The sequence below is a fragment of the Salmo salar genome, chromosome 11 (genome assembly GCF_965601325.2).
Source record: "Salmo salar chromosome 11, fSalSal1, whole genome shotgun sequence".
NCBI classification, from domain to species: domain Eukaryota; kingdom Metazoa; phylum Chordata; class Actinopteri; order Salmoniformes; family Salmonidae; genus Salmo; species Salmo salar.
In genome coordinates, this window is record NC_138301.1 from 29,276,605 (window position 1) to 29,348,693 (window position 72,089).

General features: G+C 43.9%; 1 pseudogene; it reads left to right on the top strand.

The window, feature by feature from the left end:
• Positions 1–3,675: 3,675 nt before the first annotated feature.
• Positions 3,676–51,325, top strand: LOC123725251 (uncharacterized; annotated as a pseudogene).
• The last annotated feature ends 20,764 nt before the right edge of the window (positions 51,326–72,089 follow it).

Sequence of the window (72,089 nt, forward strand, 5' to 3'; positions counted from 1 at the left end):
CAGGAAACACCTCATACACACAAATGCAAAGAGACGGACGGACTCTCGCTGGCTGACTGTCAAATCAAAAGCAGCAGATGTGGAAAGGGCTATGAAGCCTGCCTGGCCCTGCATGCTCTCTCTGGCCATCTGGCCAAGCCAAATATTGCCTCAGCGCACGGCACCCCCCTGTCTATTTGTCTTTGGCGCTGCTGCAGCATTGTTTGTGATCACACCTAGGTACTCTCCAGTCACTCGAGTCACTGCCCCCCAATCAAGAGACTGACAGGAGACAGTTAGCTGAGGTTTATAGAGGTGTCATCAGGGTGATTAGTTCTATTGGTAAACAATGTCCTCTTCCTGCTCATCCTGCTCTGATTGGAGGGTATATGTAAAAGGAGTAGTCCTCAGACCTGGGTTTAAATAATATTTGAAATCTTTCAAATACTATAGCTGTGCTTGATTGAGCGTGTCTGGAGCAATGAAACCAATGGAATAGTGACAAAAGTGCAACCCCTGGTCATCAGGCACTCCAGGCTGCCTGAAACAAACGCTCAAAGTATTTGAAAGATTTAAAATAGTATTTGAACTCAGGTCTGGTTGGAGTCTCCCTCTCTAGTCATAGTGAAGCTTGAACACAGATCAGTGCTTGCTGTACTCAATAAATAGTCTCTCTTTCTCTCTCTTTGTTTCTAAAGTCACGCCAAACAAACACAGTAAACAAGAGGCTGCTAAACAAGAGGCGACCCAATCAAGGTCTGGTGACTGCAGAAAGCCATGATGATCTCCAAGATGTCTTCTGCCAAGAATAATATTTAGTAGTGTTGGATAGTAATTTTAAGCAAGAAAGTGTTCTTTGAAAAGGAATATTGATACTTGTTGCAAATCATCAAGGAGACATACAGCACCCTGAGAGTCGCCAGAGGAATTTTAGTATATTAGCACGTCAGCATGTAGTACGGCAGTATGCAGTATGACTCTTTAAACATTGGGAGCTGTTGTTGTCATCCTTCCTCTTCTCTCACCCTCTCTGGGTGCCGTGGGTCACAGCCTCCACTGTGGTATCCAAACCTACTGTATCTAACAATATAAAATAATGCATCCTTCCTTCATTAGCCTTACCTTGGTCTGGTTGCATCACAGCACAGGAATTCACCTCTTCCTCTAATCATCCCAGACCCAATATCCTGCAATTAGTTCAGTTTACACACACACGCGCGCATGTGCATGCACACAAACACACACACACAAACACAGATGCAAGTACATGCCTGCGCGCACACACACACACACACACACACACACACACACACACACACACACACACACACACACACACACACACACACACACACACACACACACACACACACACACACACACATACTGCCTTGGGGTTCTGCTCTGTTCTGTTCGGCCTGCCTGGGAAATGGGATCCAGTCTCCCTCTAAGCCTGCTACTCCCCTGGTGCCAGAGAGCAGGACTGTACCTTCACATACAGAGAGATACTGCAGGCCAGGACACATGGTTGTTGTTATTGACTTGTTTGCATGGAGAGAATGTGTAACATGCAACATGGACATGTACTTGGAATAGGACAAGCAGGGAGTAGTGATGTTTTGCTGTTGTGTCTGAGTGAGTTGGGATGAGTTGGCCCTGAAATTATCTGACCACAACACAGAGCCCCACTGTCCTATGGTTGACCGTTAGAGAAACGGGGTCCGGCACACTGTGCTTACTAACATTAAGGGTATGATAGGAAGTGTGCACATCGACTGGGGCCCCTGCTTATTCAATCAGAGCAAGTTAATAATAGCAGAGAATAACGCCCTTTGAATGTTATTTTAATTGGTTTATAGATTATGCCAATTATGCACCGGAATTCCCCCTCTAAATCACCTTCACTAATCTGCTTGAAGAGTCAGAGAAATCAAATGGAGCGGTGACACCGAGTCAAACACTGATGTGAGACACACAGAGGCCAGGAGACTGACAGCACGAGTGTGTTTGTGGTGTGTGTGTGTTCCTGTGTGTGTGTTCCTGTGAGTGTGTATGTAAATGTGTGTTCCTGTGTGTGTGTTCCTGTGTGTGTGTGAGTTTCTGTGTGGGTGTTTGTGTGTTCCTGTGAGTGTGTATGTAAGTGTGTGTTCCTGTGTGTGTGTTCCTGTGCGTGTGTATGTAAGGGTGTGTTTCTGTGTGTGTGTGAGTTTCTGTGTGGGTGTGTGTGTGTTCCTGTGAGTGTGTATGTAAGTGTGTGTTCCTGTGTGTGTGTTCCTGTGTTTGTGTTCCTGTGCGTGTGTATGTAAGGGTGTGTTTCTGTGTGTGTGTGAGTTTCTGTGTGGGTGTGTGTGTGTTCCTGTGAGTGTGTATGTAAGTGTGTATGTAAGTGTGTGTTCCTTTGTGTGTGTGTGTGTGTGTGTGTGTGTGTGTGTGTGTGTGTGTGTGTGTGTGTGTGTGCGTGTTCCTGCGCTGCAGATCATGTGAATACGGCAGCCCAATTGGATTATCAGATTAGCACCAGAAATGCCCCCTGACCTCTGAAGCAGGCAGTCAGACACTGGAAGTCTTTGCCTGGCTGACAGTGACGTTGCTTATGACATGTCATCCTGTCGGCTGCCAACCCCCCCCCCCCCCCCCCTCCCCCCAGGGTAGTCACACCCTTTACCTGTAGGAAGGGCACTGTAGTCAGAAAAACAACTAAATGTCGGATTAGAATTATGTAGAGGATTAGCCTAGCTCACCCACTGCAACAATAATCTGGACAGAACAGATTACGGCCTATGTTTAATCCCTATCCTCTTCATTGTAACGCAATGGAAATGGATGAGTCTATTCTTCAAATCACTATAATGTCATGGTAATGCTTATTAATACGAGTGACCATATTGGGACCGAGAGACTGAAAAACAGCTTCTATCTCAAGACCATCAGACTGTTAAACAGCCATCACTAGCACATTAGAGGCTGCTGCCTATATACATAGACTTGAAATCACTGTCCACTTTAATAAATGGAACACTAGTCACTTTAATAATGTTTACATATATTTTGCATTACTCATCTCATATGTATATACTGTATTCTATTCTAGTCTACTGTATTTTAGTCTATGCCGCTCTGACATTGCTCGTTCATATATTTATTTACATTACAATTACATTTACATCATTTAGCAGACGCTCTTATCCAGAGCGACTTACAAATTGGTGCATTCACATTATGATATCCAGTGGAACAACCACTTTACAATAGTACATCTATATCTTTTTTTTGGAGGGGGGGGTTAGAAGGATTACTTAATCCTATCCCAGGTATTCCTTAAAGAGGTGGGGTTTCAGGTGTCTACGGAAGGTGGTGATTGACTCTGCTGTCCTGGCGGGAGCTTGTTCCACCATTGAGGTGCCAGAGCAGCGAACAGTTTTGACTGGGCTGAGCGGGAACTGTGCTTCCGCAGAGGTAGGGGGGCCAGCAGGCCAGAGGTGGATGAATGCAGTGCCCTTGTTTGGGTGTAGGGCCTGATCAGAGCCTGAAGGTACGGAGGTGCCGTTCCCCTCACAGCTCCATAGGCAAGCACCATGGTCTTGTAGCAGATGCGAGCTTTATATAGTTCAGTTCTCAGTTTAGACCCAGCGTTCTTTATTGTGGTACATTCTCATCGTTGTCAGACACTAGTCTATAAAAAATAAAAGTGGGAGGATGAACGCTATGATTTGTCAACTCCAACACATACCGCCGTACATGGAGTCCGAAAACAAGAGTTTCCAACCGTGGCGGGACTACATAAAGCTAGTGGACCTAGTGCGGGAGATGCTATTAGGCAAGTTCACCTCAGAACCGACAACCGTTGACGATCATGACTCTGGGATATGCTCGACCATGGTGGAATATGAAGCGTTTCCGCCGTGAGCCTTGCTGTCACAGATAACAGCACCAAATGGAACCACTGGATTCCGAAATCATCCCCTTGCGTAAAGGTGCTCCTTTAGGTCCATGCAGCACCAAGGGTCCCGAGCCCCCTACAGCAGCATTCAGACCCTCTCAGATCACCTGAGCGCAAGTTCTGCAGCTTCTGCAAACAGAATGGTGAGTCTGAGTCTGTGTTTGCATCCCACAGCCTCAAGGACCAGGATGGGGACGTGAAGTGCTCGTACCTGCAGCTGTATGTCTGCCCTCTCTGCGGGGCCAAGCCCACACCAAGTGCCATTGTCCCTGGAAGAATTTCATTGGACTCTATGTAAATTGGAAACCAAATATCCTGAGGCTGCATCTATTGTAGCTGGGGATTTTTACAAGGCTAATCTGAAAACAAGGCTCCCTAAATTTTATCAGCATATCGAATGCGCGACCCGGGCTGGCAAAATTCTGGATCATTGTTACTCTAACTTCCCCGACGCATGCAAAGCCCTCCCTCGCCCTCCTTTCGGCAAATCTGACCATGACTCCTTTTTGTTGCTCCCAACCTATAGACAGAAACTAAAACAGGAAATGCCCGTGCTCAGGTCTGTTCAACGCTGGTCCGGCCAGTCTGATTCCACGCTTCAAGATTGCTTCGATCACGTGGACTGGGACATGTTCTGGATAGTGTCGAACAACAACATTGATGTATACGCTGATTCAGTGAGCGAGTTTATTAGCAAGTGCATCGGTGATGTTGTACCCACGGCGAATATTAAAACCTTCCCCAACCAGAAACCATGGATTGATGGCAGCATTCGCGCAAAACTGAAAGCGTGAACCACTGCTTTTAATTAGGGCAAGGCGACCAGAAACATGACCGAATACAAAACATTGTAGCTATTCCCTCCGCAAAGCAATCAAACAAGCTAAGCGTCAATATAGAGACAAAGTAGAGTCGCAGTTCAACGGCTCAGACACGAGAGGTATGTGGTAGGGTCTACAGTCAATCACGGACCCCGATGTCTTGCTCCCAGACAAACCAAACAACTTCTTTGCTTTCTTTGAGGAAAATACAGTGCCACCGACACGGCCCGCTACCAAAACCTGCGGGCTCTCCTTCACCACAGCCAACGTGAGTAAAACATTTAAATGTGTTAACCCTCGCAAGGCTGTCGGCCCAGACGGCATCCCTAGCAATGTCCTCAGAGCATGCGCAGACCAGCTGGCTGGTGTGTTTACGGACATATTCAATCAATCCCTATCCCAGTCTGCTGTTCCCACATGCTTCAAGAGGGCCACCATTGTTCCTGTTCCCAAGAAAGCTAAGGTAACTGAGCTAAACGACTATCACCCCATAGCACTCACTTCCGTCATCATGAAGTGCTTTGAGAGACTAGTCAAGGATCATATCACCTCCAACCTACCTGACACCCTAGACCCACTCCAATTTGCTTACCGCCCCAATAGGTCCACAGACAACGCAATCGCAATCACACTGCACACTGCCCTAACCCATCTGGACAAGAGGAATACCTATGTAAGAATGCTGTTCATCGACTACAGCTCAGCATTTAACACCATAGTACCCTCCAAACTCATCATTAAGCTCAAGACCCTGGGTCTTGACCCCACCCTGTGCAACTGGGTCCTGGACTTTCTGACGGGACGCCCCCAGGTGGTGAGGGTAGGAAACAACATCTCCACCCGGCTGAACCTCAACACTGGGGCCCCACAAGGGTGCGGTCTCAGCCCTTTCCTGTACTCCCTGTTCACCCATGAATGCGTGGCCATGCACGCCTCCAACTCAAACATCAAGTTTGCAGACGACACTACAGTGCTAGGCTTGTCGACGAGACGGCCTACAGGGAGGAGGTGAGGGCCCTCGGAGTGTGGTGTCAGGAAAATAACTTCCCACTCAACGCCAACAAAACAAAGGAGATGATCGTGAACTTCAGGAAACAGCAGAGGGAGCACCCCCCTATACACATCGACAGGACAGTAGTGGAGAAGGTGGATAGTTTTACGTTCCTCGGCGTACACATCACAGATAAACTGAAATGGTCCACCCACACAGACAGCATGGTGAAGAAGGTGCAACAGTGCCTCTTCAACCTCAGGAGGCTGAAGAAATTCGGCTTGTCACCCAAAACCCTCACAAACTTTCACAGATGCACAATCGAGAGCATCCTGTTGGGCTGTATCACCGCCTGGTACGGCAACTGCTCCGCCCACAACCGTAAGGCTCTCCAGAGGGTGGTGAGGTCTGCACAACGCATCACCGGGGGCAAACTACCTGCCCTCCAGGACACCTACATCACCCGATGTCACAGGAAGGCCAAAAGATCATCAAGGACAACAACCACCTGAGCCACTGCCTGTTCACCCCGCTATCATCCAGAAGGCGAGGTCAGTACAGGTGCATCAAAGCTGGGACCGAGAGACTGAAAAACAGCTTCTATCTCAAGGCCATCAGACTGTTAAACAGCCATCACTAACATTGAGTGGCTGCTGCCAACATACTGACTCAAATCTCTAGCCACTTTAATAATAAAAAATTGGATGTAATAAATGTATCACTAGTCACTTTAAACAATGCCACTTTATATAATGTTTACATTACCTACATTACTCATCTCATATGTATATACTGTACTCTATACCATCTACTTCATCTTGCCTTTGCCGTTCGGTCATCGCTCATCCATATATTCTTCTTCATTCCTTTGTTGTTGTGAAATTGTTAGATAACTTCTTAGATATTACTGCATGGTCAGAACTAGAAGCACAAGCATTTTGCTACACTCGCATTAACATCTGTTAACCATGTGTATGTGACCAACCAAATTTGATTTGATTTGATTTGACCTACAGCTCTGTCTGTGTCACATCCAGTGGTGTAAAGTACTTTAGTAAAATACTGGAAAGTACTACTTAAGTAGTTCTTGGGGGTATCTGTACTTTACTTGGGCTCCCAAGTGGCGCAGCGGTCTAAGGCACTGCATCTCAGTGCTTGTGGCGTCACAACAGACACCTTGGTTTGTATCCAGGCTGTATCACAACTGGCCGTGATTGGGAGTCCCATAGGGCGGCACAGAATTAGCCCAGCGTCGTCCAGGTTTGGCCGGTGTAGGCCGTCTTTGTAAATAAGAATTTGTTCTAACTGACTTGCCTAGTTAAATACAGGTTTTTACTTTTACTTTTTGGCTTTATGTATTCTTAATTCTATTCCTTTACTTAGATTTGTGTGTATTGGGTATATGTTGTGAAATTGTTAGATATTACTTGTTAGATATTACTGCACTATCGGAGCTAGAAACACAAGCATTTCGCTACACCCGGAATAACATCTGACCAATACAATTTGATTTGATTTGTAGAACAATTATGAAAAAACGGTAATACAAGTTAATAATATTTATCATAAAAGTTTCCCTTAGACTTTATTTCTTTTGATAATAGGGTGTTGTTCTGGTTGTGTTCCGACCACCAGGAAGTGGATGATTTATCCTGGTGTGAAGCAGCAGCAGAGCCACCTTTGAGAATAACGCTGGATTGTTTTTAATGGCCTGCAGTAATGTGTGGACACATTTTCTCCAGGTCAGCGAACAACAGCCGTCTAACTAACCTGCTGACGGCCACCAGAACCCACACTCACTTTATGATTCATTTAATCTCCTGTGTGTGTGTGTGTGTGTGTGTGTGTGTGTGTGTGTGTGTGTGTGTGTGTGTGTGTGTGTGTGTGTGTGTGTGTGTGTGTGTGTGTCCATGTCAGCCACTGTGTGTGTGTGTTCTTGTGTGTGTGTGTGTGTGTGTGTGTGTGTGTGTGTGTGTGTGTGTGTGTGTGTGTGTGTGTGTGTGTGTGTGTGTGTCCATGTCAGCCACTGTGTGTGTGTGTTCTTGTGTGTGTCTGTGTTTCTGGCCGAGCGACAAATGCAAGTTATTTACAGGTGGCTGCTGCTGTTGTTGTTACTAATCCATTAGAACAACTCACAGGACCAGGTTCACCAGTAGCTGTTACTTAAACAAGCATAAAGACAGAGCACACTACTGTTGCCAAAAGTCTTTGAACAAAATGACTTCCTCTCCTCAAGCACACCACAGGTTTAATTATGTGTTGCAGAACATATAACAGGACAGACAATTTGTAGTGGGAAATCATATTTCCATTGGAAGGGGATTAGGACCTAACCAGTGATTTATAAAGAGGAATGTCATAATTGTATTTTTCACAGAGCTTCAAGGATTGTGTTTCAGCTAATGGTTGTCGGGCTGAAAGCACTAATTAGTTTTTGTAGTCGACTGTCACCGGCAGAGAAAGAAAAGGTGCCACAATAAACATGTTCCCACCGTGGGCTCTAAAGCCTGTAATTTGAATCAATGCTTCTGTATTAGGTTGTGGGAATTCTAAACGTCTCAACAACATGCAGAGATGTAATTGTGTGGTTGTCTCACCCACACCTTGGCTTGAGTAGAGGGACTCTGACAACAATGATTACTAGGATACCCCCCTATTTTACAAATCACATTGCAGGCTTTATGAAATTATAAACATCCACGACCTGAGTATTCTATTGTTATTGTTGCAAAAAATTGCCACGAGGCAGGGGCAAAAGCAACTAAACCAACATCATAATTTTTAAATCTGTATTTGTTTTGTGACAGAAGCCATATTATATCTGAAGAGGGAACTACATATAATATGCTAAAGCAGCACATTAAATCTTTGGTTTAGGCACATGCTCCCCACAGAGCAATAATACTGATATTTTCAAAGAGATTAAAAACGCTCGAGAAGCAAGATCTTACATACTTGTCCAAACACAAAATAAATCACTGACACACACACACACACACACACACACACACACACACACACACACACACACACACACACACACACACACACACACACACACACACACACACACACACACACACACACACACACACACACACACACACACTTTTTTACTACCTTGTGGGGACCAAACAATTGATTCCCGTTCAAAATCCTATTTTCCTTAACCCCTTCACCATAAGCTTTACCCTAACCTTAACACCAACCTTAACCCCAAACCCTTAAACAAAATCCTAACCCTAAACCTAACCCCAAAGCCTAAAATTGCATTTTTCCTTGTGAGGATAGTAAAACCAAACACACACACACAACCAAGTGTTGTTTTTCTTTTTTGCTCTTGCCCTACATAAAAAAGGAGAAAAAATATGTTGTATTTGTTTACATAAAATTATGTAAACATATGCTGTTACCTTTTTTCAGTTTTGCCATGAGCAGACAAAGGGGTCTGGTGGCCTGAGCTGAAAGACCTTCCAGGTCTGGAATTTTCCATCTCCCACTTGGGGCTTAAACATGACAATTAGGGAGGGTCACATGGTCCCTTTATTCATGGCTTATTCAGCAGTGGGTGAAAACATAAGGATACAGAGGCTCGACCGTCTCTGAGAGAGGTGAGGTAGCTAGGCTGGCGGAGTGGGGCAGCGCCAGGTGCTCTTCTCTTCTAGTCTACACCCCGCTCTTCTAGTCTACACCAAACTCACATGTCATCATGTGAGTCACACTCCATAGTCATTAGGAATGAAGGAGGCCATCCTGGCCCCCGGCCCTTAGCAACAGCCAAATGACACCTTCCTGTCAACAAACAACAGACAGCAGCAGAAGCCTCTCCCCTCCTTGACACTGATACCTCCTCCTCCTCTACTCTCCCTGTCTCTGACACAACTGGACCACAATGACTCCTGCTGCCTGGATCACCCCCACTAACCCCCCAACTGGACCACACTGACTCCTGCTGCCTGGATCACCCCCACTAACCCCCCAACTGGACCACACTGACTCCTGCTGCCTGGATCACCCCCACTAATCTCCCAACTCCAATCAGAGCCTGAAGGTATGGAGGTGCCGTTCCCTTCACAGCTCCGTAGGCAATCACCATGGTCTTGTAGCGGATGCGAGCTTCAACTGGAAGCCAGTCGAGAGAGCGGAGGAGCGGGGTGACGTGAGAGAACTTGGGAAGGTTGAACACCAGACGGGCTGCGGCGTTCTGGATGAGTTGTAGGGGTTTAATGGCACAGGCAGGGAGCCCAGCCAACAGCGAGTTGCAGTAATCCAGACGGGAGATGACAAGTGCCTGGATTAGGACCTGCGCCGCTTCCTGTGTGAGGCAGGGTCGTACTCTGCGAATGTTGTAGAGCATGAACCTACAGGATCGGGTCACCGCCTTGATGTTAGTGGAGAACGACAGGGTGTTGTCCAGGATCACGCCAAGGTACTTAGCACTCTGGGAGGAGGACACAAGGGAGTTGTCAACCGTGATGGCGAGATCATGGAACGGGCAGTCCTTCCCCGGGAGGAAGAGCAGCTCCGTCTTGCCGAGGTTCAGCTTGAGCTGGTGATCCGTCATCCACACTGATATGTCTGACAGACATGCAGAGATGCGATTCGCCGCCTGGTTATCAGAAGGGGGAAAGGAGAAGATTAATTGTGTGTCGTCTGCATAGCAATGATAGGAGAGACCATGTGAGGATATGACAGAGCCAAGTGACTTGGTGTATAGCGAGAATAGGAGAGGGCCTAGAACAGAGCCCTGGGGGACACCAGTGGTGAGAGCGCATGGTGCGGAGACAGATTCTCGCCACGCCACCTGGTAGGAGCGACCTGTCAGGTAGGACGCAATCCAAGCGTGGGCCGCGCCGGAGATGCCCAACTCGGAGAGGGTGGAGAGGAGGATCTGATGGTTCACAGTATCAAAGGCAGCAGATAGGTCTAGAAGTATGAGAGCAGAGGAGAGAGAGTTAGCTTTAGCAGTGCGGAGAGCCTCCGTGACACAGACAAGAGCAGTCTCAGTTGAATGCCCAGTCTTGAAACCTGACTGATTAGGATCAAGAAGGTCATTCTGAGAGAGATAGCAGGAGAGCTGGCCAAGGACGGCACGTTCAAGAGTTTTGGAGAGAAAAGAAAGAAGGGATACTGGTCTGTAGTTGTTGACATCGGAGGGATCGAGTGTAGGTTTTTTCAGAAGGGGTGCAACTCTCGCTCTCTTGAAGACGGAAGGGACGTAGCCAGCGGTCAAGGATGAGTTGATGAGCGAGGTGAGGAAGGGGAGAAGGTCTCCGGAAATGGTCTGGAGAAGAGAGGAGGGGATAGGGTCAAGTGGGCAGGTTGTTGGGCGGCCGGCCGTCACAAGACGCGAGATTTCATCTGGAGAGAGAGGGGAGAAAGAGGTCAAAGCACAGGGTAGGGCAGTGTGAGCAGGACCAGCGGTGTCGTTTGACTTAGCAAACGAGGATCGGATATCGTCAACCTTCTTTTCAAAATGGTTGACGAAGTCATCCGCAGAGAGGGAGGAGGGGGGGGGGGGGGGGGGGAGGAGGATTCAGGAGGGAGGAGAAGGTAGCAAAGAGCTTCCTAGGGTTAGAGGCAGATGCTTGGAATTTAGAGTGGTAGAAAGTGGCTTTAGCAGCAGAGACAGAAGAGGAGAATGTAGAGAGGAGTGAGTGAAAGGATGCCAGGTCCGCAGGGAGGCAAGTTTTCCTCCATTTCCGCTCGGCTGCCCGGAGCCCTGTTCTGTGAGCTCGTAGTGAGTCGTCGAGCCACGGAGCAGGAGGGGAGGACCGAGCCGGCCTGGAGGATAGGGGACAGAGAAAATCAAAGGATGCAGAAAGGGAGGAGAGGAGGGTTGAGGAGGCAGAATCAGGAGATAGGTTGGAGAAGGTTTGAGCAGAGGGAAGAGATGATAGGATGGAAGAGGAGAGAGTAGCGGGAGAGAGAGAGCGAAGGTTGGGACGGCGCAATACCATCCGAGTAGGGGCAGAGTGAGAAGTGTTGGATGAGAGCAAGAGGGAAAAGGATACAAGGTAGTGGTCGGAGATTTGGAGGGGAGTTGCAATGAGATTAGTGGAAGAACAGCATCTAGTAAAGATGAGGTCAAGCGTATTGCCTGCCTTGTGAGTAGGGGGGGAAGGTGAGAGGGTGAGGTCAAAAGAGGAGAGGAGTGGAAAGAAGGAGGCAGAGAGGAATGAGTCAAAGGTAGACGTGGGGAGGTTAAAGTCACCCAGAACTGTGAGAGGTGAGCCATCCTCAGGAAAGGAACTTATCAAGGCGTCAAGCTCATTGATGAACTCTCCAAGGGAACCTGGAGGGCGATAAATGATAAGGATGTTAACCTGTTAGGGCTAGGGGGCAGCATTGACACGGCTGGATAAAAAACATACCCGATTTAATCTGGTTACCACTCCTACTCAGTAACTAGAATATGCATATACTTATTACATATGGATAGAAAACACCCTAAATTTTCTAAAACTGTTTGAATGGTGTCTGTGAGTATAACAGAACTCAAATGGCAGGTCAAAACCTGAGAGATTCCTTTACAGGAAGTGGCCTGTCTGACCATTTCTGGAACTTCTTTGCCATCTCTATCATTTACTAAGGACCTCTGCTCTAACGTGACACTTCCCACGTCTTCCATAGGCTCTCATAGCCCGGGAAAAAACAGAATGTCGTCATTCCAGCCCCAGGCTGAAACACATTATCGCCTTTCTCAAGTGGCCCATCAAGAGACACTAGCTTATGCGCGTGACCCCGACCGCCCCCGCCTTTGGGATTTTTTCCTCTGTTTGCCGAAAAGGAGATTCCCTGTCGGAATATTATCGCTTTTCTACGAGAAAAATGACGTAAAAATTGATTTTAAACAGCGGTTGACATGCTTCGACGTACGGCAATGGAATACTTTGAATTTTATTGTCAGGAATTGCGCCAAGCGCGCGACACTTCTTTACTATTTCGGATAGTGTCTGGAACGCACGAACAAAACGCCGCTATTCGGATATAACGATGGATTATTTTGGACCAAACCAACATTTGTTATTGAAGTAGACGTCCTGGGTGTGCATTCTGACGAAGACAACAAAAGGTAATGACATTTTTATAATAGTAAATATGATTATGGTGAGTGCTAAACTTGCCGGGTGTCTAAATAGCGAGCCCGTGATGCCTGGGCTATGTACTTAGAATATTGCAAAATGTGCTTTCACCAAAAAGCTATTTTAAAATCGGACATATCGAGTGCATAGAGGAGGTCTGTATCTATAATTCTTAAAATAATTGTTATGCTTTTTGTGAACGTTTATCGTGAGTAATTTAGTAAAATGTTAGCGAATTCCCCGTAAGTTTGCGGGGGGTATGCTAGTTCTGAACGTCACATGCTAATGTAAAAAGCTGGTTTTTGATATAAATATGAACTTGATTGAACAAAACATGCATGTATTGTATAACATAATGTCCTAGGGTTGTCATCTGATGAAGATCATCAAAGGTGAGTGCTGCATTTAGCTGTCTTCTGGGTTTTGGTGACATTATATGCTGGCTTGAAAAATGGGTGTCTGATTATTTCTGGCTTGGTACTCTGCTGACATAATCTAATGTTTTGCTTTCGTTGTAAAGCCTTTTTGAAATCGGACAGTGTGGTTAGATTAACGAGAGTCTTATCTTTAAATGGCTGTAAAATAGTCATATGTTTGAGAAATTGAAGTAATAGGATTTTGAAGATTTTGAAAATCGCGCCACAGGCTGGCAGTGGCTGTTACGTAGGTGGGACGAATTCGTCCCGCCGGTCCCATAGAGGTTAAGCTTGAAAGGGCTGGTAACTGTGACAGCATGGAATTCAAATGAGGAGATAGACAGATGGGTCAGGGGAGAAAGAGAGAATGTCCACTTGGGAGAGATGAGGATTCCAGTGCCACCACCCCGCTGGCTCGATGCTCTAGGGGTATGCGAGAACACGTGGGCAGACGAAGAGAGAGCAGTAGGAGTAGCAGTGTTATCTGTGGTAATCCATGTTTCCGTCAGCGCCAGGAAGTCTAGGGACTGGAGGGTAGCATAGGCTGAGATGAACTCAGCCTTGTTGGCTGCAGACCGGCAGTTCCAGAGGCTGCCGGAGACCTGGAACTCCACGTGGGTCGTGCGCGCTGGGACCACCAGGTTGGAGTGGCAGCGGCCACGCGGTGTGAAGCGTTTGTATGGCCTGTGCAGAGAGGAGAGAACAGGGATAGACAGACACATAGTTGACAAGCTACAGAAGTGTTGTTTCTTGTATTATTGTCTCCTGTGTCTTTAGAGAACTGTTTCACTTTGATATCCTTTTTCTTCTGTCCTGATTTTCTCTTTCTTTTCTTCTGTTAACTAGATATTCTTTGTTGTTCTTCGTTAGCTAGCTAGCTTCTTCCAAAAGAGTCCCTAGCAACTGCTTAGCAACTGGTAAACAATTCAGCTAGCTAAGATAACTACAATTTTATGAAAAATAGTTATTTTTCAAAAGCCTATCTTCTTTGTTTGTTGCTTGTTTTTTCTCCTATTCAGTCTTGCAGTTTTCTTTTGCTTTTTTCCGATGTACTTCACTCTAAAAACCATGTAAATTTCAATATTTGTAGGAGCTCATTTTTCAGCTGCTGCTGCTCGAATTGGAGTTCCGGAACACTCATGCTGCCTGGACCACCCCCACTGGACCACACTGACTCATGCTGCCTGGACCACCCCCACTAACCCCCCAACTGGACCACACTGACTCATGCTGCCTGGACCACCCCCACTGGACCACACTGACTCATGCTGCCTGAGCCACCCTCACTGGACCACAGTGACTCCTGCTGCCTGGACCACCCCCACTGGACCACACTGACTCATGCTGCTTGGACCACCCCCACTGGACCACACTGACTCATGCTGCCTGGACCACCCCCACTGGACCACACTGACTCATGCTGCCTGGACCACCCCCACTAACCCCCCAACTGGACCACACTGACTCATGCTGCCTGGACCACCCCCACTGGACCATACTGACTCATGCTGCCTGGACCACCCCCACTGGACCACTGATACCTCCTCCTCCTCTACTCTCCCTGTCTCTGACCCAACTGGACCACACTGACTCCTGCTGCCTGGATCACCCCCACTAACCCCCCAACTGGACCACACTGACTCCTGCTGCCTGGATCACCCCCACTAACCCCCCAACTGGACCACACTGACTCCTGCTGCCTGGATCACCCCCACTAACCTCCCAACTGGACCACACTGACTCTGCTGCCTGGATCACCCCCACTAACCCCCCAACTGGACCACACTGACTCTGCTGCCTGGGCCCCCCTCACTGGACCACACTGACTCCTGCTGCCTGGGCCCCCCTCACTGGACCACACTGACTCCTGATACCTGGACCACCCCCACTGGACCACACTGACTACTGCTGACTGGATCACCCCCACTAACCCCCCAACTGGACCACACTGACTCATGCTGGCTGGACCACCCCCACTAACCCCCCAACTGGACCACACTGACTCCTGCTGCCTGGACCACCCCCACTAACCCCCCAACTGGACCACACAGACTCTGCTGCCTGGGCCACCCTCACTGGACCACACTGACTCCTGCTGCCTGGACCACCCCCACTGGACCACACTGACTCATGCTGCCTGGACCACCCCTACTAACCCCCCAAATGGACCACACTGACTCATGCTGCCTGGACCACCCCCACTGGACCACACTGACTCATGCTGCCTGGGCCACCCCCACTGGACCACACTGACTCATGCTGCCTGGACCACCCCCACTGGACCACACTGACTCATGCTGCCTGGACCACCCCCACTAACCCCCCAACTGGACCACACTGACTCATGCTGCCTGGACCACCCCCACTGGACCACACTGACTCATGCTGCCTGGACCACCCCCACTGGACCACACTGACTCCTGCTGCCTGGACCACCCCCACTGGACCACACTGACTCATGCTGCCTGGACCACCCCCACTAACCCCCCAACTGGACCACACTGACTCATGCTGCCTGGACCACCCCCACTGGACCACACTGACTCATGCTGCCTGGACCACCCCCACTGGACCACACTGACTCCTGGTACTCTAACTTCCGCGATGCATACAAATCTCTTCCCCGCCTTCCCTCCCTTCGGCAAATCTGACCACGACGCCATCTTGCTCATCCCGGCTTATAGGCAGAATCTCAAACAGGTGGTACCAGTGACGAGAACCATTCAACGCTGGTCTGACCAATCGGAAGCCACGCTCCAAGATTGTTTTGATGACACGGACTGGAATATGTTCCGGTCAGCCTCAGAGAACAACATTGATCTATACGCTGACTCGGTGAGTGTGTTTATAAATAAGTGCATTGGAGATGTCGTACCCACTGTGACTATTAAAACCTACCCTAACCAGAAACCATGGATGGATGGCGGCATTTGCAAAAAACTGAAAGCACGATCCACCGCATTTAACCATGGAAAGAGGTCTGGTGATATGGCTGAATATAAACATTGTAGTTATTCCCTCCACAAGGCAATCAAACAAGCGAAATGCCGGTACAGGGACAAGGTGGAGGTGCAATTCAATGGCTCAGACACCTGACGTATGTAGCAGGGTCTACAGGAAATCACAGACTACAAAAACAAAATCAGCCACGTCACGGATACCGACGTCACGCTTCCAGACAAACTAAACACCTTCTTTGCCCTCTTTGTGGACAATACAGTGCCACCGTTGCGGCTCCCTATCAAAGACTGCACCCCCCCCCCTCCTCTCCTTCTCAGTGGCTGACGTGAGTAAAACATTTAAACATGTTAACCTGTTGGGGCTAGGGGGCAGTATTTTCACGGCTGGATAAAAAAATGTACCCGATTTAATCTGGTTACTAATCCTACCCAGTAACTAGAATATGCATATACTTATTATATATGGATAGAAAACACCCTAAAGTTTCTAAAACTGTTTGAATGGTGTCTGTGAGTATAACAGAACTAATTTGGCAGGCAAAACCCTGAGACATTTTCTGACAGGAAGTGGATACCTGATGTGTTGAATTACCTTTAAGCCTATGCCATTGAAACACACAGGGGTTGATTAATGTTTTTGCACTTCCTATTGCTTCCACTAGATGTCACCAGCCTTTACAAAGTGTTTTGAGTATTTTACTGTGAGATCTGACTGAACAAGAGCCATGGAACGGTGATGGCCGATTAGACTCTGGCGCGCGAGTTCATGTTGGGTACCCTCGTTCCAATACGTTATAAAAGAGAATGCATTCGTCCACCTTGAATATTATTCATGTTCTGGTTAAAAAAGGCACTAATGATTTATGCTATACAACGTTTGACATGTTTGAACGAACGTAAATATATTTTTTCCCCTCGTTCATGACGAGAAGTCCGGCTGGCTTAGATCATGTGCTAACAACACGGATCTTTTTGGATATAAATGATGAGCTTTTTTGAACAAAACTACATTCGTTATGGACCTGGGATTTCGGGAAGTGACATCTGATGAAGAGAATCAAAGGTAATGGATTATTTACATAGTATTTTCGATTTTAGATCTCTCCAACATGGCCGTTTGTCTGTATAGCAAAGCATATTTTTCTGGGCGCAGTGCTCAGATTATTGCAAAGTGTGATTTCCCAGTAAGGTTATTTTTAAATCTGGCAAGTTGATTGCGTTCAAGAGATGTAAATCTATAATTCTTTAAATGACAATATAATATTTTACCAATGTTTTCTAATTTTAATTATTTAATTTGTGGTGCTGACTTGACTGCCGGTTATTGGAGGGAAACGATTTCCTCAACATCAATGCCATAGTAAAACGCTGTTTTTGGATATAAATATGAACTTGATAGAACTAAAAATGCATGCATTGTCTAACATAATGTCCTAGGAGTGTCATCTGATGGAGATTGTAAAAGGTTAGTGCATCATTTTAGCTGGTTTTATGGTTTTGGTGACCCTGTCTTTGAATTGACAAAACATTACACACAGCTATTGTCAATGTACTCTCCTAACTTTATGCTTTCGCCGTAAAACCTTTTTGAAATCGGACAACGTGGTTAGATTAAGGAGATGTTTATCTTTCAAAGGGTGTAAGATAGTTGTATGTTTGAAAAATTTGAATTTTGACATTTATTTGGTTTCAAATTTGCCGCTCTTGAAATGCACCTGCTGTTGATAGGGTGCACCACGGGTGGCACGCTAGCGTCCCACATAGCCCCAAGAAGTTAACCCTCGCAAGGCTGCTGGCCCAGATGGCATCCCTAGCCGCATCCTCGGAGCATGTGCAGACCAGCTGTCTGGTGTGTTTACGGACATATTTAATAGCTCCCTATCCCAGTCTGTTGTCCTCACATGCTTCAAGATGGCTACATTTACATTTACATTTAAGTCATTTAGCAGACGCTCTTTTCCAGAGCGACTTACAAATTGGTGCATTCACCTTATGATATCCAGTGGAACAACCACTTTACAATAGTGCATCTAAATCTTTTAGGGGGGGGGGGGGTTAGAAGGATTACTTTAACCTATCCTAGGTATTCCTTAAAGAGGTGGGGTTTCAGGTGTCTCCGGAAGGTGGTGATTGACTCCGCTGTCCTGGCGTCGTGAGGGAGCTTGTTCCACCATTGGGGTGCCAGAGCAGCGAACAGTTTTGACTGGGCTGAGCGGGAACTGTGCTTCCTCAGAGGTAGGGGGGCCAGCAGGCCAGAGGTGGATGAACGCAGTGCCCTTGTTTGGGTGTAGGGCCTGATCAGAGCCTGAAGGTATGGAGGTGCCGTTCCCTTCACAGCTCCGTAGGCAATCACCATGGTCTTGTAGCGGCTACCATTGTTCCTGTACCCAAGAAGGCAAAGATAACTAAACTAAATGACTACCACCCCGTAGCACTCACTTCTGTCATCATGAAGTGCTTTGAGAGGCTAGTCAAGGATCATATCACCGCCACCTTACCGGTCACCCTAGACCCACTTCAGTTTGCATACCGCCCCAATAGGTCCACAGATGACGCAATCGCCATCACACTGCAGACTGCCCTAACCCACTCGGAGTGTGGTGTCAGGAAAACAACCTCTCACTCAACGTCAAAAAAACTAAGGAGATGATCGTGGACTTCAGGAAAGAGCAGAGGGAGCACCCCCCTATCCACATCGAAGGGAGAAGGTGTAAAGTTTTAATTTCCTGGGCGTACACATCACGGACAAACTGAAATGGTCCATCCACACAGACAGTGTGGTGAAGAAGGCGCAACAGCGCTTGTCACCCAAAACCCTGACAAACTTTTACAGATGTACAATCGAGAGCATCCTGTCGGATTGTATCACAGCCTGGTATGGCAACTGCTCCGCCCTCAACTGCAAGGCTCTCCAATGGGTGGTGCGGTCTGAACAACGCATTACCGGGGGCAAACTACCTGCCCTCCAGGACACCTACAGCATCCGATGTCACAGGAAGGCCAAAAAGATCAAGGACAACAACCACCCGAGCCACTGCCTGTTCCCACCACTATCATCCAGAAGGCGAGGTCAATACAGGTGCATCAAAGCTGGGACCGAGAGATTGAGAAACAGCTTCTATCTCAAGGCCATCAGACTGCTAAACAGCAGTCACTAACTCAGAGAGGCTGCTGCCTACAGTGAGACCCAATCGCTGGACACTTTAATAAATGGATCACTAGTCACTTTAAACAATGCCACTTTAAATAATGCCACTTTATATCTTACATTACTCATATCACATGTATATACTGTATTTTATACCATCTACTGCACCTTGCCTATGCCGCTCAACCATCGCTCATCCATATACTTATATCTACATTCTCATTCACCCCTTCATATTTGTGTGTATTTGGTGGTTGTTAGGTAATTGTTAGATTACTTGTTAGACTTGTGTGTATTAGGTAGTTGTTGGGAATTGTTAGAGTACTTGTTAGATATTACTGCACTGTTGGAACTAGAAGCACAAGCATTTCGCTACACTCGCATTAACATCTGCATGTGACCGTGTTCCACTAATACTCCCACTAACCCCCCACTGGACCACACTGACTCCTGCTGTCCGGAACACCCTCAATAACCCCCCACTGGACCACACTGACTCCTGCTGCCTGGAACACCCCCACTGGACCACCCCCACTGGACCACACTGACTCCTGCTGCCTTGAACACCCCCACTAACACCCCACTGGACCACACTGACTCCTGCTGCCTGGAACACCCCCACTGGACCACCCCCACGGGACCACACTGACTCCTGCTGCCTGGAACACCCCCACTAACTCCCCACTGGACCACACTGACTCCTGCTGCCTGGAACACCCCCACTAACTCCCCACTGGACCACACTGACTCCTGCTGCCTGGAACACCCCCACTAAATCCCCACTGGACCACTCTCTGACCACTGAGACCACCGTAGATCATCTCTGTGATAGACAAAAAAACTGTGTTTGAGGGCCGACTTGTGATTACTAATATGAATAAACACGTTTTGGAGGAGCTACTGTGAATACAGAAATTACAATAAAAAATAGGAAATTAATTAATTATGAAGAAAAGAAAGAAACATTATTTACCTGCCTCGCCATCTAAATCATTGGAATTTCATTACCAGTGTGTAAACAGGTTTTGATATTTACAAAAATGTTACTTAACAAGCAATTGAATGTTCTGAATGAAAACACAGCATTATGTATAAATAAATACAACTCACAGACAACGACGCATATCATAATAAAACTGACTAGAGGATGACCAATTATACAGTCACCATATTACCCTGCAAGGCATTACCACACTCTACTCTCCATTCAGTTATACATACACACTCCCACACTGTCAGTAAAACACACACACGGATGCACACACACGGATGCACACACACACACACACACACACACACACACACACACACACACACACACACACACACACACACACACACACACACACACACACACACACACACACACACACACACACACACACACACACACGCACACGCATGCACGCGCACACACACACGCACGCACACAGTCAGTCAGTCACACATACAGACACAGGCACACACACAGTGACCTGCCTCTGTCTGGTCAGATAGCAGCGGAGGCCCTGGCCCCTATCACTCATTAGTTTACAAAAGCCGTCTGTGGCAGACATGAGGTCACTGCGGCTGTGCAGTGTGGCTTTGAAGGCAGGAAACACAGACAGCGTATTAGAAGGTAAAGTGCATCTGACTGGGACCAAGACAGAATACTTATTAACCCAGTGGGAGAGTGCTGCTACAGTGTCTGTCTCCACACCCCTCTGGTTAGGAGTTAGGACTAGATACAGATCAACACCCTGGGTGTGTGTAGCTAATGTTCAGGTCAGTCTCCCACATACTGTTCCACTATGCCATCTCATCTCTCATCTGATTCTAGGGTCAGGGCAGATTATTTATTCATTCATTCTGGTATTGGGCTAATATGACCAGTGTTCTCAACCATTCTAGGAAACCATTTCAGCAATAACTAGAACGAACATTACATGTATTACATAATGTTCAAGCATGCACTGTTGGAGCTAGAAAACACAAGCATTTCGCTACACCCGTAATACACCAATAAAATTGCATTCAATTTGATTTGACACACTTTTGTGCTGAGTTAGTGTGTGAGGTTGTTGGTGTATGAAACGAAGGGAGATGTTTTCATTTCCTCCTCTCCCCTGGCTGGCCGGGTCGGGGGGGGTCGGGGGACGGGGGTTGGGGGGCTGCCCACCAAAATGTACCTCCCCTGGCCCTCTGGCCTCGTTCAGAGTGTCACAGGCAGTGACTCACAGCCAAGAGAGCAAACAGGAAGGATGTTAACCACTACCACCACCAGCACAGCATTTCACCACCCTCTCCTCCGACCCCCACCTCCACTCCACAACTTAATGAAGCCTGGATGAGTGCACGGCACGGCGATGACATCAGAGTTAGAGGGAAAACACACACACAGCAGGAACAATGAGCAGCTCCAGAGGAGAGGATCAAAGTGGGCTGTTGAGGACTCTGAGCTCCTGTAGTGTCCAGACAGGAACACAGGACTAGCCTGGACAAAGATATGTTAGTGCCAACCAGGGTACACAGCACAAACAGATCTGGGTCCAGGCTACACAGAATGCATACCTTCTGTCAAAGTCTGGGAAAAAAGAGGAAAAGATGGCGGGGGTTGTGGTTAAAGAGGGTGAGTGAGAGGGAGACAGAGAGAATGAGATAAAGAGAGAATGACAGAAAAAGAGACAGAGATAAAGAGAGAAGGTGAGAATTGGGTGTGTTGGTCAGTTGCCATCACTCACCTATGTCCTCACCAGAGAGTTTCTCTGTCACCCCGTGCCAGCACCTTGTCACCCTGCATCCCCACCACCCTGTCACTCTGTCCCCCTAGCTTGTGTCTCTGTCACCCCGTTGTCATGTTATCAGGCTCACCCCTGACCGTGTGTGTCCCAGGTTTAGAAAAATAAAGAAGGTAGAGAAAGAGAGAGAGGGAGGGGGTTGTGCCTGGACATGTCTGTCTCCTTAGATCACAGGCCCCGGACATGAAGTGCTAATGCTATGTGTCCATAGATTTATGAGGGTGTGTTAGGGGTTAGGGTGTGTGTGCCGGTGTGTTTGTATGTGTGTGTGAGGTTGTGTGTGCATGTGTGTGTTGGGGGGGTATGGGCAGAGGAGCACACACTGGGGCTACCACTGAGTCACACACACACTACCCTGGGGGTAGCGCCTCTGTTCTGGTCACACACGATCTCACTGTCGTAGACTTTATGGATGACGGACACTACAATTATGACTACATACATTTAACCTAATTTATCCTGGCTACAGTTATCCTCAACCTGGGTGTCCGTCAACATCTGTATCTGTATGTTCATCACAAAAACAAAGAGAGTCAAACTCATTCTGAGAAGATCCTATTCTTCCTAATTCCAGGAAGTGCTGTTGAGCCTCGGAAACAGGCTTCAAGACATTTAACACCCTCTGGGAGTGAATCATAAAAGATGTGCTTCTAAAGTTCAGCTTTTTGAGAAAGGAGCCGGGCTGGTGGCGTCACATAGCACATTATTATGCCGTGAGCCAAGGAATACGTCCCGAAAAGCACACATCGACCAATCAGACGCCTGGGATTCCATGGAACACTACCCATAATCCACTGAACAAATACATGTATCTAATACCATAACAACCCTCCACCGACACGCCAGAGACGCCAGAGTCAGGCCAAGAGGAGTGTGACGCATCCGTAGCGACACACCATAATTAACAGTGCCAGGATAGACTCTAAGTTTAGAAGACCCAGCAAGCTACCCCCCATCCTCCCCTCCCCTTCAACCCTCCTCCTCTCCTTCTTCACATGCCCCCACACTGATATTTAACAAAACATTCATCTTCTTGCCAGCTCTTCTAAGAATCCTGTGATGTAGCTGTGAGCTCCAGACGAGACTGGCTAATAGTAATTCCATTGTTCTGGTCGTTATTTATGCCTTGGCTGTACCAGGCATGATGAGGTAAGTTTTCTTTATGCTATTATTCACAACTGGTGATACATAAAGCCAGATTACACAAATGTCTCTCTGTTTCATAGCTCCGCTACCTCACACCCTCCTCCTCCTCCATCCCTCCCTCCATCGCCTTTCAATAGCACATTTCCCCTTTTCTCCCCTCTTTCCAAATCACCCACAGCATTTGCATGTGAATCGCTTGTATATCTTCTTTTATATGATGGCCCCCCAACTCAACTCAACCCAACCCTGCCCCAACTCAACCCAACCCAACCACCATCACCAAAAAATGTAATGTCACTCTCCCATTCCCAGCCTGGCATGGCAGACGTTTTAATAAAAGAAGACAGGATTTATGAAATCAAGACGATACGTTTTGTTTTCTGCCCTGAAAGATAAGCCATCGTCTGCTGATGTTACTGGGGTGATAATCCACATGGAATTTCTCCAGAGCACTTTTATTGACATTTTCAATTATCACTCTGCCAGGTCTTAGTGATCGACAGTGGAGCGGGAGTTGGGAGGCATATCATTACAATAGTGAACCATACTTGTGAATCAGACACAGGGGCCTGTTGGACTCTGCTCTGTTTGCCTGCTTGTGTGTGTGTGTGTGTGTGTGTGTGTGTGTGTGTGTGTGTGTGTGTGTGTGTGTGTGTGTGTGTGTGTGTGTGTGTGTGTGTGTGTGTGTGTGTGTGTGTGTGTGTGTGTGTGTGTGTTTGAGTGTGTGTGTTTGAGCCTGGTTCACAAGGAGACCAGTATGCCCCCGTAACGCACACATAGACACAGACACACACACAGGTCTCTCCTCTCTGGGCCAGGGTTATTTACAACACCAGTGTAGTCCAGACCCTTTTCAGAGAAAGCACATGGTAAGGACCCAGAAAGCCAAACAAACAGGATGACCTCTTACATGCACAGTGCACAGGGTCATACTTGTTTTCCCTGCACTCTGATTAGATCCATTCACACAGACTCAAAAGCACTCCAGACCTCTACCCCTGGCTAAGGTTACATACTTACATCCCTGTAATAATTCAGACATGTATTGGATTTTATTTTCTTTCTCTTGCTTTTTCTTTCTCTTTTGGTGAGTTCTGCTGAGTTCTGCTTTGTTTCAAAAGCAGATCAACTTCAAAGCATTGAAAAGGACAGATTAATAGTTGAACAGAGATGCTATTTCATAAGCTATTGAGTTTCGGTGCTATCACTCAAGGCTTTTTGTCTGACTGTGTGAGGAGGTGTGTGTGTGTGTGTGTGTGTGTGTGTGTGAGAGAGAGAGAGAGTGCATGCCTGTGTGTGCTTGTGCATATGTATGTATGCCTGTGTGTGTGGTGTGTGTGTGTGTGTGTGTGTGTGTGTGTGTGTGTGTGTTTTGTGTGTGTGTGTGTGTGTGTGTGTGTGTGTGTGTGTGTGTGAGAGAGAGAGAGAGTGCATGCCTGTGTGTGCTTGTGCATATGTATGTATGTGTGTGTATGCCTGTGTGTGTGTGTGTGTGTGTGTGTGTGTGTGTGTGTGTGTGTGTGTGAGAGAGAGTGCATGCCTGTGTGTGCTTGTGCATATGTATGTATGTGTGTGTATGCCTGTGTGTGTATGATTGTGTGTGTGTGTGTGTGTGTGTGTGTGTGTGTGTGTGTGTGTGTGTGTGTGCGTGCGCGTATGCGCGTGCGTGCGTGCATGTGTGTGTGGGAGGAGGTGTAGTCAGGGCACAAAGGAAACCAGTTCAACCATAACAGCTGTTTACCCATGGCATGTATGAGTGCCCTCTTCCTCCCTCGCTCACCCTGTTGACATCATCCACTACATCTCTCCTTCCTGTCTCTCTCCCTCTCTTTTCTTTTGGATGGATTCTGTTATGACAAGTTTAATTGAGGGTTGTCAACCTAGAGCAGTTTTGTAAATATTAGACTTGCGAAGAGCGCCGATTAGAGGAAATGGCCATGCAGTATGGTGTTCTTCGCTGAAGCACAATGTCTGTCTTTGTGAAGTGGATCGCTAGGAGCCATTTTGATACTTTTGTCTCAATGACCCTTCATGCACTATAGATTCTATCTCATCCTGGCCTAGGAGTTGCATATCTATGTAATATACAGCTTTAAATAGGAAACAATCTCATCCAACTACAAGGACAGCTTTTCTTTGCTCTTTGTTTATTAATCATTGACCTGAGAGAACATTGAGTAACCATGGACATCAAGCCTATTCTTTTGAATATGAGCTGCTTATTATAGCCACCATTTTCTACCTTTTAATAAATAACTCACAGCTTTATAATGTCTATGGAAGTACACTTCTCATTAGTGTGGGTATTGAGGGGGACAGAGCTGAACCAGGGCTGACACATCACCTATCATCTCTGATCTGTCCATGAAGCAGCTTCCCCATCGATCAGTCTCAAAACAACGCTTTAGTTCTCCTGACGACTTTTAATGTGTGAGTTTAACTGTGTCTTTCACACTGTGCCACACAGGTCAGGTCCTGCGTTATCCATTGGATGTTATTTTTAGCTAAAGGTGGAGGAGTGGGTGGTGTTTCGATTTTAGTCCACTGTTTGATTCATTAGTCAGAGCACTGTGTGTGTACTCGTGTGTGTAGTCTCCATTGTGTCGTGGTGGTGTGTGTGTAGTCTCCATTTTGTTGTGGTGTGTGTGTGCAGTCTCCATTGTGTCGTGGTGGTGTGTGTGAAGTCTCCATTGTGTTGTGGAGTGGGTGTGTAGTCTCCATTGTGTTGTGGTGTGTGTGTAGTTTCCATTGTGTTGTGGTGTGTGTGTAGTCTCCATTGTGTTGTGGAGTGTGTGTGTAGTCTCCATTGTGTTGTGGTGTGTGTGTAGTTTCCATTGTGTCGTGGTGGTGTGTGTGTAGTCTCCATTGTGTTGTGGAGTGTGTGTGTAGTCTCCATTGTGTCGTGGTGGTGTGTGTGTAGTCTTCATTGTGTTGTGGTGGTGTGTGTAGTTTCCACTGTGTTGTGGTGGTGTTTGTGTAGTCTCCATTGTGTTGTGGTGGTGTGTGTGTAGTCTCCATTGTGTTGTGGTGGTGTGTGTGTAGTCTCCATTGTGTCGTGGTGGTGTGTGTGTAGTCTTCATTGTGTTGTGGTGGTGTGTGTAGTTTCCATTGTGTTGTGGTGGTGTGTGTGTAGTCTCCATTGTGTTGTGGTGGTGTGTGTGTAGTTTCCATTGTGTTGTGTTGGTGTGTGTGTAGTCTCCATTGTGTTGAGGTGGTGTGTGTGTAGTCTCCATTGTGTTGTGGTGGTGTGTGTGTAGTCTCCATTGTGTTGTGGAGTGTGTGTGTAGTCTCCATTGTGTTGTGGTGTTGTGTGTGTAGTCTCCATTGTGTTGTGGTGGTGTGTGTGTAGTCTCCATTGTGTTGAGGTGGTGTGTGTGTAGTCTCCATTGTGTTGTGGTGGTGTGTGTGTAGTCTCCATTGTGTTGTGGTGTTGTGTGTGTAGTCTCCATTGTGTTGTGGTGGTGTGTGTGTAGTCTCCATTGTGTTGTGGTGGTGTGTGTGTAGTCTCCATTGTGTTGTGGTGGTGTGTGTTTAGTCTCCATTGTGTTGTGGTGGTGTGTGTGTAGTCTCCATTGTGTCGTGCTGGTGTGTGTGTAGTCTCCATTGTGTCGTGGTGGTGTGTGTGTAGTCTGGGGGCGGGGCTGAGGCCAGTGAGTCAGTGCTGTGTCATCAGCCATCACCAGGCAGTCTAGGCCAGAGCTTTCTCTCAGTAGCACACTGGGCCCTCCTCTCCTCTCAGACCCCTCCTCTCCTCTCAGACCCCTCCTCTCCCCCCCAGTGAAAACAAGCAGCAGTAATGTGCCCATATCCCCTCCATAATTGCGTCTCATCTCCTACCATGTCGGCCTGAGAGACAGAGAGAGTGAGAGAGAGAGCGAGAGAAAGAGAGACCAACAGACAGACAGAGGGAGTGGGAGAGAGGGGGAGGGGTAAGGGGAAACGAGAGACAAGATTGAAAAAAAATTATAATAATTATTAAACCCTAAAACTCAATTATTACACTATTACAAATCTAAAGAGAGCCTTACATCTAGGCTTGGCATAGAACAACTAAATAAACAGATGATACTGTATATCTTGAGTGATGACATGGACTGAAATACTAGTCTCTCTCTCTTTCACTTTGTACCTTTCTCCCCCTCTCTCTCGCGCAGGGAGGTCTTAACAAGAGTCTCCCAGAGACATAACTCAGCACTCTCCACTCCAATAACCGCTGAAAAATGAAAATTGACAGCAGTGTCACGGCAACTATGCCACATGTTTACAAGAGGCTATCTTTACTGGCCTCAGCCTCAGTGATATAAGTCATACACAGTAACAGTCTGCTCATCATAGAGCTGGATTTATAGGCCCAGTGTATAGCCACATGACCTGCCATCCACCAGCTCAGCCCATAGACCAGGAATCATTATCTAGAGCCACTAACTATAACCTTCATAGACTGTTCCTCTATTCAAATAGGCTCAGTCTGGATCAGACTGTCAACTCAACATATGCTGATTAAAGTTATTTCACTTTACAAATGTGGACTATTTTGTGTATGTCCATTACATGAAATCCAAATAAAAATCAATTTAAATTACAGGTTGTAATGCAACAAAATAGGAAAAATGCCAAGGGGGATGAATACTTTTGCAAGGCACTGTACACCTTCCTAGACTAGACCTGTGTCTGTCAGCATATGTTGAGTTGACATCCCAAGGAGCACCATAAAATCCATTATTAAAAATTGAAAGAATATGGCACCGCAACAAACCTGCCAAGAGAGGGCCGTCCACCAAAAGTCACGGACCAGGCAAAGAGGACATTAATCAGAGAGGCAACAAAGAGACCAAAGATAACGCTGAAGGAGCTGCAAAGCTCCACAGCTGAGATTGGAGTATCTGTCCATAGGACCATTTTATGCCATACACTCCACAGAGCTGGGCTTTACGGAAGAGTGGCCAGAAAAAAAGCCATTGCTTATAGAAAAAAATAAGCAAACACATTTGGAGTTCGCCAAAAGGCATGTGGGAGACTCCCCAAACACATGGAAGAAGGTACTCTGGTCAGATGAGACTAAAATTGAGCTTTTTGGCCATCAAGGAAAACGCTATGTATGGCACAAACCCAAAACCTCACATCACCCCAGAAACAACATCCCCACAGTGAAGCATGGTGGTGGCAGCATCATGCTGTGGGGATGTTTTTCATTAGCAGGGACTGGGAAACTGGTCAAAACTGAAGGAATGATGGATGGCGCTAAATACAGGGAAATTCTCGAGGGAAACCTGTTTCAGTATTCCAGAGATTTGATACTGGGACCGAGGTTCACCTTCCAGCAGGACAATGACCCTAAGCATACTGCTAAAGCAACACTCGAGTGGTTTAAGGGGAAACATTTAAATATCTTGGAATGGCCTAGTCAAATCCCAGACCTCAATCCGCTTGAGAATCTGTAGTATGACTTAAAGATTGCTGTACACCAGCAGAACCCATCCAACTTGAAGGAGCTGGAGCAGTTTTGCCTTGAAGAATGGGCATAAATCCCAGTGGCTAGATGCGCCAAGCTTATAGAGACATATCTCAAGAGACTTGCAGCTGTAATTGCTGCAAAAGATGGATCTACAAAGTATTGACTTTGGGGGGGTGAATAGTTATGCACGCTCAAGTTTTCCTTTTTTTGTTTTATTTCTTGTTTGTTTCACCCCAAAAAATATTTTGCATCTTCAAAGTGGTAGGCATGCTGTGTAAATCAAATGATACAAACCCCCCAAAAATCTATTTTAATTCCAGATTGTAAGGCAACAAAATGGGAAAAATGCCAAGGGGGGAATACTTTCGCAAGCCACTGTAGAAGCAGAGGTGTTTGAGTCAAAGTAGATTGTGGGGAAAGTATGTTTTTCCTTCAATTTCAGTGATGTTTTTTTATTTAACCCTTTTTTTGACTGAGAACACGTTCTCATTTACAGCAACGACCTGGGGAATAGTTACAGTGGAGAGGACACGAATGAGCCAATCAGAAGCTGGGAATGATTAGCTGGCCAGGACACCAGGGTTAACACCACTACTGGGGCATTTTTTTAGACCAGAGGAAAGAGTACCTCCTACTAGCCCTCCAACACCACTTCCAGCAGCATCTGGTCTCCCATCCTGGGACTGACCAGGACCAACCCTACTGAGCTTCAGAGGCAAGCCAGCAGTGGGATGCAGGGTGCTATGCTGCTGGTTGCTGGTGTTCTACAGAGGTCATGATGTGAGTTACTTTATTGATTTGTATCCATGTGGATGGTTATGGTTAGGTAAACAACACTGGTACACAGCCTTCTCTCTCTCTCTCTGCATCTCCGGGCGTAGAGGCCTGGGTCTGAGTTTCAACTGGAGCACACAGAGTTCTGTTCTCTGGATGTTTGCATACTTGCTCTGGGAATGTGGCATCAGAGAAGCTGGGCAAGGGAACAACAGCCTGTTTTGCAACAGCCTTCTAAACAAGCTGAGCCTGGTGCTGGTCTGGGACACAGGCAGGATGCTGCTAATGAATGGTGCTTTGAACACAAGCACAGTTAAAGCCTGTACTGCTGTCGGTCACTGAGATTGACACCCATGCAAATCATAGCTTAGATGACAGGCTGTGCGACACCAGCCCCCCACCATTCAGACACCCAGCCACCCCGCCCTTCCTGCCAACCCCATGCCTGTGCACACAGAGCGGAGACAAATTGGCGGGTCTCCACCCTTTCTCCTCCGCAGCTCTGCGCTCCAGCAGCCTCTGCTCAGGGGGCTAATTCCAAGTTCAGATCACCATTTGTACTTATTATGCTGACATAATTAATCCCCTGTTGTGATCAGCGGGGGTGGGAGGGCCTCAATGCTCCACTGCTCTGCCTGGCTGGACCTGTCGCTCTGCATTGAACCGCTCCTCTCCTCTCTTCTCCTCTTCCACTCCTCTACTCTTCCCTGCCTGCCTCTCCTCACCCCCTGCACACAGCCCTGTTTGTCTGTCATTCTGTCTGCTGGTCAGTCATTCTGTCACCCTATCTGTGTGTGGCTGTCTGTCGTAACATATATCTCATGAAACTGTCTTGGTCTGTCCCGTCTTTCTCCTCTCTAACCCAGCAGTGGATACACACTCTGACAAGACTGACAAACACAGTCACACTAGTTCATGTTTGTGTTCTACCACCAAAGTGGGGCAAAAGGCTGCATAAGGAACGCAATGTAAAGCAGTGAGTTTAGAGAGTTACCAATGCCATCCCCTGCATTACGCAGAGGCCTGTACACATCCCAGCTTATGGAACAGCAGAATACCTGTTGCCTCCCACTGCTTTCAGGTCAGCTGAGAGTCATGAATGATAAATCCCTCTGCTTATTACAATCATGGACAAAGAGACTAGCTTTGGGGATGGAGTCGGAGGAGGAGGAGTAAGAAGAGGGAGGACTAGGAGGAGTAGGAGGAGGGAGGACTAGGAGGAGTAGGAGGAGGGGAGGTAGGAGGAGGGAGGAGTAGGAGGGAGGAGTAGGATGAGGGAGGTCTAGGAGGAGGAGGAGGGAGGAGTAGGAGGAGGGAGGCCTAAGAGTGAGGGAAGAGTAAGAGGAGGGAGGCCTAGGAGGAGTAGGAGGTGGAGGAGGAGGAGGGAGGAGGAGGAGGTAGGCCTAGGAGGAGGAGGAGGAGGGAGGAGTAGGAGGAGGAGGAGGAGGGAGGAGTAGGCGGAGGGAGGCCTAGGAGGAGTAGGAGGAGGGAGGACTAGGAGGAGGAGGAGGGAGGCCTAGGTGGAGGAGAAGGAGGGAGGCCTAGGAGGGGAAGGGAACAACATCTCATCTCATCACAAACACCAGCTGGATTAATAAAGCTGAACAGTGACTGTGTCAACATCTTAAACAGTTCAAGAGATTAAAATAAAAACTATGTCTCAAGTCCTGAAACATATGTCAGCAAGGCTGTACAAACAAGGCCAGAATAATGACAGTCAGAGATGAACACCACTGTCACCAAACACACTGACACTACACCCTGTCATACTAATATGAGTAGGGACAGTCAGAATCAATCGTTCCCAGAAATAAAACATCCCATATTGGACCTTGATTCTTCTGAGCATAGCGTGGGCATACTGTAATTGTATAAGCAGGTGCAAATTTCCCCCCCAAAATTACTTTGGGGAATTGATCTGTGGCTGAGTTTATTTGGGTCAATTGGGGGCATTTTCTGACATCAAAGTCAGATGATTCAATATTTGCCATTCACCGAGGTTGTAAATAATTCGATGTCCCCATTACCTAAACTTTAACTGTCTGGAGTGATGTGGTATCAGGAGGACTATAATGATCTGTGTCACTGGTTACAGCAGAAGTAAATGTAGGACAAGATATATTTATCCATACCCAGGCATAATACATGGAATTTTCCTATACAAGGGTATATTTATTCTGAATTTATTGCAAGGACACAATCTTCTTCAGATCTATGGAAAATCCCATAGGCTCCACATACTGTAAACACGCCATAAATGGAGACAGGAAGCGTTCATGCGGAAGACGTCAACTGTCAAAGTCAATCAGTGATCAACAAGATAATCACTTAATATCCTTATTGTGATTGCTTTACTCCAGATTTAAACCTGATTAAAACTGGGGACAAACCTCCAGCTCAGACATGCTCTCAAATCTCCTTTGAACATAACATGTGATGAAATAGGACACCAGAAATACTTCAATTCAAACTCCATTGTTAAGAAGCATAGAATGAACCGACACCTCCAGATGTACCTGGAACACTGGAACACCTGTGTGTTCTGAGAACCCCTACCTTCTGTTCTGTTATCCTGCACAGAGAAGACAATGTACAGTAAACAGTTTAGTTCTGCATGCAATACGTGATTATGCAGCAGAAGAATTCATCACAAATAACAAAAATTTTCATCTCATGAAAGTGAAACAAGAGAACAGATTAGCTGGCCTCTGTGAAAAAGTATTAATCTGTACAGCATTGGTAAGAATGTGGCTGCTGAGGACTCTAAACACACCTAAACCACTTGTTATATCATGAGTATGGCAATGCACTTTTGCAAAGATCATACTTAGATGGCCATGCTTGGTGATTTATTAAGTGTTTTTTTCAAGTCCAATCAGTAGTAAATCACATTTCAGCATGGTGCTTGACAATGTTGACTTCAACTCATGGGAATGTTTTTTTCCTTCTCTTTCTCGCTCCGTCTGTCTCTCATCTTTAGATAAAAGTTCAGACAGGCTGCATATTAAAAGGAACTAAAATATTCCCACTGTGTGTCAGAGGTGGTCAAAGGCTTCTGCGTTCACACAGGACCTGACAAAGAGGAGGCGGCCAGCGCTTGGCCCACAGAGCTGTGTTGAAATGAATCCAAACCAGAGACAGAGACTGGGAGATAATAGGGCAGCTAGGAGCTGTATGAGCTCCAGAAACACACATGACAGCACCACCACACCATGTTAGTAGCTCCACCCGTCAATGCATACCTGGGTTCAAATGGTATTTGAAATCTTTCAAATACTGTTAGCATTTGCTTTAGTTTGCCTGGAGTGCCAAGTGAGTGGGGTTTGGCGTTTCGCCACTATTCTATTGGTCCATTAAGCTAGGCATGCTCAATCAAGGGCAGACAAAGTCTTTTAAAATGATTTCAAATAGAATCTGAACACAGGTCTGAGCTCCACTAGTCCCGTACCACTCCTCCCTCTCCTCTTCACTGCTGCTGGCTGCCGCTGGGAACAAAGTCTGCGCATAGATTAATATTTATTTTGCAGCACACATAGTTCAGCACATATTATCGGGAAAAACACCATAACTTCAGTTCACGTCGCCCCCGTTGACCTACAGTACATCCCACTTGTTCTGAATCAGACAAATAAAGAAGTGGAATGTCCACAAATGGGTCTACATGGTTCACAGGAGAGATGGGTTCACATGAGAGGCTGGCTGGGACAGTGCATCTCAGAAACATCCACCATTACCAGGCAGAGGACTGAAGGACCATAGAAAAGGGTGCTTTGGGTGTTTACCATAAAAATGACTACTGGTGGCTGACACTCACACAGCATATATAAAACCATGATATTAGATTGATAATAAACTCATCAAAAAAAAGAAACGTCCTCTGACTGTCAACACCGTTAATTGTCAGCAAACTTAACATGTGTAAATACTTGTATGAACATAACAAGATTCAACAACTGAGACATAAACTGAACAATAATGTGTCCCTGAACAAAGGGGGGGGTGTCAAAATCAAAAGTAACAGTCAGTATCTGGTGTGGCCACCAGCTGCATTAAGTACTGCAGTGCATCTCCTCCTCATGGATTGCACCATATTTGCCAGTTCTTGCTGTGAGATGTTACCTCACTCTTCCACCAAGGCACCTGCAAGTTTCCGGACATTTCTGGGGGGAATGGCCCTAGCCCTCACCCTCCGATCCATCAGGTTCCAGACGTGCTCAATGTGATTGAGATTCGGGCTCTTCACTGGCCATGGCAGAACACTGACATTCCTATCTTGCAGGAAATCACGCACAGAACGCGCAGTATGGCTGGTGCCATTGCCATGCTGGGGGGTCATGTCAGGATGAGCCTGCAGGAAGGGTACAACATGAGGGAGGAGGATGTCTTCCCTGTAATGCACAGCGTTGAGATTACCTGCAATGACAACAAGCTCAGTCCGATGATGCTGTGACACACCGCCCCAGACCATGACGGACCCTCCACCTCCAAATCGATCCCGCTCCAGAGTACAGGCCTCAGTTAACGCTCATTCCTTCGATGATGAACACGAATCTTACCATCCCCCCTGGTGAGACAAAACCGCAACTCGTCAGGGAAGATCACTTTTTGCCAGTCCTGTCTGGTCCAGGGACGGTGGGTTTGTGCCCATAGGCAACGTTGTTGCCGGTGATGTCTGGTGAGGACCTGCCTTACAACAGGCCTACAAGCCCCCGTTCCAGCCTGTCTCAGCCTATTGCGGACAGTCTGAGCACTGATGGAGGGATTGTGTGTTCCTGGTGTAACTCGGGCAGTTGTTGTTGCCATCCTGTACCTGTCCCGCAGGTGTGTTGTTCGGTTGTACCGATCCTGTGCAGGTGTTGTTACATGTGGTTTGCCACTGCGAGGACGATCAGCTGTCCATCCTGTCTCCTTGTAGTGCTGTCTTAAGCATCTCACAGTATGGACATTGCAATTTATTGCCCTGGCCACATCTGCAGTCCTTATGCCTCCTTGCAGCATGCCTAAGGCACGTTCACGCAGATGAGCAGGGACCCTGGGCATCTTTCTTTTGGTGTTTTTCAGAGTCAGTAGAAAGGCCCCTTTAGTGTCCTAAGTTTTCATAACCGTGACTTTAATTGTCTACTGTCTGTAAGCTGTTGGTGTCTTAACGACCGTTCCACATGTGCATATTCATTAATTGTTTATGGTTCATTGAACAAGCAAGGGAAACAGTGTTTAAACCCTTTACAATGAAGATCTTTGAAGTTATTTAGATTTTTACAAATTATCTTTGGCTGACAGGGTCCTGAAAAAGGGACGTTTCTTTTTTTGCTGAGTTTAATAAAGAAAACTAACACCTGACCTGGAAGAGCAGAAGTATAATTGAAAAAAACTCTCAATTATATTTTGGGTCTTTTTTAATTGTACCTTTTAAGCAAAAATGTAAGTTTCTTGCATAAAATGAAAAGTTGGTCTGAATGCCTCACTTTCCCAGAGAGGGGACTGACTCCCAATACTAAATGGCCTGAACGGTGGCATCAAGAAAGAGCAGTCATTGAGTAGCTCGTTCCACTTTATATGATGTGGATTTGTGTCAAAATTGCTTTTACTGGTCATAAGTGAATCTGTTGGCCATGTTATAGGGCAGATGTACAGCGGCCTGGCTAGGCTTATGTATCCCATGAACAGTCAGGCGCTTGTTGCATGCCACACGATAGGGCACACAGTTCCCAACGCTGGGATTAAGAACCAATATTTGTAAACCACAGGTGGCTTGCAGGCATGGCGTGAAAATGGAGCAGAGAAACATTGGAATCCTTGGCAAAGCTTAAGTGTAAAAACTATGAAATTGCTGGCCATGACAGGAACAGTTACACACACTGGCTTCTAGCTGACTATCTATAAGCTATTCAACTATGAAACACTGGTCTTGTTTGTGTTAACATTGTGTGTACAAGGATTCACATTTTACAATATAAAACATTAGATGGGGGAAATTGGGAATTATTTCTTAACTCCACACCACCACCACAATTCCTTTTCACCCCCTTTTTTCCTACTGCATATTGCCTGATGAACAGCTACAGAAAACAAGTACATAAGACATGTTAGAACTTCTATATAACTGAAATAAGTTCAGAAGTGAACAGTTTTGGACAAGAGGACCAAGCCCTTTAACTTTCCACATAGTAGGATAAGAATTCACATGATCAACCCCACGCCAGGTCCATAAAGAAACTAAAAGGTCCCAGACACACAACAAGGACCCACTTTAACCTTTGTTTAAAAAGGTTCCTTTAGCCTCAGGCCTCGGCACTAAATTCATACAGCTATGAAATGAATGTGCCAGAGTCCACATCCCCATCCACTCTCTCATTAATCATACTGGGAGAGGGAAGAGATGGGGTAGGAAGTCAGGGTTTTTCTTTTTTTTAATGGGCCAGATTGTGTAATTATTGTTGCACTCAATATTAACTGTGTTCCGGCTATCAACATCCGCTCTGTTGTGAAATGAAGAGGTGGGGAGGAGGAGGAGAGAGGGGAGAGGAGCGGTTAACACACATCTGTGCTCACCGTGATCCACACTGCCTAAAAGTTTTAACCTTCACCACCTATAAACACACACATACAGGTTTAAACACACACACACATACACATACAGAAATACCAGCTCAAACACACCCACCCACACACAGACAAGGCAGGTACATACACATTTTCAAAAAGCTGATCAGAAGCTGACCCCTCTTAACCTTTGTGGTCAAATTGTCCTCAACAGCTTTGATAGCTAATCTGAAACAAACCTGACATTAAACTCAAGTGTTCAAATGCACTTTCTACCTGTGAAGGTGATGTGATGTGAATATCCTATCTGTATGGTAATTGTACTGGCAATGAACCCCATAGCTCTGTCAATAAACACCTCCAGCATGGCTGCTCTGTTCTATGGGACAGTTCAGCCTCTATCTTAATTACACACGTCATGAGTGGCAAGCAGGCAGGCAGAGCAGGAATTGACAGCCGTGGTGCTAGCTAGCTCACTTCAAACACAGCAGCATGGTAAAAGTCAACAAAAGCAGTCCTAAACTCTGAGCAGCTACAGATGTAGGATCATAATTGAATCACTTTTTGTTTGTTGCTGAGAATTTTCCTGCACTGCAGGAAATGCAGTTGAGCTTAGTGATTTACATAAATTTACTGAAAACCCGCACTAACACATGGTTATGTTAACAGTATTACACTTTTCATGTAGCCTAATTTTTGCTAGCTAATAGCCTACCACCAATCAAGCAACATTATCAAATCAAATGTATTGTCACATGCTTAAAAGCCCTTAACCAACAATGCAGTTTTATGAAAATACCCCCCAAAAATAAGAAATAAAAGTAACAAATAATTAAAGAGCAGCAGTAAAATAACAATAGCGAGGCTACAGTATATACAGGGGGTACCGGTACAGAGGCAATGTGCGGGGGCACCGGTTAGTCGACATAATTGAGGTAATATTTACATATAGGTAGAGTTATTAAAGTGACTATGTATAGATAATAACAGAGAGTAGAGTGGGGGGGGGGGGGGGGGGGCAATGCAAATAGTCCGGGTAGCCATTTGATTAGGTGTTCAGGAGTCTTATGGCTTGGGGGTAGAAGCTGTTTAGAAGCGTCTTGGACCTAGACCTGGCGCTCCGGTACCGCTTGCAGTGTGGTAGCAGAGAGAACAGTCTATGACTAGGGTGGCTGGAGTCATTGACAATTTTTAGGGTCTTCCTCTGACATCGCCTAGTATAGAGGTCCAGGATGGCAGGATGCTTGGCCCCGGTGATGTACTGGGCCGTACACACTACCCTCTGTGCGGTCGGAGGCCGAGCTGTTGCCATACCAGGCGGTGATGCAACCCGTCAGGATGCTCTCGATGGTGCAGCTGTAGAACCTTTTGAGGAACTGAGGACCCATGCCAAATCTTTTCAGTCTCCTGAGGGGGAATAGGTTTTGTCATGCGCTCTTTACGACTGTCTTGGTGTGCTTGGGCCATGTTAGTTTGTTGGTGATGTGGACGCCAAGAAACTTGAAGCTCTTAATTAACCTGCTCCACTACAGCCCCTATTTCTACAATTTCTCTAACCGTAACCACACAGTCAACCTTATTCCTAACCCTGACCTTAAATTAAGACCAAAAAGCAAATTTTTGTTTTGATAAACTTTACGATATAGCCAATTTTGACTTTGTGGCTGTGGTTCCGAGTGACAACCCAGAGACACCTGCAGCTATAGGCTGCTGCTGCATGGGGAACCTTCAGGAGAAGAGGAGGTTAAATAAACACACCAAAAAACTTCCTGTGGAAAAAGCTTTTGTCTGCCATATACTACCCTCTTTTTATTTATTTATTTTATTTAACCTTTATTTAACTAGGCAAGTCAGCTAAGAACAAATTCTTATTTACGATGACGGCCTACCCTGGCCAAATCCGGAAAACACTGGGCCAATTGTGCGCCGCCCTATGGGACTCCCAATCCTGGCCAAATGTGATATAGCCTGGAATCGAACCAGGGACTGTAGTGACGCCTCTTGCACTGAGATGCAGTGCCTTAGACCGCTGCACCACTCTGGAATACACACTTCAAATAGTATTTGATTAAAACGCTCTACATTCATATGAGATTCTTCCTGATCCATAGCGTAAAAAGAGTTTCACTATTGGGCATACTACAGAAAAGAAAAGGATCAAAGTAGTACAAGACCAACCACTAGGAAATTCAGGGACTACATAGGACAGGGTTAGTCTTGCTCTGCTCTGGTGTTGTTGTGATCAGCAGTGCGATGAGTGAGCATCCCCTTCCCCAGCCCACCATGCATTCCCTTCAGACACTCCACACACACTTCCCAGCAACATAGCGGTATGGGGGACATTGTCCACCCGGAACCCAGTGTAGTCCTTTCTACTCCAGCTCACATAAAACTTCTGCCCAGTGATGTGGTCTGGAGGTCTGGGAGGAGGGGCTAGCACTCAGACATGATGCAGAGGGTGGAGGGAGGGAGACAATGGGTAGCAGTTTTTTAAAGAGAGTTATTTTAGTGTTGACTGGAGGTCAGACAGCTTTAGTGTCAAACAGCAGAGTCAGGGACTTCTATTCAGTGTATTCAGTGTGTCGTCCAGTATAAAGTAAAATATGTGTTTACATGAGTTTCGGTCAGTGTGATTGCATCATCTGTATTCTTTATTTAGATAACATGTTTATGAAAATGTCATTATGTTTATGACAATATCTATATGTTTATGACTATGTTTCCATATGTTTACAACAATGTCTACGTTTATGAAAAATGTGATGTTTATGACAATGTCTTTATGTTTATGTCAATGTTTGTTGTTTATGAAAATGTATATGATAATGTTTCTTCATGTTTATGACAATGTCTCAATATGTTTATGACAATGTCTCTTTATGTTTATGAAATGTCTCTATATGTATATGACAATGTCTCTATATGTATATGACAATGTCTATGTGTTTATGACAATGTCTCTATACGTTTATGGCAATGTCTATACATTAATGAAAAACTATAAATGTTTATGACAATGTCAATATGTGTATGACAATGTCTATATGTTTTTGACAATGTCTATTTGTTTATAACAATGTCTCTATCTGTTTATGACAATGTCTATTTTTTTATGAAAAATTATATGTTTATGACAATGTCTCAAAATATTTATGACAATGTCTATAAGTTTATTAAAAATTATATATGTTTATGACAATAGTGTTATGAAAAATTATATATGTTCATTACAATGTCTATATGTGTAAGACAATGTCTATATGTTTTTGACAATGTCTCTATATGTTTATGGCAATGTCTATATGTTTATGATAATGTCTATATGTTTATGATAATGTCTCTATATGTTTAAGACAATGTCTCTATATGTTTATGACAATGTCTCTATATGTTTATGACAATGTCTATTTGTTTATGACAACGTCTCTAAATGTTTATGACAATGTCTATTTGTTTATGACAATGTCTCTATATGTTTATAACAATGTCTCTATATATTTATGAAAAATTACATGTTCATGACAATGTCTAAATGTGTATGACAATGTCTCTGTATGTTTATGACAATGTCTCTGTATGTTTATGACAATGTCTCTATATGTTTATAACACTGTCTGTATGTTTATTACAATGTCCCTAAATGTTTGTGGCAATATCTATATGTTTATGAAACATTATTTAAGTTCATGACAATGTCTATATGTTTATGACAATGTCTACATGTTTATGGCAATGTCTCTATATGTTTATGACAATGTCTACATGTTTATGGCAATGTCTCTATGTGTTTATGACAATGTCTATATGTTTATGGCAATGTCTCAATTTGTTTATGACAATGTCTATATGTTTATGACAATGTCTACATGTTTATGGCAATGTCTCAATTTGTTTATGACAATGTCTCTGAATGATGATGAAAAATTATAAATGTTTATGACAATGTCTATATGTGTATGTCAATGTCTATATGTTTATGACAATGTCTCTAAATGTTTATGAAAAATGATAAATGTTTATGACAATGTCTCTACATGTTTATGATAATGTCACTATATGTTTATGACAAGGTCTATATGTTTATGACAAGGTCTATATGTTTATGACAATGTCTCTATATGTTTATGACAATGTCTCTATATGTTTATGACAATGTCTCTATATGTTTATGACAATGTCTATATATGTTTATGACAATGTCTCTAAATATTTATGGCAAAGTCTATATGTTTATGAAAAATTATATATGTTTATGACAATGTATTTATGTTTATAAAAATGTCTACGTATGTCTATGACAATGTCTCTACAAGTGTACAATAAATTCTCTATATGTTTATGACAATGTCTCTGTACATTTATGACAATGTCTCTTTGTTTATGAACAATGTCTCTATATGTTTACGACAATGTCTATATGTTTATGACAATGTCTGTAAATGTTTATAAAAAATGATAAATGTTTTTGAAAATGTCTCTACATGTTTATGACAATGTCTATATGTTTATGACAACGTCTCTACATGTTTATGACAATGTCTATTTGTTTATGACAATGTCTCTATATGTTTATGAAAATGTCTACATATGCTTATGAATAATTATATGTTCATGACATTTTCTCTAAATGTTTATGGGAAAGTCTATATGTTTATGAAAAATGATATATGTGTATGACAATGTCTAAATGTTTATGACAATGTCTATATGTTTATGACAATGTCTATATGTTTATGACAATGTCTATATGTTTATGACAATGTCTATATGTTTATGACAATGTTCCTAAATGTTTATGGCAATGTCTATATGTTTATGACAATGTCTATATGTTTATGACAATGTCTAAATGTTTATGACAATGTCTATATGTTTATGACAATGTCTATATGTTTATGACAATGTTCCTAAATGTTTATGACAATGTCTCTATATGTTTATGACAATGTCTAAATGTTTATGGCAATGTCTCAATTTGTTTATGACAATGTCTCTGAATGATGATGAAAAATGATAAATGTTTATGACAATGTCTCTATATGTTTATGATAACGTCTCAAGATTTTTATGGAAAAGTCTATATGTTCATGACAATGTCTATATGTTTATGTCAATGTCTATATGTTTATGACAATGTATACATGTTTATGGCAATGTCTCTAAATGTTTATGAAAAATGATAAATGTTTATGACAATGTCTCTATGTTTATGACTATGTCTCTAATTGTTTATGACAGTGTCCCTAAATGTTTATGGCATTTTCAATATGTTTATGAAAAGTTATATGTTTATGACAATGTCACTATATGTTTATGACAATGTATATATGTTTATGACAAGGTCTATATGTTTATTACAATGTCTCTATATGTGTATGACAAGGTCTATATGTTTATGAAGATGTCTGTATATGTTTATGACAATGTCTCTAAATATTTATGGCAAAGTCTATATGTTTATGAGAATGTCTCTATCTGTTTATGACAATGTATATATGTTTATAAAAATGTATATGTATGTTTATGACAATGTCTCTATAAATTTATGACAATGTCTCTTTGTTTATGCAAGCCAATGTGCGTCTATATGTGTATGTCGACATGTGCTGCCTAAATGTTTATGAAAAATGATAAATGTTTATGACAATGTCTCTATGTTTATGACTATGTCTCTAATTGTTTATGACAGTGTCCCTAAATGTTTATGGCATTTTCAATATGTTTATGAAAAGTTATATGTTTATGACAATGTCACTATATGTTTTTGACAATGGTTCTACATTTTTATGACATGTCAAGTATATATGTTTATTGCAATATCTATATGTTTATGAAAAATTATATATATTTATGACAATGTCTATATGTTTATGACAATGTCTATATGTTTATGACAATGTATATATATTTATAACAATGTCTATGTATGTTTATGACAATGTCTCTACAAGTTTACAATAATTTCTCTATATGTTTATGACAATGTCTCTTTGTTTATGAACAATGTCTCTATATATTTATGACAATGTCTATGTGTTTATGACAATGTCTCTAAATGTTTATGAAAAATGATAAATGTTTTTGACAATGCCTCTACATGTTTATGACAATGTCACTATATGTTTATGACAAGGTCTATATGTTTATGACAATGTCTCTAAATGTTTATGAAAAATGATAAATGTTTTTGACAATGCCTCTACATGTTTATGACAATGTCACTATATGTTTATGACAAGGTCTATATGTTTATGACAATGTCTCTAAATGTTTATGAAAAATGACAAATGTTTTTGACAATGCCTCTACATGTTTATGACAATGTCACTATATGTTTATGGCAATGTCTCTATATGTTTATGACAATGTCTATTTGTTTATGACAACGTCTCTAAATGTTTATGACAATGTCTCTATATGTTTATGTACACTAATCTATGTTTATGACAATGTCTATCTGTTTATGACAATGTCTCTATATGTTTATGTACACTAATCTATGTTTATGACAATGTCTATATGTTTATGACAATGTCTCTATATGTTTATGTACACTAATCTATGTTTATGACAATGTCTCTATATGTTTATGACAATGTCTATATGTTTATGACAATGTCTCTATATGTTTATGTACACTAATCTATGTTTATGACAATGTCTCTATATGTTTATGACAATGTCTATATGTTTATGACAATGTCTCTATATGTTTATGACAACGTCTCTATATGTTTATGACAATGTCTCTATATGTTTATGACAATGTCTATATGTTTATGACAACGTCTCTATATGTTTATGACAATGTCTCTATATGTTTATGACAATGTCTACATATGCTTATGAATAATTATATGTTCATGACATTTTCTCTAAATGTTTATGGGAAAGTCTATATGTTTATGAAAAATGATATATGTGTATGACAATGTCTATATGTTTATGACAATGTCTAAATGTTTATGACAATGTCTATATGTTTATGACAATGTCTATATGTTTATGACAATGTTCCTAAATGTTTATGGCAATGTCTATATGTTTATGAAAAATTATATATGTTTATGACAATGTCTATATATGTTTGACAATACACAACAATTAATGAGTGAAATGGAAACCAGGTGTGTGAGAAAACAAGACAAAACAAATGGAAAATGAAAAGTGGATCGACGATGGCTATAAGACCGTTGACGCCGACTGCCGAACACCACCCGAACAAGGAGAGGAAACGACCCGGTGCGAACACCGGGGCCACACCAGGGCCTCACTGCGCTGACGGTCTGCGCCGGCTTTCTGGCACAGTACGGCGCGCTGAAGGTGAACATGGGCAGCGTCCCATGTTTCCTCCGTGCACCGGAACCAGTCGTCCACCGCAGGAGCCTCGGTCTGACTCTGATGCCAAGGAGCCAGAACCGGCTGATACCCCAGTACGCACTGGAAGGGGGAGAGGTGAGTGGAGGAGTGGCGGAGCGAGTTCTGGGTTATCTCTGCCCAGGGCACGAACGCTGCCCACTCCCCCGGCCGGTCCTGGCAATATGAACAAAGAAACCTACCCACACCCTGGTTTACTCTCTCCACTTGCCCATTCCTCTCGGGGTGAAAACCCGAGGTAAGGCTGATCGAGACCCCCAGATGTTCCATGAACACCCTCCAGACCCTCGAAGTGAACTGGGGACCTCGATCAGACACTATATCCTCAGGCACCCCGTAGTGCCGGAAGACGTGCGTAAACAAGGCCTCCGCAGTCTGTAGGGCCGTAGGGAGACCTGGCAGCGGGAGGAGACAGCAGGACTTAGAGAAACGATCCCCAACAACCAGAATCGTGGTGTTTCCGATCGACAGGTGCGACCATGGCCGCTGTGGAACGGGTAAGGGGTGTAACTTACCTCTGGGCAGGTGCCTAGGAGCCTTACACTGGGCGCACACCGAGCAGGAGGAAACATACACCCTCACGTCCTTAGCCAAAGTGGGCCACCAGTACTTCCCACTCAGACAGCGCACCGTCCGACCGATACCTGGATGACCAGAGGAGGGTGACGTGTGGGCCCAATAGATCAGCCAGTAAAGGGAGCCGCTACCTGACCAAAACCCAGGATAAACCTCCGGTAGTAATTGGCAAACCCTAGAAACCGCTGCACCTCCTTTACTGTGGTGGGAGTCGGCCAATTACGCACGGCTGAGATGCCGTCACTATATGTTTATGACAATGTCTCTACAAGTTTACAATACATTCTCTTCATGTTTATGACAATGTCTACATGTTTATGGCAATGTCTCTATGTGTTTATGACAATGTCTTAAATGTTTATGAAAAATGATAAATGTTTTTGACAATGTCTCTACATGTTCATGACAATGTCCCTAAATATTTATGGATATGTCTATATGTTTATGAAAAATGAAATATGTTTATGACAATGTCTATATGTTTATGACAATGTCTCTATACGTTTATAAAAAAGTATATATGTTGTTGACAATGTCTCTATGTTAATGACAATGTCTCTATGTTTATGAAAAAGTATATATGTTGTTGACAATGTCTATATGTTAATGACAATGTCTCTATGTTTATGAAAAATTATATATGTTGTTGACAATGTCTATATTTTAATTACAATGTCCCTTTATGTTTATGAACAATGATCTATGTTTATGACAATGTATTTATGTTTGACATATGTTTTTATGTTCATTACAATGTCTCTATGTGTTTATGACTATGTTTCTATATGTTTCTGACAATAGCTCTGTTTCTAACAATTTTTTTGAATGTTCATGACAATGATAATGTCTATATGTTTATGACAATGTCTGTGTGTTTATGATAATGTATGTATGTTTATGACGTCTGTATGTTTATGATAGTGTTTCTATAGCTTTACGACAATGTATATATGTTTATGATTATGTTTATATGTCCATGACAATGTTTTAGGGTGTTTCTATTTACATTTCATGTAATTTTGATTTATCAAGAGTCAACAGGTTCAACAGTTTGTTTGTTTGTGGTTTTATTCTGGCAGAAGAAGTGTATGTGATTGCGAATGTGTGTGCACATGTGAGCAGGAGTGTGTTTGCAATGCATGGGTGTGTGTGTTTGTTTGCACATACTCTGCAGGCTAGGCAGGGGTTGAGATCACCGTGTTTAGTGTTGTTGGGGAGATCTGAGGAACACTTGACCGGGTGGACTGGCACATTTAGCCTGTGTCACCCCTCCCACCACCCCCCCCCCCCCCACCCCACCACCACCACCACCACCACCACCACACACACACACACACACCCACAAAAACCCACACACCCACCCACCCACCCACCCCCACCCACCCCCGCCCACCCACCCACCGCACCCACACACACACACACACACACACACACACACACACACACACACACACACACACACACACACACACACACACACACACACACACACACACGCACACACACACACACACCACGTCCCTGCTCCATCTCTGACTGCCTCCGCAGACACAAAGGGCCTGCTGTGCAGACAACTCAACTGGAAGAGAGCTTAACCCTTCACCCCCAGGGTCAAACTATTAACACAAACACTGCTCCCTAGTATGCAAATGAACCATCTTATGACTCATATGAAACATACAGTTATGATGACAAATATAATAACAGGCACTTAAAGTTTGACTTAGTTTCAAATGCATTTAACATAAAATCGGGGGTAAAATATGAAATTAAGAGCAGAAAATGATCTACAGTCACTTTATAAATGTTTTAACAAACTTATCAGGTAACTTTATTGTAAAAGCCTCAGATCAGCTAGATGTAACTGTCCATACCCTCTGTGTGTGTGTGTATTCCCTGCCATATTCTACTGCATTTGTCTCTTCGTAAAGGATGAACGCAATCATGTCCTGAGTTTTAACACCTCTAACTTCCACTCCTCATTGAGAGAGAAAAGTTCTAGAACCTTGTAATTCCTAGTCATCTGAACTACTGTGCTCCGACTGTAAATGCAGAAAGGAAAGGAGAGAGAGCTTCGTCAGACGGCATGTTTAGCTGTGTGTAATTGGGACAGAGGTGCGTGTAGGAGGCAAGTGTGGAGGCATTGTTCTCTTTGATGGGATTATTTGCACTTCTCAATGTTGGAAAACCAGGCATCATCATAGGGAGTGGAGGCAGTCAACTACATTTACAATGGCTGGATTTTGTTTTTCCTCAAGGTTGTGTAATTATACCTGCTCTCTGTGTAATTAAGAGCAGGAGGCTTCACGACCTGGATGACTACTGTCTTGTCTACTTTGAAAGTAGAATCACTTCAAACTCCTCAGGAGGAGAAAGTACAATGTTCTGTTTTGCTCTTCTTTTTGCTCTTTTCATCTTTCTTTCTTATTCTTTTTTCTTGTTCTAAGGGCTTGGCAATCTTGGGTGATTAAGTTATTTTTTACAAATGAATAAATGTGAATACATAATACTGTTTCAAGCCAGGTGAATAAACGAGTTGAAGAGAGCAGTTTGAGGTCAAGTTCAGAACAGAACACCTTATATAAAGTGAACAGTGATGTCCATTGGGAAAGGTCCTACACTCTTAGAAACCCAGAAGGGTTCTTCAGCTGTTCCCATAGGATAACCCTTTTTTTGTTCCAGGTCGAACCCTTTTGGGTTCCATGTAGAACCCTTTCCACAGAGGGTTCTACATTGAACCCAAAAGGGTTCTACATGTGACCAAAATGGGTCCAAGAGTTTCTAAGAGTGTAGGGAACTGATAAAGCTTCCCCTTGGCATGTATTGCACTCACTTGTACCCTGATCTGACTTTGACCAGTCTAGAGACTAAGAGATGGCATTATCATTAAGACTGCACACCGGGGGGTAATGTGCCGTACATGGATGTAGACAGACTGAGTAGAGGATTAAGGACAAATCACTTTGTGGTATCTGGGTGAACACAGAGCACGGAGCCATGGCGTGCATGTGTACGCGCCTGTGTAACAAAAGGGACTACTAGTAGTTAGTGCATGTACTGTACGCAAAGGAATTGCTGTAGAAGCTGACTTAACAGAAAATGCACTCTCTTGCATAAGTATCTTTGTGAGTGGTGACATGAGGCCAGATCTGACAGGCTGCAGTGGAGGTGTGAGGGAGAGCAGGTCAGGAGTGCAGTGTGCACGGTTTAAGTTTTAGGGTGTAGGGAGCAGTTTGCACGGTGTAGGTTTTAGGGTGTAGGGAGCAGTGGTCACCTGTACAGTATACTCAGTACTACCCATGTCAAACCTCTCAGCTGCTGTCTGACACACCAGCCAGCCAGTAACAAAAGGAGAGAGAAAAGGAAACATACGCTTAAGTCAGCTGCATTTACTCCTGACCTTCCTTACCAGGGTACGCTGCAGTTAAGCTGAGGGGATTTACACCAGCTCAACATTTACACCATATGGATGCTTTATTACAGAGTAATGATGGCTTGTTCTCTCTCCTCTTCCTCCCCTTCTCTCGCACTTGTTCGCTCTATCTCCCTCCCTCTCTCTCATGCTATACTTCTTTCTCCAAACTCTCTCTCTCTCTCTCTCTCTCAAATCTCTGTCTCTCTCTCATTTTCCGTGTACTCTATCGTTCTTCTCTCACACACTCTCCTTTTTCTCTCGCTCTCCCTCCTCTCTCCCTCCCCTCCTTCTCTCTCTCTCTCTCTCTCTCTCTCTCTCTCTCTCTTTCTCTCTCTCTCACTAGAGATGATTTGAAAAACCAAACAGCCTTATGTGTAACCAGGTGATCAGAAGGACTTAGAGGATCTTATGAAACTCAAGAGGAATGCAATGCAGGGATTTTTTTAAACTCAATGCTTTATGTGGGTCACACTTAGACTCATTTAATTTACCAAGTAAGACAAGCAGAATAGAAGATAAAATGGTCTAGGTATGCATTATGTGTCTTTGTATTTGAAATCAGACCATATAGATATTGATATAAGTTAGTAGGCTATATATATTTACATATTACATTGAGGCAAATTAAGATTATTGAATTTATACCAATGATTATCCTGTGCAGATTAAAAAATATATATATTTCTTACATTTTTGGGTGTGAGAATAATTGGATTTGTGCTGAAATGAGAAAAGAGCTTGGTAATGATTTGGTTAATTCCATATTAGCAGGTAATAATCAATATGGAGATGGTGCTTATTAAAGCGTAAAGAGCAGGGATGGGCTCTCATCAACCAATTGCTGCTCATCTCTGACCATGCTGAGGTAATGCACTTAATGCATCACATATTGCTTTTGATTATGGGTGAAATAATGGTGGTCAATTATGCTAATCATGCAGGAAAATAACCTGGTAACAATAAGATATTCGAAAGATGAGCTAAACAATAACATGGACATGGTCATATTCAGTCATTTATAAGAGGCAAACCATCCGTCAAAGTATGGCTTACTGCTATGAACATACTTTTTCCTGGCGTTTTGAAAACTTAATTTGTCAAGTCTAAGGTACACAATGGTATGACGGTGCATGAGAAAGCAAATCACTCACCACTAATGCTTCTGCAGACTTTGGGACACCGGGTTTATTCTATTCTGGTTAGGTGCTCAGTTCTCTCAACATTGTGAGGCTCCATAGAATAATGTTGGTAAAGTGCTCTTAAATTCACCGAGATGGATCTACTTGGTCCACATTAGCGAATGTATGCACTGGGCCAAAGAAATCCAAACTGAAATGTCAGAAAGTTGAATTTGGGGCAGCTCTTAGAACTGAAGCCAAATGTTTGTTCCTCTACTTTCTGAATTAGTCCAAGAAGGTGTTTCAGAGTCTGGGAATTAAAAGCAAGGGGGTGATTTACAAATTAAATATAACTGTGGGCTTAGTTTGGGACACTGGAACAAACAACAGTTTTGAGGGGAGAGGGAGAAAAAAAGAGGGGAAGCCCCATGTTCATTTATTACAGAAATGCAGCATTTATCACCTAGACGCCAAGGCAACGACTCTGTTGTGGCTTGAAATGAAATGAGTGGTCTTCTTCAGTAACAGAAACAATGTTCCCAGCCAGTTACAGGTCAGCAGACAGAGGCCTATAGTCCAGACAGAGCCCAGAGTCTGAGAGTCTCAACTGCAGTGCTGTGCTGTGTGCAAATTAACTGCTCTCCCTTTCTCCCAATTCATTTCTCATGCCACAGTATTTGTACTCCCCTTTTCATGAATGTTAGGCCCTATCTTGTGGCCCTCCCTCTCAAAAGCCTGCGCGGTGACAGAGGAGACCTGCCACGCAGAAAAAGGAGGACCTGCCATGAACTGAGTGTCAGCCATTAAATATGATTTGGCCCCTGAATGGCGATGCAAACACATTCAGCTCAGTGAAACTCATTAAGACCCGCATAATCTCTCTTTTCTTAAGCATAACAATGATTTCAGCTGGGAAATGCAATGGTTTTGGTGGGACTGAACCATTGATTCAAGTTGCATTCAAAGTAATAAATCAAGTCCAGCTTCACATCCTGTTCTCATTTGCCTAATTCAGTGGTGCTCACCATACTAGTCAATTAGTTGAAAGAATATATTCAATACACTGAGCAATTCACTGACAACACAGTATAATAAATCCCCCTTGCTTTAACCCCAGAACATCTGGCCAATGTCCACAAAAAAAGTGTTATAGTACCCTACTCTAACAGCAAAGTACTTATTCTTGTGCAATGATAATTTAAATTGTGTTACTGTAATGTTATATCTTATATATTCTTAAACATTAAAAAGCTGCAATAAATCATTGACTAAGCCAATGCAGGCTGTCCTGGGACGGGACAGACAGATACAGACAGACAGGATATATAGAGGTGTTAAGCCCTAACCTGATGAAATAAGTAAGTGAACTGTCTGTTTGATTCTTCTCAGCGGCCATCATCCTAACCTCCACCTCCACTACCTCCATCACCACCTCCACAATGCCCCTCAGAGGACAACTCCCAGGTCCAGTAGGATATGGCTTTCTGAATTATTATTCAGATTTTTGAACAAAGTATCCTTCCAATTTCTATTGACTTTGCTTAAAAGCTTCCAGGGGAAGAAGCCAAGCTGCCCTCTCGTTTAATTACAGCCCACCACACACACACATGCGCGCACACGCACACACACACACACACACACACACACACACACACACACACACACACACACACACACACACACACACACACACACACACACACACACACACACACACACACACACACACACACACACACACACACACACACACACACACACACACAGATGAACAGAGCGAAGGGACAGCTGTGTCAGAGCCCTCAGTAGTCAGACCATTGTAATCTGCATTAACCACATTGCAGGGGAGTGCAAAGGGTCAAAGTCTTTAAGTGCCTGTAGGGATCTACGCTGCTTGTAGATTACAAGCTATCACTGTGGGTACATTGGGGTAATTGTACAGTGCCAACAGCACTGCCTCTCTGTTGTTCACATGAAATGATTTACTATACGGGTTCATGTTTTGATTTCAAGGCTGAGAGAGTATTCATTGTCATAAGGGTTTCAAGTGAAAGATTATGTGATGGGGCTAATGCATGCTAGGCTTTAACAATGAACAATGAATTAACCTAAAGACATGGTTGTAGTTAGAGGTATAATTCAACTTATACATATCCCATATCATGTGGCCTGTCTATGCATTCCATTCAAACATTATAAACTAATTTAAAAGTTTCAATAATTTTAAATGTTTTAATGTATTCCCATATATAAATCATGGAAAGTGTGTCAACTCAAAGCTGACAGCATATTGTGCCAGCCAACAGATCTCCAGTATGATCTGTACAGGTATTTTTCTGGAAGGTAATTCAGGACGGTCAGTAGCAGCAGACAGTGAAGCCCTGAGTCCTGGAGACCTGATCAGCCCTGGAGACCTGATCATCCCTGGAGATCTAATCAGCCCTGGAGACCTGATCATCCCTGGAGACCTGATCAGCCCTGGAGACCTGATCATCCCTGGAGACCTGATCATCCCTGGAGATCTAATCAGCCCTGGAGACCTGATCAGCCCTGGAGACCTGATCAGCCCTGGAGACCTGATCATCCCTGGAGATCTAATCAGCCCTGGAGACCTGATCATCCCTGGAGACCTGATCAGCCCTGGAGACCTGATCATCCCTGGAGACCTGATCATCCCTGGAGATCTAATCAGCCCTGGAGACCTGATCAGCCCTGGAGACCTGATCAGCCCTGGAGACCTGATCAGCCCTGGAGACCTGATCAGCCCTGGAGACCTGATCAGCCCTGGAGACCTGAGGAGCTGAGCTGAGCCTCATTGTTTGTCTGATTCCTTGAGAAATGGTTAGACAGTGAGAGGGAAGGACCTTTAAAGCTCTTTCACAGGACGATGACTGCACATGGAGTGATGACTGCACATGGAGGAGCTTGGTCTCAGAGCATTTCGTATTATTCTGTACATAAAGTCGAGACACTCCTTTCAGATATGTTATGTTTGGTATGAGTTACTTCAGGCAAAAACAAAAGGAGGGTAGTTGGTGGGGGTGGATGGGTGGGCGTATAACGGTTGCGAGTTTAATGGCATCACGGATGTCATCAAATTTAGCATTTTAGCTAATTAGGAACTTTTCAACTACTTTTTTTAGCTGCTTTGCAACTACTTAGCATGTTAGCTAACCCTTCCCCTAACTCTAACCCTAAACTTAACCCTTTAAGCTAACCCTTCACCTAACCCTAACCTTAACCCTTTTAGCTAACTGTCACGACTTCCGCCAAAGTCGGTCCCTCTCCTTGTTCGGGCGGCGTTCGGCGGTCGACGTCACCGGCTTTCTAGCCATCGCCGATCCACTTTTCATTTTCCATTTGTTTTGTCTTTGTTTTCTACACACCTGGTTTCTATTCCCCAATTACATGTTCATTATTTAACCCTCTGTTTCCCCCAAGTTTGTGTGCGTGTTTGTATATAATGTTCAGGTCGTTACTTGTTGGCTGGTATTGTTTGCCGGGTTCGTTATTACGCCCGTTATTTACGAGTGATCGGTAATTTCACACACCTTTAGTATTTGTTTTATACTGGTGCTGAATAAATTACCTTGTACACTCATCTCTGCTCTCCTGCGCCTGATTCCATGCACCAGTTACCCACAGCCTGACAACCCTTTCCCTAACCCTAATCTTAACCCTTTAACCTAACTCCTCAACTTAACTCTAACCTTAACCCTAACCCCTAGCCTAGCTAATGTTATCGAGCTAGCTAACTTTAGCCAACTAGCTAGAATTCGTAACATTTTACATTTAAATTTTAGTCATTTAGCAGACGCTCTTATCCAGAGCGACTTACAGTAGAGTGCATACATTTTATTACATTTTTAAAGAACATATTTACGTTTTGCAAATTCGTAACATATAATACGAACTGCAATTAGCAGCATATCATACGAAATGGGTGATGGACCTCCACAAATGAATACATGCCAATATGAAACATATCACATAATAAATGGAGTGTCTCTGATTTAGGTAGGAATAATATGAAATGCTCTGAGACCAGGTTGCTTAGAGGGACAACCTATAATGATCGGAATAATTTGAATTTATCATCCAAAAATATGGTAATTGACTAGAGTATCTTGCAATCATTAGATACAAGTATTCCAAAACTGTTTTTGACAAAAATGATGAAATCGAAATAATCAATCAAATATCACTTATTTTTTTCCCTTTCTATGCATTTTTCACGCTAATAGAAATGTCTCATTAATCCCATTAACTTCTCAGAGCATTTTAAAAAGGGGAAACACATATGTCTTGATGAATATTGTCAGGGCCTAAATTTTGTGTCATTGAGAACAGCTTTCCCAGAGCCAGGCAGCAGACAGCTTGTGTGATGCCTGGCCTGCCTGCGTTGCGTCGCACGGAGCTTATATTTATCCCAGCCGTCTGTGTCTGTCTGTGGAGGAATGACAGAGAGCTCAATGGAGGCGTCCGTCTCCCCTCCCGCAGCCCCGACACTCCCTTCCTCCATCCCATCCCGTATACTTCCAGACACTGGTGATGAATGCAGGCATAGTTTGTGTATGTGTGTCTCAACCACACACAGATGACATTATTAACACAGTATAACATGTGATGGAATGTCTCTGTCATACCGGTGGGTCCCAGGCACAGCACAGAGGCACCCCAGCTGTGATTTATTCCTGTAACCATGAAAAAGTAAGTGTGCCATTAAAAACACAGGTGTTTGGAGGCTGCCCCACTCGCAGGGTGTGTGATCGATAATGTCACTCTTTTTCAATGCTCATTTTGAGGCAGCCACACCATCATACACCATTAAATACCCCCTGATACAGGGAGCTGGCCACACACACACACCACACGCCACTGTATTTACAGTGCAGTTATCTGCATTCACACATAAATCAGCAGAGCTAATGTGGGAGATAATGGACTGTAAATGGCAAAGTCCCTGATTGATATCTCCACTTAGAGCAATTATTGGTTTTTAAAACTTGAGAAAAGACAAAAGTTTGCCAACTTACCTTTAGGCCTGGCTACTGTGTCTCAGTATCTCATTTGTTAGTGTTTGTTGAGTGGGTTCCCAAGGCAGTAAAACAGGACACCTCAGACAAATAACAACTAATGTTGTGGCTCGGAATGAATACTTAGCAGAACTTCTACTCCATGTACTGTGCTTTGTCCTACTGAAACAGAATAGGTTATGAAGAGATATTCACATTCATAGTGTTTATTGCTTAACATATTATAATTTATTATTATGATTTCAAATTAATTTATCTACTTTACCTATTTATTTTACTTTTATTTCTGTAATATTATTTTATGTAAAAATAAGGGTAATCTAGAGTGGATAATTCTGATACAAGCCAAACATGGTTCAAATTCCATGCTAATTCCAACCTATCCAAGTGAGTTCTGCGAAAAAAGATTCTAAAAAGGAAAGCTTTTTTCTTGGCAGTGAGACCTCATCCCTGATAAAATAAAAAAGAGATTATAAGGAAGAAAAACAATGCTGCTAAACTTCCTCATAGCTGAGACTGTATTCTGGATGACATTTTAGTCAAGTTAAAAAAACTAAACCATTGGGAAATACACTCTGTCTTTATCCAAAATGCAAAGCTATTTGCATATGGATAATGTATAGATGAAGAGGGCATTGCAAGGAATATTTATATGTGGGAAAATTAAGAAAATGAAGCTGAAAAAAGGTACATTTCAGACAAACACTGTTTCATTTATTTGAAAAAGAAATTGTCTCTCAGTGTTCTCGACTGCCATGAAAATGAACTATTAATCTGATTTCCAAAGGAATTCCTCATGGCAGAGACGGCCCTGACAGCTGCAATACAGAAGTTGTTGTGTGGTCAACAAACAATTTTCCTGGGCTTCAGTGCCTTTCAAAGGGGATTTTTTTCTTTCAGCCAGATCATGTGAAAAATGTCACTGTCAAAGGATCTCTCCTTTTCTTCTCTCACAAAGATGTCAGATGGAGAGAGTTAGAATTTCCAAACATGTTAATCCGTAAGAGCGTAAACTCTAAACTCAGAGCCTTCCTCCACACATAGTCGTTGAGAAAAAATGCTTTTCACTGTGAGACTAACTTCCCTTCTCTGTAACTTTGAGCAATAAGGATTTTTTAGGATGTGGTCAACACAGGACACTGACTTATGAAGTTCTTAAAATGAATTCAATACGACCCAATTCAAGCAAACGATTCATACATGTATTTTTATTCCCTGTCTGTTGCCCAATGTTGCTCTTTATTATTATCTTTATAAAATAATAGGACACCTTTTGTGCTAAAAAAGAGGAAACTTGCGTGAAATATTAAAGTTCAGGATGTGACTATACATGACCATTTTGGTTAGATGGGAAGTTGTGTTTTTCTTCTTTCATTAAGACATGAAATCCAGCATCTTGAGAGTTGAGTAACTTCCTTATAAGTCATACACTGTAAGTCATATAAGTATATACATATTTCTGGCCTTCATTAGTCTTGTGAAATAAGAAATATAAGAATAATTTGTTCCAGATTAAAGTCAATTGTGCAATGGAGTGATGGGAGGGGATGTGTGTGTGTGTGTGTGTGTGTGTGTGTGTGTGTGTGTGTGTGTGTGTGTGTGTGTGTGTGTGTGTGTGTGTGTGTGTGTGTGTGTGTGTGTGTGTGTGAGTGAGAGAATGAGCAGAGCATGAGAAGAACTGACAAGTGGGATGTTCCACCGCTCTCCCCGCCCCTTAGACACCCACCCCTAACCCCTCCCCAGAGCCCCAGCCACTTCCTCCATTCCTCCCTCCTCTTCATCCCGCCTGCCTCCTGTGCAGTCTCTCATCATGGCTACATCCTGTCATCATACACACATCCCTGTCACACTGCGCCTGATTGACGAGGGCACTTTTGATAATGGCATCAGGAACAGGGGTGTCTGCCTTGTCATTAGAGCCTTTCAGAGCTGCCTTATTACAGCTGAGGAACCGACCGGAAGACAGTCACAGCCCTGGTGGTGTGGAGATATGGCCAGGGATAATAAAGCTCCAATAGGTACTAATATAGCACCAGGCTTAATGCATCTATCACACGCATCAAAGTTAAATACCCTCTGAGAAGCTCAGATGAACTACCCACTGCTCGTCTGACTGATGGGAATAAAGGGAACAGCTAACCAGAATTATCATTGTCAGCTGTACATGTTCATACTTGACATAACTCATTTTTGACAAAAAGGAAACATGTCGGTAAAACCCACAGCGCCATAACAACAGAGAAAATGTAAACACCATCCAATATGTTTGAAGTCAGTTGAACTGAGCTCTCTGAGCACAGCACACACAGCTCCACATTAAACCTGACAAGCAACCACAAACTCTGGAGAGAGAGGCGCTTACAAGTTAGGAGTTAGAGGGAGAGGTCATGTTTATGTCTGCTGATTTGGGTTCGGGTGCCAAGATGGCCTTTCCAAACCGGATGATTTCACTTGGAATCCGACACTGTGCAGTAACATAGTTAGCACATAGGGGGCTACAGGCACATGTGGGGTTAGGTTACAGGCAGGCACCCCGTGTTGTCTTTCCCCAGACTGGAGCGGGATATTGTACCGGGAGCAGCGGAGTGTAGAGGCCATGTGGGGACTGGAGGGGTTAGCCTGGTCACCCGACCCTGCATGTTTGGAGCAGATGAGCACTATGGCCTGTGCAACTACAGCCTGGCTACAATCCTGTACTTCTTCCATAACACTATATATGTATACTGTAAGTATAATTGTACATCATAACTATGGAAATGACTGCCCAACTGTTCCTTGACTAGACATTGGCACACCTTATTCCTCTTGTAAAAGTTATAATTTATTCCTCTTCTGTCAAAGTTGTTCCTCTTCAAACATGAACAGAGAGAGTTGGAAGTCTGAGCAAACACAGAGTGACAATATGTTCCTAAGAGCCTGTCCTTGAGACATACTGTACATGGTGTTGATGGGCCGGCTCATGTGTGGTGTGTGTAAACGGCTTACCATTTCTGGGAAAGATGAATTGATGGCTGTGCTACAACAGGACAGGAGGTTGCTCACAGAGGTCACAGAGGTTGCTCACTGAGATCACAGAGGTTGCTCACGGAGTTCACAGAGCTTGCTCATGGAGGTCACAGAGCTTGCTCACGGAGGTCACAGAGGTTGCTTACGGAGGTCACAGAGGTTGCTCACAGACTCTAGTGTGTACCACATCCCATCTTTCAAAAGCATCAGTAGGATTTCAACAGAAGAAAATATACACAACAAAACATACAACATAAGCTTTTACTGCCTAACAAAGCATGGAACGGCAAAACAAAGCTGATAATTGCAACACAGTTGGGTGGCACTAGTGAAACTTCTGGATATTTCTCTAAGTATGACATAATTGAATTTGTTCAATGCAACATTGAACAATTGAGGCGGCAGGTAGCCTAGTGGTTATAGTGTTGGGCCAGTAACCGAAAGGTTGCTAGATGGAATCCCTGAGCTGACAAGGTAAGAATCTGTCGTTCTGCCCCTGACCAAGGCAGTTATTAACCCACTGTTCCCTGGTAGGCCGTCATTGTAAATACGATTTTGTTCTTAACTGACTTGCCTAGTTAAATAAAATAAAAACATCTGAATCATTATGTGCATGTGGAAATTTCCTAATTTCAAATTCAGTACCGTTGTAGGACAAACTGGTCACTGAAAAAGGAAACAAAAGACAGGAGAAATGAAAAGCGTGTGGCTGGCAGGATAATAACAGAACCATAGCACCATACATGGTGCAACTCAAAGGAGCTGGGCTTTCCAACGGAAGAATAACTGGTTGAATTATGGATAGATCTAAATAGTGTCTCTTATCTACAGATGGCTGAACACATGACAATCCTAAGGCTGGCCTGTATAATTGTATCACTAATAAGCAGTAAGGCCAATTAGGTCTATAAGTGTGCTGTAATCACTTGGACAGGAGAGATACAGAGAGAGAGGAGAGAAAAGGAGGGAGGATGAGGGAGGGATAGAATGAACGAATGAATTCATCCCTCTTTCAACCCACACTGACAGGTATAATTAGACATACTGGAAATGTACCTTTGAAAAGTCCACAGTGAGAGTGGGGCTGGAGGGTGAGTAAACCTTCATGTATTTTCATTGTAACCACTCATTTTCATTCATTCTTTGTTGTGATAAAATTAGTGTATAACAAGTAACAAGGAGAAGGGGGTTAGGACATTGTGCTACGTTACAACTATCTGACTACAGGGATATTCATTAGAGCCTGAGATCACTGGTGTGAGACTAATCTCTAAATGCCAAGATGAGCCCAACACAACATGGTGACTTTCAGAACGCATTTTCTTTGTTTTGTTTCGCCTGTTTCAGTCCACAGAAAATATCTGCAGCATCAATAGTTTACATTATAGCTTGTCATTTTTATACTCCAGTTCCTCTCTGAATTGTTCCTCTCTTAAACATGCCCAAGACTGCCAGGCATGTGGTAAGGACAGTTTGGGGGTGACAGTGTAACCATGTACCAGTCACAATGCAGACGGGCTATAAACTGCTCCAGACAAGCTGTCTGACTGTCACAACATTTGTTTGCCACAATACATTCCTCTCTGCCACTGAGGGTGGCTGTGAAATGGCTGACATTCTGCACGCTGCCTCGTCAAAATCCAAATCGCTTTATTTTCTTCCTTCCTGCAAACTGCAATATGTCTCATGTCAAATATGTTGGGCAGCAATGGAATATCAGCACAATGGTGTAGGAGTTCTATGCAAAGTTTTGTCCCCTCAGTGTTCTGGAACTTTTTAGAATTCAGCTAGTTGTGAGGACAAAAGCCTGGGTGAACTATGAGGACTATCAATACATTTAAACAGGGGCATGCATTTCTCATAAAGTGGCTCCCAAAGGCAGCCAGAGCAAATGGGGAGGTGGCTGTCTGATCAACCCATAAAAGGGACCTCAGTTATGAAGCAGACAGAAAATGAAGAGAAAGAGAAAAGAGGGGAAAAAAGAAACGAAAGAAATAGGGGAAATGGGGGAGAGAGAAAAAAACGTCTGAATGAAAAGGTCATGACTGGCAGTTGATTTGAAGAGTTTCTGCGACCTCACAAAGGGCCATGACATCATTAGGTATTGAAGTAGGAGACGGGAGGAGAAGGGATTCTTTAAAAAGCAGTCTGCTTACCGAGGACGTAATTACATTTGTTCTAAACACGCCCAAGTGCTCCTGTGCTGGGGTTGGGGTTGGGAGAGAGGGGGAATCATGTTCAGAGCTGGGGGGTGGAGAGCTGAATTAATCAACTCTGTTCTGTTTGCTGTGTGTGGGGGGAAACTCTTTTAATAGCAAAATCTTTCTCACCGCAAGCTGTATTCTCAACAACACGATGTGTTGTAGCACCGTCTTATGTTTTGGACATTTTTCCCTAAAGGTTTTTCCCATTTCCCTTTTGTGCTAGCTGTTCCGGTCTGTTTTGGCTATAAAAACCCGCCGAAATTGCGAACTATGTAAAAGTCTGAAAAAGGTTTTCCCCCCTCTCTGTACACACCCCTCCTCTCCTAACTCTGGGACCTTCCATCCTATGCACCAGGAGCATATAAAGCCTTTGCAGTGCATGGTGGGTAGGCATGGCGTGAAGTGCACAAGGAAGGAATGCTATTAAGTAAGTTATGCACATAATGAATGTGAGAAATGCTTGGGAAAACTGCAGCAACGTGTATTCCTCTTTCTGTTCAGCCTGTTTCTCAGTGAAAGGTCCAGGACCACTGGTGAATACAGTAAATCACTCTTTAGTTCTGGAGAGACAGAGAGAGAGAGAGAGAGAGAGAGAGAGAGAGAGAGAGAGAGAGAGAGAGAGAGAGAGAGAGAGAGAGAGAGGAGAGAGAGAGAGAGAGAGAGAGAGAGAGAGAGAGAGAGAGAGAGAGAGAGAGAGAGAGAGAGAGAGAGAGAGAGAGCGAGAGAAAGAGAAATAGAGAGAGAGCGAGAGGGAGAGAGAGAGAGAAAGGGGGAGCGAGAGAAAAAAAGAGAGCGAGAGCTCCATGCCCCCCCCCCCACAGTCATATTTTTCTAAAACATTATTCCGTCTTCAACAAGTTGTATAGAGCATGACAAAACTTATACAGAATGTCTCCCCAAAAATATACATAGAAAACGACAAACAGGCACATTGGCTCACAGTGATAAAAAAGGTTTCACTAAGTGCTTAGAATAAACGTCACTCACAAAATACTAACCAAGTACTCAACAAGTGCTGGCGTGGTGACTGTGATGTGAGGTGACAAATTCACCAGGCGTATGATATTTCTGAGAGAGAGAGGGTTTTTTCCCTGTTCCTGTCACGCTAGGATACAGCAGCATGACATGCCAGCACGATACTGACAGGCCCACAGCAGCAACACACACTGCACAGTTAGCATATTAAATCCAATTATACATTTGACAAGATTATGTTGAAATTACGTTGTTGATTTAATCTCTTTGGCCACAATGTGATGACACTGCCAAACAACTCCAAGCCCAGTGGCCTAGGGCCAATACCATAGACGCATACCATACCCTTACAGAAAAGCCACATGAATTCACATGTGGAAAATCACATTATTTCACATGCAATTTAACATGTGGAACACTTCACATGTGGTAACATGATTTCACATGGGTAGTTTCATGTTATCACGTTGCTTTAAGTGTTGTCAGGTTATCACATAAACTTCACATAAGATCACATGTGATTACATGAAAACATGTGTTTTTGGAACACTTCATATGTGATCAGGTGAAATTCACGTATTTTTTCTGCTAACTACCAGGCCTCAAAACGGAGACCTCTACAGATACAACACCCTTCCTCCTCCCTCCTCCCTCCTCTCTCCACAGACACTTCTCACATTTTCCCACAACTTGAGAGGACGGACTTCAGCTTAGCATCCAGCCTGGTCAAAGATGTCTTTCCTATGGATTGGATCTGTTTTTCTATGGCCTAGAGCCCTTATCTGTTTTCTCCTTGCCATGATCTATTTTATGGATGTTGGTCCATGACGGCTTCATGTTGCCATCGATGCCTCCTTTTCTATATTTCTCTCAGGACCCAGAACACCTGTCTGCTCTAATCACTAAGTCCTTCCCAGCAGGACTGCCATCGCTGAATAGACACTGGCTGATCTCTGACATTGATAGGAACAAGATAGTATAGATCCACTTTTGGCAATGAATAACAAAGAAGCTGCAAAGACACACAACAAGAGGATCTGTACAAGCTCAGTTTAGTATCTTTATGTTTCTGTGCTTACTACTACTGAATGACTCACAAGCATCTTAAAGCAGTGCCCGGAATTGTGACGTGTCATTATGCAAATAAATAGCATGACGTGAGGGGATACTGGAACCATATTTTCATTTCTGTTATGAATAATGAGTCACCCAACAGCCCAAAATGTACACAAGATTTTCTGGAAGTGCAATAAAATCACTTATTATGGATTACTGAAGAGAGATGAAAGAACATGAGATAATAATACATTACACATGCTTCACTAACTAGTCAGAAATGACTCTTGTGGTTTCTATAGGTGCTTTTTAGAATTTCATCAACATGTATCATGGTCTGGAATCACAGCCATGATCAAGAGAATGACCACAGACATTCTGGGAATTCCCTCCCAGGCCAGTGTTCCATAATGCCCAGGCTGTGAAGTTTGCTCCTGTGAGCCATAACCTTGGTCACTGTCTGACTACTATGAAATAATCTACCAGTCAGGTTAATAAACCGCCACAGCCAATGGGACAAAGAGATCAGCTGAAAAACATGATTTATTTTTTTACCCTACATTAGTCAGAAGAACTGCCAAATGTCCGACATGGCCCCATACAAGGACAGCGCTGTGATAGGCTGGTTTCTTCTAAAATGGAATCTTTTGTAAAGGCAAATAATGACTAAGGTTTACTTAGTGATGAAAACCTCAGTTTTTATCAGTTTTTCATGGAAAACAATTTGACCTTGAATGCAGCACTATGTTTGTTTCCCCAGGAGCTTTATGAAAGGGCTCTATTTAAGGTCCCACATGAATCTGTAACCCCCTCCACCCCCTTTTACTGAAAGAGATAAGAGACTAGGTATTAATCGATACCTAACCCTTCAAAACAAAACAGAAGTAGGACATTATTACACTGACTTGTTATAACTGCTGATTTGACAATATAACTGATGTAAAAGGATACAAGCAAGCTCAACAAAAGAACAGTACTTCTTATACTTTATTTAGACGTATGATAATACAATCTAAATGTCACATTTACTACAACCATCAATATTATGACTAAGTCTCTCTGAAGATAACTGCAGAATGTTATCTGAATGTTTGTTTGTGACTATACAGTCATCACTCTAGCTAGCCAAAGGGGGCAGTGGGTATTAGGATAGGCCTATAAGAGAAAGGGGGATACTTAGTCAGTTGTACAACTGAATGCATTCAACTGAAATGTCTTACGCATTTAACTCAACCCCTTTGAATCAGAGAGGTGCGGGGGACTGCCTTAACTGACATCCACGTCCGGGTAACAGTGGGTTAACTGCCTTGCTCAGGGGCAGAATGACAGATTTTTACCATGTCAGCTCGGGGATTCGATCCAGCAACCTTTCGGTTATTGGCCCAACGCTCCTACCCCCTAGCCTCATTCACTTCCCAGTTAGTGTCACGTCCTGACCATAGTAAGATGTTATTTTCTATGGTAGAGTAGGTCATGGCGTGACAGGGGTGTTTTTCTATGTTTTCTATTTCTATGTTCAGGTTCTAGTTTTGTATTTCTATGTTGGGGTTTTGTTTGGGATGATCTCCAATTAGAGGCAGCTGGTCCTCATTGTCTCTAATTGGAGATCATACATAAGTAGGGTTTTTTCCACCTGGGTTTGTGGGAGATTGTTTTTGAGTAGTGTATGTTTCACCTCTGCGTCACGGTTTGTTGTTTTTGTTAGTTCAGTTTATTGTTTATGTATCTTATAGTTTCACGCTGAAAATAAATATCGAACGACACACACGCTGCACTTTGGTCCGCTTCTCCTTTCGACAACCGTGACAGAATCTTCCACCACCAAAGGACCAAGCAGCGTGCCCAGGAGGAGCAGGGATCCTGGGCCTGGGAGAGGAAAGAATGGAGAACGTCCTGGACCTGGGAGGAGGTAATGGCAGGGGATAAGACCCTGCCATGGAAGCAGGTGGAGACAGCGAGGGAGGAACGGCAACATGACGAGGAACTAGCACGGCAACGACGGAAGCACGAGAGGCAGCCCCAAAAATGTTTTTTGGGGGGGGCACACGGGGAGATTGGCAGAGTCAGGGTGGAGACCTGAGCCAACTCCCTGTGCTTACCGTGGGGAGCGAGGGAAGAAGCAAGCACCGTGTTATGCGATGATGCGCACTGTGTCGCCAGTGCGCATTCACAGCCCGGTGCGATCTGTGCCCGCACCCCGCATTTGCCGAGCTAGGTTGAGCATTCAGCCAGGAAGGGTGGTGCCAGCTCAGCGCTCCTGGTCTCCAGTTCGCCTTCTCCTTTATGTATCGCATAGTTTCACGCTGAAAATAAAATGTGCAACGATACACACGCTGCACTTTGGTCTGCTTCTCCTTTTGACAACCGTGACAGTTAGTATGTACAGACCCAATCCTCAAGGCAGCCTGTCAATGCAGTCCGGCCGTGCCACAATCACAGACACATGACCCTACTGTATTACTAACAAACATACTATTCAATGGGTTGGTTGAGACTATGCACATTAATACACATTGAAAAATATTAGATTATATACGCATGAATGGGTGTTGGAATACATAGGCTAAAACACATGCATCATGAATGTTTCAGACAGATTTATCATAGATGTAAATGAGACCAGACATGTGGAACATGAGGCTGAAAGGCCTGATCAGCAGTAGCAGGAGAAACAGTCCATGCTTTCAGCCAGTTGGTTGCTGAGGTGCAGGAGTCTCCGGACCCCCCAGAGTTCAAAGATGACTGGTTTCCCACAGAGCAACACCAACAGACTCCATACAACACCTCTTTTTCTGCCTCTTCGGAACTAAATTCAGCTTGTTGTGCAATAAGATTGTGCTTCATTAGGTTTGAAAAAGATTAGCATATTTACTACAGCCCTCTGTATTGCATGGCCCCGGATATTCAAGGGAGAGTTAGAATGGGATTAATTCCCAGCTGTGGATCTGGTGTGACTGAGCGTGTTTGTCCAGCAAACAGTCTCCTTCCTTAGCTCCTACTGACCAGTTCCACTGGTCACCCCACTGGTCACTCCTGTCCAGCCTCCAAACCTGCTTATCGATTTCCTTTGCTGTGTGGCCTGAGACAGGTCAGGGGGTCATCCCGTTGCAGGGCACTCTGCTAGTGATCATTCTCTACGGTCCTGGGTTGGGTGTGGAATCTATCATCATTAATGCACCAGTCCACTCTTGTTAGTCCGCTGGCCAAACACGATGAGGAGAGAATAGAGGCCCTGTGTAAGGTGGCTTTTGAAAAGAGATGAAATTCATCACTTCAGCTAATAATTGGGCCAAATAGAGCCAAGCCAGAAAGGGCACGAGGTCACGGCCTTAACGTGGTGGTGTGGTGATGGAAAATCACCCATTTGATAACAGTGATTTTCAGAATGGTCACTGTTTGATTATTATTATTATGACAAACATTGTCATAAAACAGTTCATTATCAGTACAGGCACTTCAAAGTAAGAGAACATGTATAGTATCTTTATATTAGATTTTCTTTTACGTGGCCATTTTCACTGGAGCTGGAAATGAGAAAGTAATATGACACTAGGTATTTGGTTGGATGACAAGTTGTCCTTTAAAGTTCACATGGATAATCTTGTGACAAAGCTTAAATTGAAATTGGGTTTTTAATTTCGTAATAAGGCTTGCTTCCCGCTTATGGCTAGAAAGAAGCTTGTTCAGGCCACTTTTCTCTCTGTAATTGATTATGGTGACTTGTATATGCATGCAGCCTCCTCCGTCTTACAGAGACTGGACTGTTTATCATGCATCCTCCTCTGTCTTACAGAGACTGGACTCTGTTTATCATGCAGCCTCCTCCGTCTTACAGAGACTGGACTCTGTTTATCATGCAACCTCCTCTGTCTTACAGAGACTGGACTCTGTTTATCATGCAGCCTCCTCCGTCTTACAGAGACTGGACTCTGTTTATCATGCATCCTCCTCTGTCTTACAGAGACTGGACTCTGTTTATCATGCAACCTCCTCTTTCTTACAGAGACTGGACTCTGTTTATCATGCAACCTCCTCTTTCTTACAGAGACTGGACTCTGTTTATCATGCATCCTCCTCTGTCTTACAGAGACTGGACTCTGTTTATCATGCAGCCTCCTCCGTCTTACAGAGACTGGACTCTGTTTATCATGCATCCTCCTCCGTCTTACAGAGACTGGACTCTGTTTATCATGCAACCTCCTCCGTCTTACAGAGACTGGACTCTGTTTATCATGCATCCTCCTCTGTCTTACAGAGACTGGACTCTGTTTATCATGCAACCTCCTCTTTCTTACAGAGACTGGACTCTGTTTATCATGCATCCTCCTCCGTCTTACAGAGACTGGACTCTGTTTATCATGCATCCTCCTCCGTCTTACAGAGACTGGACACTGTTTATCATGCATCCTCCTCCGTCTTACAGAGACTGGACTCTGTTTATCATGCAACCTCCTCTGTCTTACAGAGACTGGACACTGTTTATCATGCATCCTCCTCCGTCTTACAGAGACTGGACACTGTTTATCATGCATCCTCCTCCGTCTTACAGAGACTGGACTCTGTTTATCATGCAACCTCCTCTTTCTTACAGAGACTGGACTCTGTTTATCATGCCACCTCCTCTGTCTTACAGAGACTGGACTGTGTTTATCATGCGACCTCCTCTGTCTTACAGAGACTGGACTCTGTTTATCATGCATCCTCCTCCGTCTTACAGAGACTGGACTCTGTTTATCATGCAACCTCCTCTGTCTTACAGAGACTGGACTCTGTTTATCATGCAACCTCCTCCGTCTTACAGAGACTGGACTCTGTTTATCATGCATCCTCCTCCGTCTTACAGAGACTGGACTGTTTATCATGCATCCTCCTCTGTCTTACAGAGACTGGACTCTGTTTATCATGCGACCTCCATCTTACAGAGACTGGACTCTGTTTATCATGCAACCTCCTCTGTCTTACAGAGACTGGACTCTGTTTATCATGCGACCTCCGTCTTACAGAGACTGGACTCTGTTTATCATGCAACCTCCTCTGTCTTACAGAGACTGGACTCTGTTTATCATGCATCCTTGCGCTTTATTACAAATGCCAAGTCACTCACCCACCATTGCACATTGTACGAAATGGTAGGTTGGACCGCACTTTATATGCACAGAAAGATCCATTTGTATGTGTTCATCTACAAAGTAATTTTGGGTAAACTCCTTCTTTACCTCTGTAGTCTGGTCTCCTACACCACCAGCAGTTACCATACCCAGTCTGCTAGGTGGTTGCTACTTAAAGTCCCAAGGACATTTATTATTATTATTGTTTTTTAATTTAACCTTTATTTAACATTTACAGTATTAGGCAAGACAGCCTTCTCTTCTTGTGCACCAGACGCATGGAATAGTCTACAATCCATGCTTCATCTAGATATGTTAGTGCCACTGAATGAATTTCAAATATTGATGGGAGACTCTGTTACAGAGGAGTGTAAATGCTTTTTTTAGGCTGGATCATGTTGTTGTATTGTATTGTTGTATGTTTTAATTATGTAATGTATTGATTGTTGCTTCCTTCTTGGCCAGGTCTCCCTTGAAAAAGAGGCGCTGGGTCTCAATGGGCTTTTCCTGGTTAAATAAAGGATAAATAAAGACTTTTACTGTCAAAGCCCATAAAAAACATCCATCTCCTGACCACACGGCAGAAGGACCACCTGCTAATCCTGACAGGGTTTTTTAAAGCCTGACTCACACCAGCAGCTGGGAGTCCTCACACTGATTATTATAGGAAATGTATGTATGCCCGTTTCTCAATGTTTACTTCACATTTCTGAACCTGGGTTACAGTACCATGACCCTGAAGTAATATCACAGTTTCTCCATCACCCAAACGTGCACTCTCACACTCACTGCCTGTCTGCTGTAAACCTGGTGAGAGAACACAGCTGCTAACATTAATGTAGGCCTATACCTTTCTCCTCCCCTGAAATACAGGGCTGTTCCTTTATCCCAAATCCTGCCCCAAAGCAAATGATGCCTCTGTTTTATCATACCTTTGACCCCTTCAGGGGAAACAGATAATAATGAATTCCATATTTCCCAGAGCTGGTGAGCAGGGTTAAACGTTAGTCACCATCAATCACACAGAGCATGACAGTCACAGCACTGACCACACACTGACCACAGAGTCACCACACCATTCTACTCTGGACAATGGAATGGGCCGTGGAGACCAGGAGGACACTGAAAACCATAAACACACAAACACACACAGACAGATGAAGAGAAACAACAGTGCAAACATTGCTGAACTGCACTGCAGTTAAACATATGCTTGGGAGATGTAGCCATGGAAACTGTCAGGGAGACTTCAAAGCACAGTAAAGAGTGGGAACAGTAAGGTCTCTGGATTACATATGAAACCACACTGCTTTTCACTTACAGAAAAAAACTTTTTCTGAAACTATAGCCACAGATAAGACCCGTGTGAAAAATCGATAAGGGAGCTCAGTTGTCAGAGTGACTGTGCTGACTGACTAGCCTAACTCTTAGTGGAGGGAGCCAGTCAGAGGGAGAAGGGTGGGAAGAAGGGTTTAGGGACGCCCACAGGAGATAAGAGCACAGAGACCCAGCCACATGGGAACATTTCTCTTTTTTTCTCTCCCAAAGTCCCCAAATCTTTAGAGGAACAGAGTGAGTGTTTGCCTTCCTCCTTAGGTAGAGGTCTGTGACAGGCCTGCTCCCGCTGGGACTGGGGAGCAGAGCTCGCTCTACGCTGGGCTGGCAGTGGGAACGGGGAATGGAACTGCCTGGGTAATCTCCCACTAAACCAGGCCTATTTATCACGGAGGTAATGATAAGAATCAGATTTAAAGGTGAACCCTGAGATGGGTCAGAGCCTTGCACAGGCGGTAACGCGTCTGCAGGAGGAGTGGCTGATAACCCGGGATAATGCGGAGGACCGGCCTGTCAGATAAATAAAACAAACGGGCGCTGTCCTATAAAGATAGACCACGTGGTGGTGGCCAGGCCGCTACGCAGAACAAACGCAGCACAGTGGAGGTGGAGAAGAAGAGGAGTGATGGCTAAAGAAAGAGAGAACACGTCTTTAAGGCAGGAGAAAGGCAGGGTCTGAGTGGGCAGCAGATAGAGCAGAAGCAGCTACAGCCAGTGACACACAACTGGTCCAAGATTCATTAGTAAACAATAATAATAAAAAATGGAACCAAAGAGAGCCACAAGTTGTGATGCATCATTGGTCCAGAGCTCATTGGTCCAGAGCTCATTGGTCCCCACCTTGTGGGCGTCTGAGCCTGAGTGGATTGTCCTGTGCTCGTTGTGTCGCCCTGTGAGGTCATCAATGGCAACCCTGATCCTCAGGCACTTCCCCTATGAGGAACAACAGAGCACTGTAGTACTGACCTCTGGGAATCTTTCGGTTCAGGAACATGTGAGGTCATGTTTTCCGTCCTCTCTCCAGGCACATGTTGCCCTGTCCCTGACCAGCCCAGCTAACTGAATCAACTCACACAGCTACTCCAGTTATGATAATATACTAGCTGGAGACAAACAATAGAGAGTATCCACTGGGCAAATACTGGATAATCAACGTTGTTTCCACGACATTTCAACAAAGAAATTCAATGTGACGACATTGAATCAACGTGGAAAACTGAGTGGATTTGCATAAAGTCATCAACGTAAGGGAATTTAGTGTTTTTTTCACCCAACGTTTAACCTAAATCCAATGTCATGATGACATAATCTGTTGAATTCACGTTAGTTGACAACTCAATCAAATGTAAATCAAAACTAGATGTTGAACTGATGTCTGTGCTCAGTGGGTACTAGCACTAGAATAATATCATTAAATAATACGTCCTGAAGCCATGAGTGACAGAAGGATATCCTGTGTTACTTCATAAACAGAAGAGGGATACATACATCTGCAGTACTGTACAGGTTTGTCACCTGTAACTGACGTCTTAACAGCCTCTACATAAATCACTCATAAAAGACCTTCAAGCCCAGTGGATGTGGATAGAAATTCTCATCCTACAGGCTGAATTAATGGATGAGCCTCGTCTCCTCAGAAGACTGATGAGCTCAGGAGAGAGCTCAGGAGACCAATCACCAGTGTCACCTCAGTGTCTGCAGCGAGGCACTGTCTGTCACTGGGTCACGTCAAACAGCTCCCTGACAATAGGCGTCAGTCACTTCCTCCCTCTACTCTGCATTACTGGAGATAAACACAACACTATTGAGCCTTACTGGCTGCAATTAACTGGCCCCTAATGCATCTAGAAGTACTTGGATGGATGCAAATACTATATAATGCCATTTCTTTGCTGTTTTTGAGAATATATCATTTTTTCACAACCAGACTTTAAAAAAGTTGTAATGAGTAAGGAAAGCATTAAAAACAAAATAAATACATTATTTATGTAGGTACTAAATAGACTACACTAAGCCTAACATAAATATAATACTGGTCTGGTTCATAATTTAGACGTTGGTCTATTTTCAGACTAGAAAACAACAACAAAAACATCAGAGAACCAGTTGACAATGGGAGGGAGTGTTCTTTTTTTTAAAGGGGAATAGAGTTGTTGTGGAAATTTCAGTACAGGAAGATTATAATGAAAATACTATTTCCTGCTTTTAACAATGCCCTAAAACATATTTCTTGATTGGGCAGAGGAGGCAGTTGGTTGCCCCTTTGGGGTGGCAGGTAGCCTAGTGGTTAGAGCATTGGGCCAGCAACCGAAAGGTTGCTAGAATGAATCCACAAGCTGACAAGGTAAGAATCTGTCGTTCTGCTCCTGAACAAGGCAGTTAACCCACTGTTCCTAGGCTGTCATTGTAAATAAGAATTGTTCTTAACTGACTTGCCTAGTTACATTTTTTAAAAATGGTCTGCCTTCCTAATAACACCACATTAGTCCAGAAACATGCAAAAGCTTTGAATTTTCAGGAAGTCAAAGGCAAACAAAACTGTGTGACTATAACAACTAATTTAGATCACACATGTTGAGGCTCTACTCTTTACATTTCCCATGAGTTGATTGTTGTTACTCCGATCATGCAGATGCATACTCATCATACTGTATCAACGGTGTCCAAACATGATGTCAGAATGCACTGTAGCATGATCGTTCACTCACTGAGTCAGATGGTACTAAAGTTGATATCCATAAGAACTAAAGAACTGTGTTCTGAAGAGTTGTTATTGACTAGTTTTATACAGTATTTACATAGCATATCGACTGAAATCCTGCTCTAAAGCCTATAACACAGTGTTCTGGTCTAGAGCACTGCCTGTCTGGCAGGGACATGGTGACCTAATCCCAGTCCTGTTCTACCACAACAACATAAAAGTGTGGGAAAAAATATTCCTACAGGTAGGTTTCTCACACATTTTGCACTGCAACATAAATATTGTTTTATAGAAGTTGTTTTGTTGCTTTGTTTATCCATACACACGCATGGACACTTGTTGTGCTGCTGGTAACGGTGTGACGACAACAACAACAAAAATAGATTAACACCAACCCCCTCTTCCCATTCCACAGGTTTTGGTTCCCATGCGTGTTGGGAATTCAATTACATCCTATTTGATGCAGAACACACACACACACACATACACATACACACAACATATCATTGTTTTGATTTTCGATAGGGCGAGCAGAAGTTATTCATCTCACTGTGAAGAAGTTCCTTTTTTATAAGAAGTCAGCGTTCCCCCCCTTCTCTCTCTCCTTTACGCTAGTGTCTGCAGCTGTATTTTTAATCAAGGGAAGGATCCATAGAGAAATGGCCATTTCTTCTTTTCTTTCCCAGCATTACATTCTTACCCCTCCTGTCTCTGCTCATGGATCACTGGTTAGCTTAGAAATACAGCCGGCACAAAAGCAGCAGCTGACATGTGGGGCTTAATGGCAATAATGGCCATTTTTAAGCCCAATCAATCACATTTAGTGGACATCTCCATTTTTTGTCCGTGAAAAGGTATAAATAATAATAATGATAGAAAGAAGTCTGGAGAGAAAAGCACCTCCTCTGTAAATATTTTAACTGCTTATTACGATTTGGAGCCTGGTACAAAAGAAGCATCTGTGCTCCACAAAGCAGGCTGAATGGACAGACCCAGATGGTTCTTAGAACCAAACAGTGAAAACTGATCCATGAGCTGGGCAAAGTAAAGCCCATTTATTTAACTATTTATTTATTGTGTGTGTGTGTACTTGTGAGAGTCAGTGTGTGTGTGTGTTTGTGTGGGTGTCTGTGCTGGTGTGTGTATTGAGTGTATGTGAGTGTGTGTGCAGTTGCTTTTATGTGTGGGTGTAAGTGTGTTTTTGATTGCACAAATTGATCTGCAGTCCAAAAGCCCTGGTCCTACACCAAAAGCCCTGACAGAGGACAGAATTCTTTGGACAGCCCATAAAATGTGCAATGAATACCTCCATTTGTTTATCTTTGCAAGGTTCATATATTTCAATGTCTCTTCGCCTTTCTTTTATGATTCTCCCTGACTTGCGGTGTGATTCGTAGACACGCAACACAGAGAGCCGAGGGAAAGGGGGGCTGATGAGTCGGATTGTCGTAGCACAACAATGCACTTCATTTATTACTGTCAATAGCCTTTTTCTGGCTGTTAGAAAAATAAATGTATTTCAAAGATCCCTCCCTGGAAAGAGGAGCCTGAATTAACAGTGAGGATGATGTATAAAGGAGGTGAGTAAAGGAGTGTAAAGGAGACTTGCTGCTGAAAGTTCACATTGCTTTCGCTCTGTCCCTCAGAATAATGAAGGTACATGTAATAAAGGATTAAAGACAGAGAGCATAGCTTTTCACAAGATAATATGGAAAATGTTAGAGCTTTCATCCCTTCCTAATCCTCCGTGCTCTTTTATCTTGTTGGGTTTTTATTGGCCGAGCTACTCCTGGGAACTTTACCCTAATAAAAAACAATCCTGCGGAATTTTCCAGAGAATTTATGCACTATGCAAAAAGATAGGCATGCCATGCCACTTCCTCAGTGGACACTTCTTTACGTAATGACAAAAAAGGAATGTATGCTTGTAATTGTTTTAGTGTTTTAGCAGGATAAATAAGACTGTGTCCTAACTCTGTGATCGTACATAGGGAGAGTCTGTATTGCTCATTAGACCACAACACAGTAGGGTTTCAGCCTCTGTCACTGTGGCTGATGGATCTGAACACCAGAGAGGGCTTTACATGTGCTGTGGGTTGAAGCAGTCAGATACACATACACAAGGTAGGTCTGTGGCAGAGTAGGTA